Raw genomic sequence first — 71568 nt, 5'->3', positions numbered from 1 at the left:
CGTTTGCATGATTCCTTAGACCATGAGAGTATCGAGTTTCTTCATGCTTGCTTCATGAACTTTGGGGTTTGTTAAACGTCATCCGTAAATGGGTGGCTATTACGGCGGCTTACGGGTTCATGGAAAAGTGTGTCAAGTAACTTGATAGCTCAAGATTGGGATTTGCTCCTCCGACGATGGAGAGATATCTCTGGGCCCTCTCGGTGTTACGGTATCCATCATCGTCTGGCCAGACACTTTGTGATTTGATCACGGGGATGCCGGAACACGATAACGAGAAAAGAGAACAATACCGGTAACGAGGTAACTAGCATAGTGGACAAGTTGTTGATCCACGGGAATGCCAACATGTCTCACCTCGGGTATTTGTAACATATCGCGAAGCAACAGGAATAGCACACGGCAACTGGAGGTTCACTCGAATATTTATTCGTGTGGGTATAGGGGTCAATATGGGTGTCCACGGCTCCGATGTTGATCATTGATCGGAAGGGGTTCCGGGTCATGTCTATACTTCACCGAACCTATAGGGTCACACGCTTAAGGGTCATCTATCTGCTGAATACTAGACAGGGAGTCTGAGAGAAAATCACCGAAAAAGTTTCGGACACCGAAAAGTTTCGGACAGCGGAATCGTACCGCAGAGAGAGGTCATCGGATAAGTTTCGATGATACCGAAAAGTTGTTTCGGGATACACCATTAAGTCAAATTGGTTTCGGCACATGCCTGATAATTCTTGGAGGATGCCAGAATCATTCTGGAAGCTTTTTGGAATTTTCTGAGATAAAAACCGGAAATGTTCCGGAGCTGCCGGAGCCACTTCAGATGCGTTTCGCAGATGAAAATCACTAAAACCGGAATTGTTTCGGAACGCGTTGAAAATCATTTTAGTGGGTACTGGAAATGTTCTTAGCCCACATAAATATTTTCAGTTCGATCAGACGCTGAAAAATGTCGTCGTGAATAGTGAAAATCAGCTTTATGGTTACTTTATGGAAAGCCACCTTTTGGGGCTTTGCTCCAAAAGATCTTGGGGATGACATGGATGGATAGGAGCCATTTTTTGGGCCCCTCATGGGGGTGTGGCCGGCCACATGGGGTATCCCCCCTTGGGGACCCTCTTGTTCCTTGGTTTCACTCCTAGGTCCTTGTGGAAGGACTTCATTCATGTGCATTTTGGGTTTTTTGTGAAACTACCCTACCCCCTTGGGATTTCCTATAAATAGAGGTGGAGGGGCAGCCCTCCACACTCATCCCTTGCTCTCATACACATGCCATGCATTATCTGGCTTCTTCTCTCCCTCCCACGAAAAGAGTTTCGTAGAGCCGTAAGGCTGTCTGGGTTCCGGCAGGAACTAGTTCTGGACGGCGAAGCCCTGCCGGATAGATGACACCGTATGTGTGCAACTCTGTAGAGAGATCGTAGTTTCGGTCTTAGTTCATGAGTGCCTCCCGAAGGGCTGTCCGTGTGACCGTCCGAGTTTCGAAGGTCCTCCCGAAGGGCTGTCCGAGTGACCGTTCGAGTTTCGAAGGTCCTCCCGAAGGGCTGTCCGCGACACCGTCCGGGGGGCTGTTCGACCGCCTCCCGGAGGGCTGTCTGAGGAGCAGATGAGGGTATACATCCTCGCGGTTGGGAGGTTGTAAATCCTAGCTGCGGGATCTGCACCGTCGATCGTCATCGACTCTACTTCCCGCTGCGCTACGAGTCGGTAACGAAAAAGATCAAACCATGTATGCAGTCTCCATAGTGGTCCTGGGCTGGTGCGTAGGTCGGAAAATTTTTGTTTTCTGTCGCGTTCCCCTTCAATGACCCTGGTGATGTTGACGGCGAGCCCCCCAGGAAGAGGGTTCCTGCGAAGGTGATGTGGTATGGTCCTATAATACCACGGTTGAAACGTCTGTTCAGAAACGAAGAGCGTGCCAAGTTGATGCGATGGCACAGTGAGGACCGTAAGAAAGACGGGAAGTTGAGATCACCCGCTGACAGGTCGCAGTGGAGAAAAATCGAGAGAAAGTACTGGGATGAGTTTGCAGGTGACCCAAGGAACGTATGGTTTGGTTTAAGTGCGGATGGCATTAATCCTTTAGGGGAGCAGAGCAGCAATCACATCACCTGGCTCGTGACTCTATGTATGTATAACCTTCCTCCTTGGATATGCATGAAGCGGAAGTTCATTATGATGCCAGTTCTCATCCAAGGCCCAAAGCAACCCGGCAACGACATTGATGTGTACCTAAGGCCATTAGTTGAAGAACTTTTATAGCTGTGGAATGGAAATGGTGTACGTACGTGGATGAGCACAAACAGGAGGAATTTAACCTGCACGCGTTGCTGTTTGTAAGCATCAACGATTGGCCCGCTCTCAGTAACCTTTCAGGACAGACAAACAAGGGATACCACGCATGCACGCACTGTTTAGATGACACTGAAAGTATATACCTGGACAAATGCAGGAAGAATGTGTACCTGGGCCATCGTCGATTTCTTCCGACCAACCATCAATGTCGAAAGAAAGGCAAGCATTTCAAAGGCGAGGCAGTTCACCGGAAGAAGCCTGCCATGCGTACCGGTGATCACATGCTTGCTATGGTCAATGATGTACATGTAATCTTTGGAAAGGGTCCCGGCGGACTAGCTGTTCCGAATGACGCTGAGGGACACGCACCCATGTGGAAGAAGAAATCTATATTTTGGGACCTACCCTACTGGAAAGACCTAGAGGTCCACTCTTCAATCGACATGATGCACGTGACGAAGAACCTTTGCATGAACCTGCTAGGCTTCTTGGGCGTGTATGGGAAGACAAAAGATACACCTGAGGCATGGGAGGACCTGCAACGTTTGCACGAAAAAGACGACATGCCTCCGAAGCAGTATGAAGATCCTGCCAGCTACGCTCTTACGAAAGCAGAGAAAGAAATCTTCTTTGAACGTCAGCTCAGTATGAAGGTCCCGACTGGCTTCTCGTCGAATATAAAGGGAATAATAAATATGCCAGAGAAAAAGTTCCAGAACCTAAAGTCTCATGACTGCCGCGTGATTATGACGCAACTGCTTCCGGTTGCATTGAGGGGGCTTCTACCGGAAAACGTCCGATTAGCCATTGTGAACCTATTTGCATTCCTCAATGCAATCTCTCAGAAGGTGATCGATCCAGAAATCATACCAAGGCTAAGGAGTGATGTGGCGCAATGTCTTGTCAGTTTCGAGCTGGTGTTCCCACCATCCTTCTTCAATATCATGACGCACTGTAACGCCCACGATGCGGCTATATCACCCACGTGTCGAGGCACGACTTAGAGGCATAACCGCATTGTGGTATTGTCGCAAGAAGGGTCATCTTCACACAATCCCATGTAATGAACAAGAATGGGATAACGAGAGTTGGCTTACAATCGCCACTTCACGCAGTACATAAATATAATTCATACATCATCCAAAATCCACACATAGACCGACTACGGTCAAATTCAAATGAAAATAAGATAACCCCAAATGCTAGATCCCCGATCGTCCCAACTGGGCTCCACTACTGATCATCAGGAAAACAAACATAGTAACGACCACGTTCCTCATCGAACTCCCACTTGAGCTCGGTTGCGTCATCTGGACTGCCATCGTCGGCACCTGCAACTGTTTTGGTAGAATCTGTGAGTCACGAGGACTCAGCAATCTCACACCCGCGAGATCAAGACTATTTAAGCTTTTAGGAAAGTATGGTGTAATGAGGTGGAGCTGCAGCAAGCACTAAGCATATGGTGGCTAACTTACGCAAATGAGAGCGAGAAGAGAAGCAACGCAACGGTCGCGAAGCTAGAAATGATCAAGAAGTGATCCTGAAACTACTTACGTTCATGCATAACTCAAACCGTGTTCACTTCCCGGACTCCACCGAGAACAGACCATCATGGCTACACACACGGTTGATGTATTTTAATTGGGTCAAGTGACAAGTTCTCTACAACCGGACATTAACAAATTCCCATCTGCCTCATAACCGCGGGCACGGCTTTCGAAAGATAATACCCTGCAGGGGTGTCCCAACTTAGCCCATTATAAGCTCTCACGGTCAACGAAGGATAAACCTTCTCCCGAGAAGACCCGATCAGTCTCGGAATCCCGGTTTACAAGACATTTCGACAATGGTAAAACAAGACCAGCAAAGCCGCCCGATGTGCCGACAAATCCCGATAGGAGCTGCACATATCTCGTTCTCAGGGCAACACCGGATGAGACTAGCTACGAGTAAAACCAGTCCTCAAGTTTCCCCAAGGTGGCCCCGCAGGCAGCTCGATTCGAACCAACACTCGAAGGAGCACTGGCCCGTGGGGGTCTAAAATAAAGATGACCCTCGGGCTCGCGAAAACCCAAGGGTGTAGGTGGTAGGTGGTCAAATGGTAAAACCAAGGTTGGGCCTTGCTGGAGGAGTTTTATTCAAAGAGAACTGTCAAGGGGGTCCCATAAATCACCCAACCGCGTAAGGAACGCAAACTCAAGGAACATAATACTGGTATGACGGAAACTAGGGCGGAAAGAGTGGAACAAAACACCAGGCATAAGGCCGAGCCTTCCACCCTTTACCAAATATATAGATGCATTAATTATATAAGAGATATTGTGATATTCCAAAATATCCATATTCCAACATGGAACCAACTTCAACTTCACCAGCAACTAGCAACGCTATAAGAAGGGCTGAGCAAAAGCGGTAACTTAGCCAAACAACGGTTTGCTAGGAAAGGATGGTTAGAGACTTGACATGGCAATATGAGAGGCATGATATAGCAAGTGGTAGGTAGCGCAGCATGGCAATAGAACGAACAACTAGCAAAGCAAAGATAGAAGTGATTTCGAGGGTATGGTCATCTTGCCTGCACGGTTCTCAGAGTTGTCGAAAGCTTGATCCTCGTAAGCGTACTCAACAGGTTCCTCGTTCACGAACTCGTCTCCTGGCTCTACCCACAACAAGAACACAAGCAATGGAACCACAATCAATCACGGGAAATGCACAAGCAACATGATGCAATGCATGAATGATATGCGAGATATGATATGCGATGTGTGTGCGTGCTCCGGAAGAAAAAGGATGAACAAGGAAGTAACTTGGCAAACCAAGTATGTCACTGGAAAGATGAGATGATTTCGGTCGAAATCGATATAAATATCACCGGAAACGGATGCACGGTTTGCAAATGGCAAGCAAAACAAGAATGACACGAATCTGCGATTAACAGCATGATAGCACTTAGAATACATCAAGTAACTATGCTACAGCACCCCAACATAGCAACAAAGCATATGGCAGTAATCTACAGGAGATGCTTGACAAAAGATGAACACTGAGCTACGGCTACATCACACAATAACAGGTTCAAACAAGCATGGCAAAAGTGCAAAAGATATCAGCTTCACCGACAGTGAAAATACTGAACATGGCTGAAACAGCATCAGGTAGCAATGTTCAGAGCAAGCAATCAACATGCTACAGGAACTTAACATAGCAAAACAAGGCATGGCATGAATCTACTAAATGCATAGAACAAAAGTCCCGTACTGAACATGAGCCAAAAAGGATCAGAAGATATGATGGCACCCATGTAAACATAGCAAGTTTCGTTAACAGATTTCAGACTTAGCAGAAAACAGAGCATGGCAGTAAACAGAATTATGAAGGCATCTTGGTGAGCTTGATTCACTCATCACAAGGCAATGCATGACAAAATAAGCATATCTACAGCAATATGGCATGTTTATGAAGCTAACTATGGCAAGAGCAAAAACATAGCATGAATGGATCAACTACAACAACCTTGGCAAAATTGAATATCATGTTAACAATCTGCCAGGAATATTTTATAGCAAAAGTAGAGTAAGATTAAGACATGCTAGGGCACTCTTTAATTGCAAACAGGTGCATGAATGGATAGAGCACAACTATATCTACAAAACATCCTTACTGAACATGCTCAAAAGGAGCATGGATCTCTCTGTAGCCACATGGATACATGACAACAAAATAACAACAATCACGAAGCCTAGTTTGCATGCTTGTGCTAGTCACCACATAGATCACAAAAATGCATGGCATACACCTCTGTAAAGATAGCATGGCATAGATCAAAACACCTGTAGAGCTCATGCTCATAAGATGCACACAACAATTGCAACAAAAATAACAAATCACCAAGTTCTGATAAGTAACAGCAGTAAACATCATATAGCACTCTTGCACCAGAGATTTGGGCATCAAGATGGACTCAAACGAGCATGGCACAATGGAACAAAATGAATAGCATCTCGAGGCGAACATTTCGATATATCATGCACGCAAAACGGAGCAGTATGCAATGAGATATGATGCAATGAACAGGAGCATATAATGTGAAAACACTTCGGGACTTGGAGAATATCGAGGGGAGGGGAGAAAGTCAACCGCACTGGATCCAGATCCGGCGCGCACGTGAACCGAGGTCGGCCGGGCTGCTCGCTGGAGTTGGGGAAGCGGAGGCGCCCGCGGGGACGAGGGCCAGCCGCGGGGTCGGGGGAGGAGGCGCCGGCGGCGGGGAACGGCGGAGATGGGCGGCGGCGCGGCGGCCGCGGGGATGAGCGGCGGCGCCGGCGGGAACGGCGGCGAGGACGGTGAGGCGGCGGGGACGGCGCGCGGGGGCGGATGGCGGCGGGCGGCGCGCGGGCTCCGGGGGCCGGGCACGAGCCTGGCGGGCCGGCGGCGCGCGCGGCGTACAGGCGCCACGTGGCAGCGGGCGATAGGCTCGGGCGGCGGCGGCGATGTGTCCGGTGGCGGCGGATGTGTCCAGTGGCGGCGGAGGGCGAAGGGTTAGGGTTTGATCTGCGAAAATTTCGGGGGGGGGGGGTCACCTATTTATAGCTAGAGGGAGCTAGGAGACTCCAAATGGAGTGCGGTTTTCGCCCACACGATCGTGATCGAACGGCCGAGAGCATGGCGGAGACTTAGATGGGTTATTGGGCTGTTTGGAGGGGGGGTTTGCTGCAACACACAAAAGGATTTTGCGGTTACCCGGTTAACCGTTGGAGCATCAAACGACCTCCAAATGGAACGAAACTTGACAGGTGGTCTACCGGTGGTATACCAAGGCCACTTGACAAACCTCGGTCCATTCCAAGAACGTTTAACACCCGCTCACAAAAAGAAACAAGAGGGGTGCGCCGGTGCACGTGGGAGTGTCGGATTGCAAAACGGACAATGGGGAAATGCTCGGATGCATGAGACGAACACGTATGCAAATGAGATGCACATGATGACATGATATGAGATGCATGACAATGAACAAAATGCAAAACGAAAAAGAAAACCCGACCACGAAGGGCATATCATAACACATAGCCGAAAATGGCAAGAGTTGGAGTTACAAATATGGAAAGTTACATCCGGGGTGTTACACGAACGTCCTAGTTCATCTAGTCGACGAGATTGTCATTCTGGGGCCCGTATTTCTACACAATATGTTCCCCTTTGAGAAGTTCATGGGAGTCCTAAAGAAATATGTCCGTAACCGCGCTAGGCCAGAAGGAAGCATCTCCATGGGCCATCAAACAGAGGATGTCATTGGGTTTTGTGTTGACTTCATTCCTGGCCTTAAGAAGATAGGTCTCCCTAAATCGCGGTATGAGGGGATACTGACTGGAAAAGGCACGCTAGGAGCGGACTCAATAATATGCAGGGACAGGCATTCTTGGTCTCAAGCACACTACACAGTTCTATAGAACTCTACCTTGGTGACCCCGTATGTCGATGAACACAAGAATAGTCTGCGCTCCAAACACCCGGAGCAGTGTGACGACTGGATTACATGTGAACACATCAGGACTTTCAGCAGTTGGTTGGAAACACGTCTCAGAGGTGACACAACTGTTTGTGTTGAGTTGTACTCATTGTCCAGGGGACCATCTTCGACTGTATTGACTTACAAAGGATACGAGATAAATGGGAATACATTTTACACGATCGCCCAAGATCAAAAGAGCACCAACCAAAACAGCGGTGTCCGCTTTGATGCAGCAACCGAGAGGGGAAAGGACACATATTATGGTTACATAATGGACATATGGGAACTTGACTACGGACATGATTTTAAGGTCCCTTTGTTTAAGTGCAAATGGGTCAATCTGTCAGGAGGCGGGGTACAGGTAGACCCACAGTACGGAATGACAACAGTGGATCTGAACAATCTTGGGTACACTGACGAATCGTTCGTCCTAGCCAATGATGTGGCACAGGTTATCTATGTGAAGGACATGTCTACCAGACCGAGAAAAAGAAAAGATAAGGAAGCGAATACATCATACGATGAGCCAAAGCGCCACATAGTTCTTTCAGGAAAAAGGGACATTGTGGGAGTGGAGGGCAAGACAGACATGTCTGAAGATTATGAAAAGTTTCATGAAATTTCTCCCTTCAAAGTCAAGGCTGACCCAAGCATCCTGATAAACGATGAAGATTATCCATGGTTACGGCGCAATAAGCAAATGACACAAGCGAAGAAAAAGTGAAGACTTTCTCCCACAACTATTATGATGATACCATGCCAACTTTGTAAAAGACGAGTATGATACCATTGTCCGTTTTGTACACGAAGTGCATCCAGTTTTTGCCGTAACCCTCTCAACTTTCTTGCACATGCTATGTGGATGAAATGATGATACCATGCCAACTTTCAACCTTTTCAGAGTTCATTTGAAATGCTTTTCAATTTCAGGGTCTTATAGCTCAAAATAATCAATAAATGCATGAAAAATAACAAATGAAGTCAGAAATGGTTGAAAATTGATGATGTGGCTTTGAATGGTGCATTTTGAACACACAAAAAGTCAGGAGTTCAAATAAGTTTTAAAAAATGAAATTCCTTTGTAACAGACGAGTTTCCATATGAAATCCTGATACTTCGAAAGAGATTGTCTGTTTTGTACACGAAGTGCATCCAGTTTTTCCCGTAACCCTCTCAACTTTCTTGCACATGCTATGTGGATGAAATGATGATACCATGCCAACTTTCAACCTTTTTAGAGTTCATTTGAAATGTTTTTCAATTTTAGGGTCTTATAGCTCAAAATAATCAGTAAATGCATGAAAAATAACAAATAAAATAAATAAGTAATTAGAAACAAAATAATATAAACTTTAATAAAATATATAAGTAGAAACAAAATAAAATAAACTTTAATAACATAAATAAAATTTATGAAACTAAAATTATCAAAGTATTTTCTGTTCAAAACATTATAAGCAACCTCTAGTATTATTGAAACTAAAATTATATAAAATTGATGCAACTAAAATTATAGAAGTATTTTCTGTTCAAAATCATTGAAAGCAAAAAGAATTTTCATAAAGAACTTTTTTGTTAGAAAATTTAATAGCAAAAAGAATTATCATAAAGTAAAATAAATAAGTAATTAGAAACAAAATAAAATAAAATAAATAAGTTTTTTGTTGTAAGTAGAAACAAAACAAAATAAATAAAGCAAAAAAGAAAACAAAAAACAGGCAAAAATTAAAAATTATGCCACCTACTGGGCCACCACGGCCGGAATACGACTAGAAACCCATCCATGGGCCAGGATTCAGGCTCGCAGAAGGCCCAGTAGGCCCATCACGCATAGCAGTGACAATTAGGCCCGTAAGCCTGCAATGGAGAGGAGCTCGAGAGGGTTGGCGCAGCAGCGCTTATAAACCACTCTCGAGCTCTCTCAATTAGCGAGGTGGGACTAAACTTTGGCCGCGACGCGGGCAGCACATGACCTTTGGTCCCGGTTGGTGGCACCAACCGGGACTAAAGGGGGGGGGCATTGGTACCGGTTGGTATGCACCCCTTTAGTCCCGGTTGGTGCCACCAACCGGGACCGAAGGCGCCGCTTCCTGCCCTTTGGGCTGCTGAAAAGAGGCCTTTGGTCTCGGTTGGTGGCACCAACCGGGACTAAAGGGGGCATTAGTCCCAGTTGGTGGCACCAACCGAGACTAATGCTTGGACTATATAACAAACACTTGTGAAAAGTTTCAGTATTCATCGCCAGTTGCCTCCTCTCCCCCCCCCCTCGCCGCCGTCAAGCTGCTCCACCTCGCCATCTATGACGCCGTCGCCAACGTCGTCGCCTCCCCGAGCCCGCGCCGTCCTCCTCGCCGGCATCCCTGAGCCCGCCGTCCTCGTCGTCCCCGTCGCCGCGTGCCTCCCCGAGCCCACCCCTCCTCGTCCCTGTCGCCGCCTGCCGTCCCGAGACCACCGTCCCCGTCACCGCGTGCCGCCCCGAGCCCGCCGTCCTCGTCGCCGGACTCCTGCCATCGTCGCTCCCCTAGAAGTGAGACCCCCTTTCCCATGGTCCCGATCGAGCGCCGCTGTTGCGCCCGAGTGCCCCTTGCTCTCTGCCCCTGCTCCATGGTCGCCGCCGGCCCCGACGCATTGAAGAGCGGAAGGAGAGGAGAAGGAGAGGAGAGGAGAAGGAGGGGAGCAGCATCAAGACGCCGTCCAATTTTCTGAAATTTCTGATTTTTTTTTACAGATATGAACAGTGCATATAGAGGGTGTTTGATCAAATGCTAGATGGCTTTGGGCATTTTTAGAATTTATGATATTTTTTGTGGTGAGGTACTGATGCAAGACAAAGGTGATGGCAAAATTTCAGAATTTTTGGATTGGTTTAGAATAGGTTTTCAGCCAGGAATTTGAATCTGGTTCAAATTTCATTTGAATGAAATTTGAAAATTTTGAACTATGGATCAGAAGGTTTTTGGTGAAATGGAGTGTGGGTACTGTCATGAAATTGGAGTAATTTTTGTGGTTGTAAAAGAGTTAGGAAAATTTAGAATGTGCTAAATATGTCAAAAAATGTTTTTTTGTTCATATATAGAAAGTTTTTATATATGACTATGGATATATGAGCAATGATGATCCATGGATTTATGCATTGATATATATATATATATATATATATATATATATGAGAAACGATGTTCATATAATATTTACCAAGTAGAGGAAGAAAGGAGAAGAAGAGGGAGGAAGAAGAGGAGAAATAAATAAGAAGAAAAAAGAAAAAAAGAAGAGGAGCAGAAGAAAGGAATAGAGGAGAAGAAGAGAAAATAGAATATTCTATTTTCTCTTCTTCTCCTCTTTTTTTTCTTCTTTTTTTTCTTCAATCTTCTCCTCTATTAATATCTTCTTCTCCTCTTTTTATTTCTTCTTCGTCTTCTTATTTTTTATCGAATATGTCGTTGTCGATATACCCCGTGTCCCGATAACTTCAACACGAGGGGGGGTTCGACCTACCCCCTCCCCGATAACATTATTTTCCCATGTATGTATGTCGTCATTGTCGATATAACCCCCTCTCGGATAACTTCGACCGTGATAACTTATACCACGGGAGCACCCCCCGGCCCTCTCGCTCGACCAAAACTCTCGAGGACACCCAAACCCTAGAAAAAAACGATGTCGGTCTCCTACCCCCTCCCGCCGCGCCCCTACCCTTGAAGCGTTGCCGAGGCCACCCCAAACCCGGAATAAGCTATGTCTACGTTTGCACTAATATATCCACCTGCTGTCATGTTTGTGTAATAATTGCCATGTTGTAATATTTGCAGAAACAATGGAGCACGGACGAGACGAGGAAGCAGAAGAGGTGTTGGGGGACATAATCTTAGCCGGAGGTGATATCTTGTCGTATTTTAACGATAATGATGGTCTGGAAGAACAGGGTGAAGAAGCAGGCTACGGTGATCGAAGAGTGGAGGAGGAAAGACATGATTATGATGGCTCCAGTGACCCAATGCTGGTGCAAGAAGGAGCCCGTGGTGACGGCTCCGGTGACCGAACAGAGTCCGGCCAGGTAAATATATTAGTTAAGCCTGTGCTGACTAGCTAATTGATGCATTCATTGTTGTGGTATGTACGCATATTAATTAACTCTTGTCTTTCTTCTTTTTTCTAGCCATCCGGATCGAGCACAACTTCGGTAAAGAGACGACGCCCGAAGAGAAAGTTGCGCTCGGATGGAAGGTTTGAGATCACAGCAATCGCGCGCGACGGCCAACCGATTGAACCCATCCGGACAAAGGATGCATTTGCTGCTTAGTGCGGGGTTCTTGCTAGGGACAAGATCCCGATCAGCATCCACCAATGGTATAAGCCTAAGAAGGAAGACCCTGAGGTGTCTTATGTCAATGATATGCAGAAAGATGATCTTTGGACTGAGCTGAAGGCAAATTTCACCCTACCGCCAGAGGAGGATCCGGAGAAGCCAGTTAAAGAGCAATTAATCAAGTCTCATGCTCTTAAGAAGATGGCAGACCTATTCAGGAGGTGGAAGAATGAGCTGAAAATGTTGGTCGACAAAGAAGAGACACCAGAATTCATCGGCCGGTATGAGAAGATCAGATATCACTGGCTCGCATTTGTGGCCCACAAGACATCGAAAAGAGTAAGAAGATGTCAGCGACAAACAAGAAGAATGCTGCGAAGAAGAAGCTTCACCATCGCACGGGGTCAGGTGGCTACCTCAAAGGCCGGCCTAAGTGGGCCAAGGCTAAGAATGATCTGCTTGATAAAGGGATCGAACCACAGACAATGAACTGGCCAGACCGTTGCCGGACATGGTTCTTCGGGGCTGGCGGAAAATTGGACCCTGTATTAGGGAGGTGCGTTTGGACGGACGAGCTTTTGAGAATACTAGTCAAGAGGCTTCAGCACTATATCGATGCAGCGCACGAAGGGACGTTCGTTCCAGACACAGAGAACGACGAGCTCACAATGGCCCTCGGGAATCCTGAGCACCCTGGACGGACACGAGGCACGCTAGGCTCCGTTCCGTGGAAGGCTGATTTTCCGGACGCAGGCGGTTACAAAAGCCAGGAGAGGAGGAAAAAAGTGGAGCAGACCCAAATTCAGAAGCTGCACGAAAGGGTTCAAGCGCTAGAGGAACGAGACGGCAATCGACATGCAGAAACTACCCCCGAAGCTACCCCGCCATCTGAGCGGAGAAGCAGCGTGGCTTCCACCGAGCTGCTTCAGCCGGAGCATGTCTTGACGGCTCCTGCTAGCTACCCCGTGGATGCTATCACAGAGTCTCAACATTGCCACCTTATGACGCAATGGCAGAACTTCAAAGTTAAGGCGGCTGTTGGCTCTGTTTTACCTCCTGAACCGGGCACAACCTACCATTGCCGGCCAATTTGAGGATATGCTAGGGTGATGGTGGATGAAATAACGGAGGGATTTGAGGACCTCCGGCTTGACCACCCTACCGGTGAAGGGGAGACTCGGCTGGGTTTTGCTCTGAAGACTCCATGCCTATGGCGGAAGGACCTCATCAACCTTTCGAACTGGACGCCTCCGGCGAGTAAGGGCACTCCGCCTCCTCCTCCGGCAAGTGATCAGGGCACTCAGCCTCCTTCTCCGGCGCGTGGCGGCACTCCGCCTCCTCCTCCGGCGAGTGATCAGGGCACTCAGCCTCCTTCTCCGCCTGCGCCGGCACGCCAGAGCAGCCAGCCTCCTCCTTCTCCGCCTCGTCGGCAAGGGCGAAAGAGACCCGCCGCCGCTCCGGCTGCTCCGGCGCGTCATAGTCCTTCTCCTCCGCCTCGTATGCAAGGAAAGAAGACAGCCGCAGTCGCTCCGTCTGCTCTGCCGGCGTCTAGCAGTACAGCCAGAGGCAGGAGGCAATACAGATTCGGTCCTTCTCTGAAGACTCCAGAGAAGTTACCATACGAGAGGACCGAGGAGGAAACCATGAAGATCGTGCGAGCCGAAGTGACGAACTTCTTTGAAGGGGTGAAAGCAAATAAACATCCACCTCCGGAGAATAAGGTAGATCCGGTGAAAGCGAAGCGCACTCTGGCTGCCCTGACAAAACCACCAAAGTCTCCGCCGAAAGGCAACTATGAGCGCATTATTGCAAAGACATTTGCCGAAGCGGAGCGGTCGGGAAGTACTGTCAGTGATCAAAGGTTAAAAGAATGACGAGCTGGGAAAAAAATTGCCCAGCTCGGCGAACAAGCGAACCAATCGTGCCCCCCGCTCAAGGTGTCTAGCGACATCGTCGCTAATGATCCGAGGATGGTGCCCGGTTATAGCAATCTTGGAGATTACCTGCCCGACGATGTACATTATGATATCTTGGAGGTGGACGAACACAAATACCATTACGGGAAGCCTCTCGTCAAAGATGAAAGATCTCTAACAACGATGATGCGAATATTACATGATTGGTACATGAAAACCTGCAGAGAGTCTGGGGGGAGGAATACTTTGACGCTGAGAGTTAAACCGGAGCATGACCTCGTTGGAATTGAACTGTTGAATGTTCCATTTGAGGAGTTCTTCCAGTTTTTCAATCAAAAGGCCCTCGATAAATCAACGATCACTTGCTACTGTCTGTAAGTAGTACTACTTATGTCATTAAGTGTCTCTATATAGGTCAGCTCTTTCATTGCATGTATTTATAATTATCCTCACTATATTATGTAGATTGAAGATCGCCGAATTGAAGAAAAGACAAATCGGTGATATTGGGTTCATTAACACAAATCTCATAGATGCAACTGAGGTTAAATATCATGCCGAAAATACCGAGGCCAACTTGCTACGATCGTTGGTAATAAACGAAAACAAAGATATAATACTCTTTCCTTACAACTTCAAGTGAGTGTTACTGTCTTGTGCATATTCGGATTCCCTTATTAGTCCAGGTTATAGTAATGTAATTGATGACTTATGCATGCGTGCGCAGCTTCCACTATATTCTTCTAGAGATTAAGCTTGAGCAGGGAGTAGTAACCGTCTTAGACTCGAGACGAAAAGATCCCCAGGACTATGCGGACATGACTCAAATGCTCGAGAAGTAAGTTAAATCGATCATTATCCACCATATCAGCAACTTTGTTCATTTCCTGATATCAAGTAATTGTTTTCTTTGTCTGGCAGGGTTTGGAGAAAATTCACCAAAAAGCTCTGGGACTGCCGAAGAAGCTGCAATTTAGACAACCGAAAGTAAGTACTATAGTAGCATGTTCCGCGCATCTCGTAGTGATTCAAGCGCTAGTTTCATCAATACCATTTAGCATGCTTGCTTATCAGTTTGATTGACCTCTATTTCTTGTAAAGTGTTGTGGCAGGAACCCGGGAATAATTACTATGGATACTACGTTTGCGAGTCCATCCGCTACACGACCTGTGAGCGGGGCTACTCTGACGAACAATATGAAGTGCGTAAGCAATAATATTCACAATTTTATTTTATTACCATCATTTGTGTTGAGTTTCATTTATTCATATATATATATATATATATATATATATATATATATATATATATATATATATATATATATATATGTATTGACCCCCTTCTTCAAATTAGATCTTTCGGATGCGGGTTGAACTCCTAGCACCAGATCGTATGCGAGCAATTCAAGAGAAATTGGCGGCATTCTTCCTTGACCACGTGATCGCTGAAAACGGAGAATACTATGTGGACCCTGTGTTCTTACAATTTTATTAGGAGATTATATTGTAAGAGATAATTATTGTATATATGTAGCCGGCAGTGCCGGATAGATATACGAGAACTTGTTGTTCGACCAATCTCTCGGAGAAGGAGAGGTGGTCGATATCACTTCTCTCTGTATGCATATGTTCATGACGATCTTCTGTTTCCTTCATTTAATTACTAGCTAGCGTGTCTAGTCCTCACCATACGTATATAGTATATAGCGTCGACTAAGCACGGAGATAAGAGAGGACACTTCTCTCTATTAATTAGCTAGCTAACAAAATATATGAAACACCTACAAAATAAACAAAAACCCCAACCCCTGAAATGCTGACGCGTGGATGCCTATTGGTCCCGGTTAGTGGCACCAACCGGGACCAAAGGCCCTCCTGCCTGGGCTCGCCGCACTGGCCACGTGGAGGCCCATCTGTCCCGGTTCGTGTAAGAACCGGGACTAAAGGGTTAGGGCATTAGTAACGACCCTTTAGTCCCGGTTCAAAACCGGGACAAAAGGCCCTTACCAACCGGGACAATAGGCCCTTTTTCTACTAGTGTACATTTACCCCACACCCATTCCACTTCTCTCAGCAGAGCAACCATTTTGAAACTTACACTTCCCATATCAATTTTATGAGAGAGAACCACCTATTCTTGTGTTGATCAAAGACTTTCCCCTCCGACCATAGATCTTTGATCTTTAGCCACCTCAATTGATTTCCACCCAAATTCGCTCTCCTACCACATAGCCAAATCTATGAAAGAGTGTTGAAGTGTTGAGGAGACTATCCTTTGAGGCACACGAGTAAAGAGTTCATCACCAACAACAACATCTATTACCTTACGAGTGGTGTCTTCTAGATTGGTTAGGTGTCACTTGGAAGCCTCCAATTCTTGTGGAGTGAACCAAGGAGTTTGGACGGGCAAGGAGATCACCTATTTCATGAAGATCTATCCGGGTGAGGCTAGCCCTTCATGGGCGTAAAACATGGTGGAATAGACAAACTTGGTTCTCCGCAGACCGTTCCTGTGTGGATCCCTCTATGGACTCATACAACCGTTATCCTTCATGGGTTGAAATCTTCATCAACATGAATGTACGATACCATCACCTATCAGAACCATGGGAAAAATGTTCTTGTCCCCCAAGTGTTTGCTTATCTCCAAATCCTCCCTCTAGTTTCTTTCATGTGCAACGTCTTTAGTTTCTGCTGCCACACTGTTAGACTTGCATGTGTCGGCTATTTGTAGACTTGCTAGAATTGCTAAAATCTGCCGAGAACTAAAATTGGTAAAAGGCTAGGTTTTTTTAACGTATGGTCATAGATTTTTCAAAAGTTATTGTACCGGATGGATTGAGATTTAGCAAATTAAGTCAATGATTGACCCGTTGAATCATGCAGCCAAGGGGAATGTGATGGCTGGAGTCGACGGCTGGTAGCTTGGAAAAGGAAAGAAAATGTTTCTTAAGCATTCTAGCAGACACCTTCGGCGCGCAGAAACACGATGGTGAAGCCTCATCAGGACCCAATACAGCGTGGGCTTGTAATTAAAGCTAGAAAATTTAACACGAGGAAGGTAGGCTCGCCTCACGCGAGCGTCGGAGAAAGAAGGGCCGGAGCCGGATTGCCGGAGAAGGCGAGTTTGAGGCGTGGGTCAACCTGTCGCCGACGACGACGAGGAAGAGATCGCCGTCGCCGGCCTTGTCGTCGTGTCCAATCGACAGCGGGATAGCGGCGAGGCAGATGGGCCTGGAAAGGATTATTGTGATAGTATCGGCCCAGCCCTGCACTGCTGGATTACTGGGTGTGTGTGGCCCAGCCCGGCCAGGACTAGTGTGTTTCAAATAATTACTCCCTTCCTTTTTCTTTACTCTGTGTATAAGATTTGTCCAAACTATAACTATTGTGGTATTTCCCCCAATTAGGCGAATCTAAATTTGGAGAACACATCTCAGCAGTATAATCACCCTCAACAGTGTTTTTCAACAATAAACTATGGACATAGGAATCTATGTCTCGTTATGATTGATCTTTAACATGTCTAATCCCACGTTTCTGTCTATTAGGAATAAAATCTATCTCTGCATCGGCGCCTGTAGATCAGAAGCCCCGCCGCCGGCAAGTCGGCGATGTACCACGCCGGCCACCGCGTGCGCGGCGCATCGCCAGTCACGCGACACGTGTCGTGTTCAATCATCTTTATCACCATATATGTGATCGATCTACCTGCCTACCGATCCCTCCGAGTTATCACCCAACGCTAGGTACCATCATCAGATACATGTATGTTTACGGTTCTCGCCTTCTCGATCAAGAACAACAAGAAACATTTGCAACGCACATTCTGATACGAAAACAAAACAACAGAATGCTGGAAATTTAACCAAGAATGGACAATTTATTCAAACTGTGCTGCTTAACACTAATTACTACTCCGTATCTGAAGAGCAAGCGATGGTCCAGGTTCGTCGAGTCAACAAGCTAGCTAGCTAGGATGTCCACTCTGAAGCAGCCGTTCGTTACGACACTTGAACCTTTTATTTCCCAGGTTCTTTGCTTGATAGCTGGAACTGAACCGCAACCATTAAATCCCAGACTTTATTTCAAATAATTAAGTTTACAGTAGGGAAGAATTCTTGTACTGATCGACACTACAGAAAAGCACGCATGATTTTCCGAGGCCGCATCACCGTCGTCGTCATCATCTCTGGTGTGTCAAGTTCTGTACATGCTGCTTGCTCCCATTGACCGATCCGGCAAGATTTGTGTTGGCGATCGAAGGTGTGTTTTGTATGCATGCACGACATGATGCACGCTTGAGAGCCTAACTAATTCCTAGATGCATCTCAAAACTGTGATTATTTACATGGACTAAGAGGGGAGGTGGAGGAAGATGGAGGTGGTAGTGGGGAGCTCAGGTCACCGGTGGTGGTCATCAGGACGTGGCGGCTTGGTGAGAGCAGAGTAAGGGACAGGAGATGGTGGCGAGGCAATGGAGGCAGTGGCAGAGGCTGGAAAGAGACGGCGGTGGCCGGTGGGGAGAGTGGATCAGGCCGTCGCTTGGGGAAGAAAACAGAGGAGCCAGGTGGCGTTGCTTGGTGCCTGGCTTGATCAAGAGGAGGGAAACCTGCACGAAGATGATGCAACATGCATGAATCAAATCCGCCCGAAGAAGTGCTCCATGTCTAAAAGACTTATATTTAGGAACGGAGGGAGTAGTACTGTACTATATAATCAACCTGCTCCATTGTTGCACCAAACATGTAGCATTGAGATATATTCAGAAGAAGTAAAAAAGGCTAAGCAAACATTCTTGTTTTAAAACCAGTATGAACGTAGCAAGGAAGGTGCGGTGCCTACACCATATACAACACTCTTGTCGTCTAAAACAGACCAGACAAATGAGCTTACCAGAGGATAAATTGCTCTTCCACCCAAATTGTTCACATCTGAAACAGCTGCTGAATCACTAGAAAGCCAGCCAATGGGTGTTCCAGAGAATTGGGCTAATTAATGCACATGGCTTCTTTGATCTCAGACCTGAAACATTCATCATAATCCAAATTAAACCGAAGCATTTCAATTTCATTAACATAATTATAGAAAAATTCTTGCATGGTGTCTCACCGTCAAAACCTTGAAAGGAATAGGCACGGTTGATGCTTCTTACTAGCTACTACCTACTTGAAATGTATGCAACAACCGAGGAGGACGGCAGCCTGGCAGAGAGTCGAGTTGGGTGCGGATAGCTATTTTCAGTTTTTTACTTTGGTGTGGGATTGGGAACTCCTTTCCTGTGTTCCATACCTTATTAGTCCGAAATCTATTCTCTTTACCGTACTATGAAAAATCCAACAATGGACTATTAATTGAAGTGCGCAGCAGTTTAATAGTAACAACATATCTGAAAAAAAAAGCAATGCTCCAGGCTCGTCAGAGTTAGCAAGCTAGGTAGAAAGACCTGTCCAGTCTGAAGTCTGAACTCTCCAGTAGCAGCATTACAGCGGCTGGGATTGCTTGCGGGAACTGAAGTGCAATCATAAAACTCCAGCCTGTCATGTAAGTTCACAGTATGAAGGATTGGTGCACTGATCAACAGTGCAGAAACATCCATGATGCGTCTTGATGGACGAGTGCAGGGCAGTGGAGTTGCTTGGCGCTGTGATGGCATCATCGGCTGACCGGCCTGACAAGGATGATGCGGATCTCTTTCCAGAAGATGGGCCAGCGGTATGATGGTGGTGGTGGTGGCTTCTTTAGCTTGCGCATGCGATGTACGCTTTGCTGCACCTGATGTTTGCTTCTGGTACATCATGCGGACGGATTGACGGTGACCCCACTTATAGATGGTGGGGCGTGAATGCATTACCCATTGTCGGGTTTGTGGATGTGAGTGATGGTTTTGGGTGTTTGATTTATATTTTTAATAATATGGTTGTATGCATCGCTTGATGCATAGGCCAGGCCTTGTTTTCATTTTCGAAAAGGAAAAAAGTTAAACTTAGACGGTCATGTGCCATTTGATTCTAACGAATTAACGTAACCACAAATGAACTTTTCTATGTCCTCTACTCCTCTTTGTACATCAACATAATGACAAAACTTGATTTTTAAAGTGTCGATATTAAGCAAAACATTATGAAAAAAATGATGTTAAACAAAATACCAAAGGTACCCGCAGTGCATTACCTAGAGAAATACATGGTTTTAAATAAAATAATATTTTAATGAAGTACAATATTTGAAAGGCCGACCTGCAAAGAAGATGCTTACGTTCTAAAGAGTAGGTGTAGCTTACAATTGACACAAGTCCAGTCTCCTTGGTGGTCGTATGTCTTCTGCTCTTGTTGCTGAATCCTGTAATGCTTACATTATAGAGAAGCTGGGCCTTGTAATGACACGTATTATTTTGTTTTGTCTTTCTCAGCCATGCAAACTCTGAAATTATATACAACTAAACGAATGGGCATTTTTTTAAAGTTTGCTTCAGCTTAATTGAAATTTCATGCACGTCTTTTCTTTTTTGCAAATAACTGAAATTACACATATCTGAAGGGCAAGCAATTTCAGCCTGAAGCAGCATTACAATTTACAGCACACTTGAACGTTGTCTGCAATTCAACTGCTGTTCCATCCATCGATTTGTCGTGATGATCGGTGGGCGGATGACGAAGAAGTAGAGGTCAACCAGGAGATGACACTAACCAGCTCAGAGATGCTGACCGAAGTTCAGCATGTGAGTGTGGAATTGGGGTTCGACTTGCTGCAGCTAGCAAACTCTGCACACTGACTGACTCAACATATGCAGGTAACAAACAAGGAAGTGCAAGGATCCTGGATCCAACGCACGGGCCTGGCCCGACGATGTGTAATGAGCGGTCGGGGACGTGTGGCATCAACTCCAAATGTTGGCAGAATAGATGCAGGGGGGGAAGGACCCAAGGAGTGGGGGGATGCGGTCGCAGAGGCTGCAGAAAGACCGGCAGTGTAGAGAGGCCGGGGAGACGACTTGAGGTTCGTCAGGAGGGAGACCCCTACATGATCACGCATGCCACCACATACACGAAACCAAAGTAAGTATCGAAAGACCAAATAATCCATCATGCAACACAAGAACCGCATGTAATGTATGTTAGATGTGTATAATTCCTTTCTGTACATCTTTATTGTATAAGAGGCCTTTCTGCACTTTACACACACATGTAATGTTCTGGTCTTTGATCCTCAGTAAAGCTAGTTGCTGATTATCCAACATGGTATCAGATACTAGGCTAGCCCCTTCCTCCCGCACGACGCAACTCCGTGCCCCTCGTTCCTAGCCTGCTCGTCTCCGCCCCTGTGTCATCTGCTCGCCTCACCGCTCCACCGCTCCTGCCTACTCCTTCAGGGGGGTGAGTCGCCCTCATTATGCTGAGAAGGTTACGTCGCACCGTGACACCTTCTGTGGATACTGCTCCCGGTCATGTCACCCAGAGTCTGATTGTCGCGAGAAGAAGCGAGACCAGAGGCGCTCCTCTTCCAGCGGGACTCCGGCGTCTTCCTCGACTCCGTCACTCACTGACCAGGATATTGCACGCCTCAAGCGTATACTTGCTTCCTCCGGATCCTTGTCGACTGGTTCCGCTGCTGCTGTGACTGCATCCGCTTCTCCATCACCGCAGGCATCTACATAGTCAGGTACATCTTTGTGGGTTCTGGATTCTGGAGCCTCTTTTCATATGTCTTCTGATTCTTCCATGTTGTCTTCTCTCCGACCTCTTGATTCGCCTGTTAATGTTCTTACCGCCGATGGCACACCTCTTCCTGTTGCTAGTCGTGGTATTCTTTCCACTCCATCCTTTTCTGTTCCTAGTGTTTCACATGTTCCTCGCCTTACCATGAATATTTTTTCCGCTGCCCAACTTACTGATTCTGGTTGTCGTGTCATTCTTGATACCGACTCTTGCTCCATTCAGGACCGTCGCACCAAGGCTTTGGTTGGTGCTGGCCCCCGGCGCCGTGAGTCAGATGGCCTTTGGGAGGTTGACTGCCTTTGTGTTCCTTCCGCTGCCACCACTTCTGCCAGCTCTCATGCTCTTGCTGCCTCTTCGTCTGCGTCCTTCCAGCAGTGGCATCATCGTCTTGGTCACATCTGTGGCTCTCGCCTGTCATCATTAGTGCGTTAGGGCCTCTTAGGGTCTGTATCCGGAGATGTTTCTTTACATTGTAATGGCTGTAGACTTGGCAAACAGACCCAGTTACCTTATCCTACCAGTGAGTCGGTATCTCAGCGCCCGTTTGACTTAGTTCATTCTGATGTCTAGGGTCCCGCTCCCTTTGATTCGAAAGGTGGTCATCGTTACTATGTTTTGTTTATTGATGATTTCTCTCGCTACACTTGGCTCTACTTCATGAAATCTCGTAGCGAGGTTCTCTCTATATACAAACATTTTGCTGCCATGGTTCACACCCAGTTTTCCACGCCTATTCATACTTTTTGTGCTGACTCCGCTGGAGAGTATATCTCCCGGCTGTTGCGTGGTTTTCTCGCGGAACAGGGCACTCTTGCCCAGTTCTCATGTCCTGGTGCTCATGCTCAGAATGGCATTGCCGAACGCAAGCATCGTCATCTGCTTGAGACGGCTCATGCGCTGATGATTGCCGCTTCCCTTCCACCCCACTTTTGGGCTTAGGCTATTTCTGCATCCACCTATCTCATCAACATTCAGCCCTCGACTGCTCTGCAGGGTGGTATTCCTATGGAGTGTCTCACTAGTCATTCTCCTGACTACTCATCTCTTCGTTTGTATGGATGTGTGTGCTATGTCCTTCTTGCCCCGCGAGCACATACCAAACTAACTGCTCAGCCGGTTGAGTGTGTTTTCCTTGGCTACAGTGATGAGCACAAGGGCTATCGCTGTTGGGATCTTGTTGGTCGTCGCTTGCGCATCTCGCGTGATGTGACTTTTGACGAGTCTCATTCTTACTACCCACGGCCTTCTTCCTCGAGCTTCTCTGTGGACGATATTTCTTTTCTTCTCCTTCTCGATACACCCTATTATGTGCCTCCAGTTTCACATCCTCCTCCTGCACCTCTCATTCCTTCTCCTTCACCACCGACACCATCTTCCCCATCCTCCTCCACCTCTCCACCATCATCTCCAGTCCGTCGCCCTCTCTCACCGTTTCCTCTCCACTATACTCACCGCCCTCGTTCTGAGGATGCTTCTCCTGACGCGCCTTCCACCTCTGGTGCACCTCCCTTCGCGCCACCCCCGGTTCATAACCTTCGTACTCGGCCTTGCGCCCCGCCTGATCGCTACTCTCCTGATCGGTACGGTCTCTCTGTTATTGCTGAGCCCACTTCCTATCGGACTGCTATGACTCAGCCTGAATGGCAGCTTGCGATGGCCGAAGAGCTTGCTGCCCTTGAGCGCTCTGGCACATGGGATCCGGTTTCCCTCCCTTCCGGTGTTCGTCCCATCACCTGCAAGATTAAAACTTGCTCTGATGGTTCTCTTGAGCGCTACAAAGCGCGTCTTGTGGCCCGTGGTTTTCAGCAGGAGCAGGGACGCGATTATGATGAGACATTCGCTCCTGTGGCCCACATGACCACTGTTCGCACTCTTCTTGTTGTGGCTTATGTTCGTCATTGGTCTATCTCTCAACTTGATGTTTGGAACGGCTTTCTCAATGGCGAGTTGCGTGAGGAGGTTTATATGCAGCCACCACCGGGGTACTATGCTCCTGATGGTATGGTCTATAGGCTTCGCCGCTCCCTCTATGGCCTTAAACAGGCCCCTCGCGCCTGGTTTGAGCGCTTTGCCTCTGTGGTGACTGCAGCTGGTTTCTTGCCCAGTGATCATGATCCCGCGTTGTTTGTTCACACGTCTCCTCGTGGTCGGACTCTTCTCCTTCTCTATGTTGATGACATGATCATCACTGGTGACGACCCTTACTACATTGCCTTTGTTAAGGCTCGCCTTCGCGATCAGTTCCTCATGACTGATCTTGGTCACTTCGCTACTTTCTCGGGATTGAGATCTCCTCGACCTCTGATGGATTCGACATCTCCCAAGAAAAATATATCCAGGATCTTCTTGTTCGCGCTGCTCTCAGTGATGAGCGCACAGTTGTGACTCCTATGGACCTCAACATTCAGCTTCATGCCTCTGATGGTGACCCTCTTCCTAATCCCACTCGCTATCGTCACCTTGTTGGCAGTCTTGTCTATCTTGCTGTTACGCGTCCTGACATCTCATATCCTGTCCACATCCTGAGTCAGTTTGTTTCAGCTCCCACCCCTGTCCACTATAGTCACCTCCTCCGTGTTCTACGATATCTTCGTGGCACGATCTCTCAGCGACTTTTCTTTCCCCGCTCCAGCTCTCTTGAGCTCCAGGCCTATTCTGATGCTACCTGGGCTAGTGATCCCTCTGATTGACGCTCGCTGTCTGCTTACTGTGTCTTTCTTGGTGGCTCTCTTATTGTCTGGAAGACAAAGAAACAAACTGCAGTTTCTCGCTCGAGTACAGAGGCTGAGTTGCGAGCCATGGCTATGTTGACGGCTGAAGTGATCTGGTTACGGTGGTTACTTGAGGATTTTGGTGTGTCTGCTACTACCTCGACTCCCTTACTGTCAGACAGTACCGGTGCTATCAGTATTGCACGTGACCCGGTGAAGCATGAGCTCACCAAGCACATCGGTGTGGATGCCCACTTTGTGCGGGCTGCTGTGCAGGATCAGACTCTCGCTCTTCACTATGTGCCCTCTGAGTTACAGTTGGCAGACTTCTTCACGAAGGCACAAACACGAGCGCAGCATAGTTTTCTTCTCTCCAAACTCAGTGTTGTTGATCCACCATGAGTTTGAGGGGGGTGTTAGATGTGTATAGTTCCTTTCTGTACATCCCCATTGTATAAGGGGCTTTTCTGCAGTTTACACACACATGTATATGTTTTGGCCTTTGGCCCTCAGTAAAGCTAGTTGCTGATTATCCAACAATGTAATGTAATTACCTTTGATAGGATCAATCTTGCAGAACTGTGCAGCACTCGGTCGAGATATCTCCCGTCATTTCTGTAACTTCTGTTGTCTGGATGGAACTGCCAACTTCTGAATTCACTGCTGGTTGTGAATTGTTCTGCAGAATCAGAGTAAATGATCCAAGGTCAAAAGAGTGAACAAGGTACCATGGAACTCAAAGAATATATAAATGCTCGATTCCTTACTATGAGTTGGTCAACATGTGAACCTGCTAAATTGGAACTGAAACTCTGACGGATGACAGTGAAACATCACAATATACATGTAGTCTCCACAATCTGCACAACATGTTTTTCTTTTCAAGTAATTCAGGAGTTGATTTCAGAATTGTGCACTGACAGAATGACAAATTATTACGTCAAGGACATACGTACACTTGTTTTTTTGTTTTGTTGTTGTTGTTGCTAACTGGCATTGCTTACCAGCAGCCAGTACATGGAATATGATGCCGTATCGCCATTTGAAGCTTCAGATTGTCCTTCAGATTGTCCTCCAAAACTGCATAGAGAAAAGGAAGCTGTATAATAATTATTATACAGAAGACTGGGTAGCTAACTGCATGCGTAAAACGCAGACGCACATGAGAATGACAATCAAGGAGCACAAATACGTACTTACAATAAAAACCGGCAAATGGGTTAGGTGTGTATGCGACATGACTTGCATCCCTGTGCTGATATACAGACATATTTCCTCCAGAAGAATAGGTTGAAATTATTCACAGCCTCTGTACACATTGCGATTTAAAAGTTAAAACCGCCGGTCAGGTTGTGTAGTACACACCATAAAAAATGGGTATGTTCCTTCTAATTCCTTGACTTGCTCTGTTAGCTCTGCACAGCAACCGATTACTTCTAGCTTTCGCAGTGAAGTGGGGAAGCCCCCCTTGGGCAGCGCTCGGATTCCAAGACACTCATAGACTCAGAGTTTTCTGAGAGAAGGATGTCTGTGTAGCCCTTCAGGGAGGGACGACATATCTTCACAATACCCAAATTTCAGTTCTTGCAGGGAGGTCAGGAGCTGGAGCGCACTCTCTTCCTCTTTGAAACTTTCCTTCCGCCGATCACGGCTGATCCATAATGTGTGGAGTGTAGCGGTGAAGAGGGTGCATATGGGAGCAACAAGCACCGCTGAGATGCTATCCATGTCAAGTGTTGTCAATCGGTGGAACCGTCTTATAGCTCAAATTTTGAAGTTTTATGTTTGAATCGGCGTGCGACCAACGGCAGGCCTCTCCCGTACATTCTTAACTATATCTGCAAAGCCATCCCGATGTAACCATCCCAATTCAAATTTGAATGGGCGTTGACAGTCGGATAGCTAGTAGAGTTAGAATTAAGAATGATGGTCGCATGGTCCGAAAGTGACTCAATACGCTCTAGGGCGCGCACCGTTACCATAGGGAATTTTAATTCCCATTCGATGTCCATGAGTACCCGATCGAATTTCTTGTATGTCGGCACCGGACGGTTTTGGCCCAAGTGAACTGTAGCCCCGACATACTAGCTTCTCGAAGATTCAAACTGTCAATTACAGCATTAAATAAGAAAGGCTAGTGCGTGTCGAAACGATCATTATTTTGCTCTTCCCGGTACCTAAGGTTATTGAAACCGCCTCCAATAAGTTAGGCAGGTTCACCAATTCCCAAAGAAAAGTTGATTTATTCTCATCTTGGGCTGCCCCATAGACTGCAACCAGGCTCGCATGTCCCTAAGGCCACCGAAGACAAGGCGGACTGGCGACGACTCCCGTGGGAAGCAGAGGAATCCTAATTAGGCCATGTTCGGTTGACAGGGTTGCGGAGGGGTTTTGACAGGGATTAAGGTGGATTAAATCCTCTACAAGTCAAGTCCTCCCCAAATCCCCTCCAATCCTCTTAGGGCAGGGTGTAACCGAACAAAGCCTTAGGGAGGAGACGACTGCCTGGAGGGTAACATGGTGCTAAGGATGATATTTCTCGGACGTATTTTGCACATGTAGATCAAAAACGTCGTTAAGGTGGACTGAACGACAGTTGGCAGAAGAAGACCGCTGCAGGATTGTCACGATCATGCACAATATATGGTCCTCACGCAACTGTTGGACTCATGATCGCGATGGCTATGACCCAGTTCAAGCCCTGAAGTGGATTCATGAAACCTTGGCTATTCTGGACCTTCCACGTACCATCGCGCAAGAAGAGCTCGGAAGCTCAGTGTTGGCGCCCGCCCGAGGCAGGTTGGGTTACTATAAACACGGATGCTGCTGTCAGTATTGAGAACATGAAGGCAGGAGCGGGAGGGGTGGCGCGGTCGCACCTTTCGTTTCTTGGAGCATGGAGTAAACCCCTATCGGGTGTCACTGACCCGTTCATTGCAGAACTTTTAGCTTTCCGGGAGGGGATGATCTTCGCTCAACTTCGCGGCTTCTCACACGTGGTAATGGAGATTGACTACTTAGAGCTACTCAACATCTGGAAATCGCGCGGCAATTCTCGTTCAATTGCAGCGCCTATCTTGGAGGAATTAGAGGAGATTAGTGCTAGTTTTGCTTCTTTGGCGGTTACTCATATTGGTAGATCTTACAATGTACGAGCCCATCAGTGTGCTCGCCTCGCGTGCTCACTGGATGGCACTGAAAGTTGGATTGATTCCAGCCCTGAGTTCCTACGTTCTTGCCTAAGAACGGATTGTAACCTCATGCTACTTGATCAATAAAGCTCCTAAATTCGATGAAAAAAAAGAACATGGCGTGTGCAGTAGTCTCGCCGTAGAAAGCAAACGAATGGCTCGCATGCAAACTTATTCATCGCCGCGTACGATTGCCTGTTGGTCGTTACACGCATGCTAGCACATTGGCTGACGTCATGGGTCCAAAACGCCACAGCGAACCCTTCTTATTTTTCTTTTCAATAATCGTCGAGGACCGGCGGGCCGAAGACAACGGCCCAGGCAATCGCCGGCTGTTTGGTATTGTGTTTAGTACCACATCGCTCGGCTCAAAAAGCCCAGTGCCGACTCCTGCATCGCCCAGGACGCATTGGTGATTTATCAGCCCTGTCCTGCCGGCCTGTGACCCTAGGTCTCTCCCTTGAGCTGCGGGGGGTTAGAAGTACGGTACGATGTCAGTCTTTTTCTTCTCTAATATTTTTGCATCTTTTTGTTCTAATATAAATATTTTCTTCTCTATTTTTTAAATTTGCACGTAATATCTTGCCTTTTATTTTATTGTTTTATTCTTTTCCCACTTTTTCCTAAATATTTTATGCTCTATTTTTTTATTTCGTAGTTTTCTTTTATTAGCCTTTATTATCTTTTCTAAAAAATTTATGCTCTGTTTTTTTATTTCGTAGTTTTCTTTTATTAGCCTTTATTATCATTTCTAAATATTTTGTGCTCTATTTTTTATTTCGTAGTTTTTTTCTTTTATTAGCCTTTATTATCTTTTGTTCTAATATGTTGCTTTCTTAGTTCTCTATTTTTTCGCTTTTGACGGGGGTTAAAAATACGGTGCGATGTTAGTCTTTTTTCTCCTCTCCTCTAATATTTTGCCTTTTTATTATATTAGTATTTTCCCTCTTTTGTTCTACTATAAATATTTTGTGCTACATTTTTTCCGATTTCGCGGGCTCGGTGAAAAGGCGGTCCTCTCCTCTAATATCTTTCATTCTAATATTTTACATTTTTAGTGCTCTATGTTTTCGCTTCCGACGGCTCATAGGAAGACGATGTGCAACCCGTCACTTGTCGTTGGATTTCAGTTTTCTTGCTGCCGACAACGTTGGCTCATAAGCAAACATTGTTGCTTTAAACCAACAAAAATAGACCAAAGAAGGTGTGTCACCTATACCATATACAGTAATGAACAAGCACCCTTATCATCTAAAACTAGTCAGAGACGAACATACTAGAAGATAAAATGCTCTTCCACCCAAATTGGTAGTCTTGCGAAAAGTCAACGCATGCACGAGTGAATAGCTAGAGAGGGAAACACCTGAACTATGGTGCCACGCATGCCTGGAAAAAACAGTGCTTTAGTACTGATCTTTTTTTGTCATTGCTGAAAGAACCAAAAGAACGGACAACTTACCTTTGAGATAGATGGTCGATGCAAAACTTGGCAGCTCCTTCAGGACATCACGCCATATGCTTCCATTTCTATTATTAGTTTGGATGCAGCAACCAAGTTCTGAATTCCAACTGCAAAATTGATAGTTGGCAGTAATGATTCTCCAGAATGCAGGTACTAATGAATGTAAGGCCAGAAAATGACCATGGTAAGGGAACCCATTGATGTTTGTATGGGCTTGATGCTTCATTTTGAGTCAATAAAATCTACCCTCAAAGAAGGAAACTCATTGATATAATCCATTACTTTGAGTTGGTCAGCTGGTCAACCTGCTAAGAGCAAGTACAATAGTGGGTTATAAGTCCGCTTACATGGCACTTCTGCATGTGTGGAGGACACAGACAAGGAAAAAGTGAATGAGTGGGCTCTCGCGCAAGAGCCAGGATCTACGCGTGCTCCTAGGTAAAATCATTTAATGAGAGGAAAGAGATAGAGAGAAAATAAAATAAACTTCAAATCTTATAACCAACCTTATTGTATGAGTAATTAATAATGCTACTCTTGAAGACATGTCATGTTTATATAGCCATCAACTGGCTATACTATTAACCGTGCTCTAAGTAGGAAATTAAACTCTCAAGAATGACGGCCATTGAAACATCACCATAAGTGCAATCTCCACAATCAGCACAAGATGCAGTTGGCAGTGGATGGTTCCATGCACTAACGACCAAGAGCATGAAAAATAACGTACATGTTCCAATATCGCACAAAATGTACATGTTTCACACAGAGGTATTCAGATAAGTGTGAGGAAAAATAGTTGCATTATGCCACCAAAGATGGTGTGCTGCTTACACCAATTCCCAGTCTTGCTTCATCATGGTTTGGAGCTCATCAGCAAGGAGAGGAGCAGGCCTGATATAGATGAAACAAATTAGTACTACCAAAATCTGAAATCATGCCACACCGACACTTTGTTATGTAACTTCTTTAACCACCACATAATGTCATTACCTCTGAAATGGTCAGTCATGAACAAGTGTGCAGCTCTTTGTCTAGACACCAAGACAGAGGCTCGCTATTGGTTACATCTGAATACTAGCTTATAAAGATTCACTGTTGGATGTGAATTGTTCTATAGAAATAGAGTAAGGAATCTAAGACCCGGAAAATTACGAACTCTTTAACGAAAAATAATAATGGATTTCGTTATCATGGATATATTTGCTCGGTTATTACTTTGTAGTCGTTGATCAATTGGCTAACCTGCTAAACTGGAACTGAATCTACGAAGGTTGATAGTGAAACCATCATCATATATCAAATATGCATAAGATGCAGTCAGCAGTCAACACTTGGGAGTAGAATGGACTGATATGTCAACATCAACATATATCAAATATACAGAGTATGAGCAAATAATCAACCTATTCCAATATTGCATGAAACATATTTTAATTAGCACTAAGATGTATTAAAAAAATGGTTAAGCAAACATTCTTGCTTTTAAGAACCAACAAAAATGGAGCAAAGTTGTGTTGCCTACATCTAGTATAGAGTTAGGAACTAGCACACATATCATCTAAAACTACTACTAGATGAACTTACTAGAGGATAAGTTGCTCTTCCGCAGAGATTGTTAGTCTTGTGTTTGGTGAAACACAAGATGTGACATCATTGGGAAAGCAGTGCATGCCCAAGTGAATAGCTATGACAGAGACACCCGGACGATGACACCACATATCCAGGAAACAAGTCAGTGCTTTAGTAGGGATCTTTTTTTCCTTTCTAGAAGAAGTAAAAGAACGACCAACTGACCTATTGATATGGTCGATGCGAAACTGCACAACTCCTTCAGGACATCAAGACATATGGGCTCCTTCGAGACAATCATGTTTTGAATTCCAACAAAAAGACTGAAAGGTGGTTGTAATTGTTGTGCAGAATCCAAGGAATGAATGTAAGATTAAAAAATGAACAATGGTAAGGAAATTCATTGACGTAGTTCATTACTTTAAGTTGGTCGAAAATGAACTTGCCAAGTAGATACTGAAACTCTGAAGGATGCCACTGAAACATCAGCCTATATGCAGTCTTTACACAATCTGCACAAAATGCAGTTCGCAGTTGGTACCGTGGATTCACCAAGAGCATGGAAAAAATTGACGTATTGGTTGCAATACTACAGAAAATTTACATGTCTTAGCATTGAAGATATTCAGAAAAGGGTGAGGTAACATGGTTGCATTGTCACCAAAATGGAGCAAAGAACGTGTAGTGCTTCTTACACCAGATGTATCTAAAGCACCGTTATCAGCTAAAAACTTCTTAGATAGGCAAGGATACAAATTCGAGGAATAAAATGTCCTTCCACCAAATCATTGATGGTTCAAGTCAAATACACATAAAAATAATCAGGATTTTTAGGTTTACATTTTAGTTTCTACAAATATAAACCCAAATTGATTAAAGTTAGGGTTGAAACTGGAAGTGTGTTATGGGTGATTCCGAAATAAATGGAATAATGTTGGTGGCTTCCTATTAATGTTGGAAGGTTAGATATATGTTTTCAAAACAATTCACCATGCGAAAATGCCTCAATTTAATAGATATTAGATCTAAGCATTCTATTAAATTTACATTTTAATTAGGGATTGATGATTTAAACCATTTCAACACATACTATATGTGGGATGGGCCCATATACATATATATGAAGTCCATGCCAAAATCTTGTGGTTGAGAAGGGAATTTTGGGTTCATTAAAAAATATTAGGATTTTAGCCCTTTAAATGATGAGGGTTGGAATTATCATAATGTTGGTATTAAAAATTGAATAAATATGATGGTTATGAGATGATTGATCATGATGCACAATCAGTTCCTAATAAAAAGTGCTAATCTTAGGTTGTTACATTTAGGTGCTCAAAAAGTTAATCGAACAAATAAGAATGAGCCACATCGATAGAGAAACGTGAAGTTCTAAACTTTGATGTTAGCAGCCAGTATTAGGAAGCAAGGGGAATATGGCATTTCATTTTTAGTAAGAAGGGCCATCGGTGTTTGACCTCAAATGGGAACCGACTCCAATAAGATGGATGCTATCTTACTGAACACGATAATACAATTAAATAGAACTAAGTAAGCCAACGACCAAATCCACATCTGACAGTTGTTTAATTAACAAGGAATAATGAATTTAACACGATTTGATTTTTGAAATTATATAACAAATCCAGTAGTTACTTATCCAGCCAGTGGGAATGCATGCACATGTCGTGTGTTGGACAGATACAGTTTAGTTTTCGTTTACTTCTTGAACAGATAAGAGTTGAGGCAACGACTTGACTTTTACATGAACAGTCGTGACTTGATCGATAGCGAACCAACAACAACTCTGAACTTGATGTTGCATCCAGTGTAAGAAAACAGGGGAAACATGTAGATTTTTAGTTGAAAAAAAAAGCTAAACTGTAGTATACGTACAAAGTATAATCAGACATGCAATTCTTATTCATCTCAAGATGGATACAAATTTCACAAAGGATGCCATTACTATTCCCAAATCATCAGAGGCTCGCCGCTGCCGCATCGTCGACGACGAAGTCCAGCACCATGACCTCGTCGAGCATGGGCCTGAGCGCGGCCTTGGCTTCCTCCACCTTGCCGTCCGCCTCCACGGCCTCCAGCTCCTCCACGCTGTCGAACACGGCCACCATCACGAACTGGAACCCCTTGGCCCGCGCCGGCGAGAAGTTCTCCCCGAAGCTGACCCTGGCCACCCCAGCCCCAGCGTCCTTGCTAGCCTTGGCCACCTTCTCAACGACCTGCCCGACGTCCGCCCCCTCCTTGACCTTCGCGAGGGTGAGCCGCACGGCGGCGCAGGGCCCGACGGGTGACGGGGACTCGGCGGCGTTGACCCAGTCGACGGCGGTGGTGTCGAGCGCGTTGGGGACGATGTGCGCCTGCACGGCGGCCACGTGAGCCGGGTGGGCGGCGTAGGCGGCGAGGTCGGCCTTGGTGGCGTAGCGGGAGTGGAGGAGGTGGGTGGGGCCCAGCGCGTCGGCGGCCGGCGAGCGGAGGCGGAGCACGGGGCCCGCGTGGAGGTAGGACACCCCCGGGACGAGCGTGGGCAGGGCCTGCAGCGCGGAGACCATCGCGGCGGCGGCCCCCGAGGTGACGGCCTCCGGGCGGAGCTTGATGAGCACCATGTGCTCCACCGGCGCGGCGACGGCGACGGAGGAGGACGACATGGCGATGGCGGAGCGGCGACTAGAAGGTTAAAGTCGGGATGGTGCTAGTACTGCAGGGAGGAGCGACTTCAGACATGTGGATTTTACTTTATAGTGGCGCCGTGGAGTGGACGATTCTTCTTCTCCTCCGATGGCGGCAACGCGGCTTTGACTCTGTTTTGGTGGACGATGTGTGTTTACATTGTGTGTGTGTCTGTGTCTCCTGGCCTTGTCTGAAGCAGGAGTAGTTTTTTTTTTTTTTTTTTTTTTTTGCGGGGATTCTGAAGCAGGAGTTACAGCACTTGAAATTTTTCCTTGGGCAATTGCTTGCTGGAAGCATCAAGACAAGACATCATCATATCTTGTATATTGATACGAGGAGTGAGAGCACTTCACATTATGAGTTTGTAGATGTGCGTGGTGACTTCAGGTGGCTTGATGTTTGCTCTTGTCATATCTTTGTTGAATAATTAATAAAAATAATTGTATGCATCGATTGAAATAGAGACCGGAGGTTTTTTCTCAAAATAATATCTTGTATGTTGGCCAAGTTCTGCCCATGCTGCTTGCTCCCGTCGATCGATCAGGTCTGGTGGTGAGGGGTAAGAGCTAGGCAAAGGCAAGAGAGAGAGAAGCCCAACAGAGACGCTGGTGCGTTTATAACTTTATATACACATACATATGGAGAACCGACGTTTGGCTCTCGGCCTACATGGAGGCTGATCTTCTGAAAAAGCCATAATTCAAAATTTTCGGTTTCAAAAAAATCTGAAAAATTTGTACGAAGTAAACAAGAATGCGAGGCGTATGTGTGTAAAATTTCAGGATGAAATACATTAAAATGCGACCTGTACAAAAATGACAAATTCATGGTCTAGGAGGATAAAGTATCATGTGTTAAAAAGCCTCAGATTTATCTTTTTTGCAGAACCCTCATTTCAAGGTATTTTGTCTTAAAAATTTAAAAACTTGTGCTATGCCTTCATCTATCGCTGCATCCTTTTTCAGAATTTTTTGGAAATGTAAAAATATGATATATCTTTCACGAATTTTGAATTTTGCATTCGAAGGCCTCCATGGAGCATAGCCGGGATACACTAGTTTCGTTGAAACTATGCACATGACACAAGATGTGCAGTCCCTGGTAAAGCCAATGTATCAGGGAATCACCTGAACGATGATGCCACACATGCACAATGCCACAAAAAAACAACACCTTCATGCACATATTGCCTTCTCAAATGACACAAAGTCCATGCAACACCCGTCCAACGAGGTCAGATTGACCCGACCAGGCAATGCAATTTTTTTAGAGGCTTATGTATAGTTTGCAATTTTGCCAAAAATCTAAGTTTGAACTGACATAAACTTCAGATTCAAGTTCCTTTCCAACTGTATGTTAGAATGAGATAAAATTTGAAAAGTATAATCACAATAATATGATTTATGCTATGGATATTTTCATATTTTTGTGGGACGTTCAAGTTTTATCCAAAATCCTAACTTGAAGATCTTGGTTACTAATATGCTAGGATTTGTAGGATTTTGACAACATTTTCTAAACCAACTCTATAACACGTGACAGTAATATTTGGCAGCAATGAAACATGATATTCACATGCAAACAAAGTTCACATGAACAGTTAGCAAAAGAACAGAAAAACAAATGTGGGGGTAAAACGGTCATTGCATGTTGTTGAGTATATTGATTAGATTGAAAACATAGGTTAGACTAGGAAATATTCTGGCTTACCTTGTACTCCAAGTAGATCATGTACTCCTATATATATGCCCACGAGGCTCAAGCAATAAAAAAAACTATTCCACCAAACCTCTCTCTCCCTTCTAACATGGTATCAGCCTAATCAATCCTAAACCCTAGTCGCCGCCGCTTCCACACCCGCGCGCCGCGGTCAGCCTCCATGACCGCCGCCGGGGGCCGCGCCGCCCGTACCTAGGGTTCGTCTGCCGGTCGTGTTGACCGGCTGCCCTAGAGAGTTTTTCCCGAGCCCTTGCTCCGGGCTTTTTCGCTTTCTCGCCGGTCGTTTTGATCGGCGTTTTCCTTTTTGTTTTCCGATCTAATCTTGATCGGTTTGCGTCGCCCGCCGCCGCCGTCGACTGTCGTGCGCCTCTACTCCAACGCGGACGCGACCGGCCTCCTTCTCCTTCGACCCGGTGGACACACGCGCCGAGGCTGCCTGTCAGGGCCAGCCGCCGTCGGCGCATCGGTCCGCTCGTCGCCCAGCGCTGGTCGTCACCGCCCTGCTCCGACCGGGACACCTGCATCGCCCCGAACCGGCGGCCTCGCGACATGCGACGGCCAATCATAGTCGCCATTTTCGCGCCGACCCGCCCATCGATCCATGTCACCCGCCTCCGCCGCGTCTGCACGGCGGCCCTGCGGTCTACCTTGTCGGCCTCGTCCCCGGCTGCATCGGGCCGACTGCGCCAGGCTCGTCGGCTGCCTCAACTCGGGCGCCGCTGTTACGTTGGTCGCTTGGACCTCGTTGCCCGGGCGTCGGCGCTGCTTTGGCAGCCTAGGTGCCAGTGCTAACACCCTCGTCCGCACGGCGTCTCATGTCGTCCATCATCGCCAGCTTCATCTCGGACTCCGCCGCCACCACGCCTCCACCGAGCGGCGTCCCCGACCTCGCGCGTGATCGACTTGATCACCGCTCACCGTCGCGATCCGCCTCATCTACGTCCCGCGACTGACCTGGCCCGTTGGTTACGCGCGCCTCCGCAGGTCCCGTGAAGATCGTCCTCGAGTTCAACATGCCCCTCCACTGATCGAGCAACGGGCTGCCGCTGCGTCGCCCCGTCGGGCCTCAACGTCGCCGCCCCATGGTTCTCCTCGCGGCTGCATCGACTCGTGCGTCGCCGCTGCGTCGCCCCTACGGGCCGTAGTGCCGCGATAAGCGGTCCGAGCCGCTGCCCCGAGGCCGTCCCCGTGGTTGCACCGACACGCGCTCCGCCGCTGCACCGACCCTTCGGGCCGTAGTGCCGCGGCTCGCGGTCCCCGCCGCCGCCCCGAGGTCTTCCTGCCGTAGCCCCGACCTGCCCGCCGCCGCTGCGTCGCCCCTTCGGGCCGTAGCGCCGCGGCCTGCGGCCCTCTCCGCCGTCATCATGCGTCGACCTCCCATGGTATGCGTTGCGCCGTCTCACTTGGCGCGGGAACGCAATCGTCCGCGTAGGTCTTCGTCATGCTGTCAGGGTTCTTCGCCTACTTCGAGCACCACCACCGCACTCCTAACCTAGCTGTTGCTGCCGCCGCTATCCCCGTAGCCGCTGCCGCCGCCCGTCCACCTCCTTTGTCTTCGCCCATCACCAGCTCGTCGCCGGCGTCGTCGTCATCTTCCCCAACCACTTCGTCTACTCCGACCACCATTGGTGACATTGGCCCCATGTCGATTGGCGCCACAACCGTCGTCTAGTCTTCTTCTTTGCTGGCCCTCCGACTCCTCGACATGGCGTCAGCTCGTGAAGGTCCCAGTCTCCGCATGCCGGTGCTGGTAGCACCGATGCGTGCCTTAATCCACGACGTGTCCCCGGGCCTGGCAAGCCTGATTGGCGCTTCGTCAACGTCTTCTTCATCCGTCTATGCATGTCCGGTGCTGGCAACACCAGTGCGTGCCTTCGTCCACGATGTGTCCTCGGGCTTGGCAAACCCGCCGCAACATGTCGTCAACCACATCTTCTTCCCGACGCACCACTACTTCGACACCACTGCGCCCATGCTCGACACCGGCGCCCCCTTGCGCCCGCGGCTCCACGGCGACTTCCTCGACACCGGCCACCCCGACTCGACATCGACCTCGGAATTCTTCGCACGGCTACCTCGACCACGGCTCCACCATCCAAGCTCTCGGCTACCTCGACAAATGGCACAAAGGGCCACCGCCTTGCTTGAGCAACCTCGTCGGTTTCCACTCCACCAACGACTTCGCGATGCATCGACCGTTATGACTGTGAGGGGGGGGGGAGGGGGGTGTCCGTCGGCGTGCCTTCGGATTCTTCTCCAGTCTCACCGTCTGCGTCACTACCGTTGTGACTGCGGGGGGATGTTGAGTATATTGATTATATTGAAAACATAGGCTAGACTAGGAAATATTTTGGCTTGCCTTGTACTCCAAGTAGATCATGTACTTCTATATATATGCCCACGAGGCTCAAGCAATACAAAAAAACTATTCCACCAAACCTCTCGCTCCCTTCTAACACATGTGAGATTAGAGAGGAGAGAGGTTAGATATGTCAAGGATAAAACAATGATTGTAGGTGTGGGATTAGAGAGAGAAACTTGTGAAAATTAAAACAGGACATTTCTCAAATGGACAAAGTAAAATTGGTCATATCATATATGTCAAAACGAATAAGCAAAGTAAAGTGAGGCATTTTATCAAATAGCCGTAGAAGACGTGCGTTTTTCGAAGGAAATATCCCTATTCTCTTGAAAGGAGCATCTCTCTCCTTCAAGCTATCCAAGAAAGAAACAACTCAACCCTTCATCACTCTGCTAAAATACAAGTCAAAACCTCCCACTGTCGGCTTTAACTTCCTTTCCATGTTGAATTGTCTTTGATGCCATGTTTTTTGGATCTTTGCCACTTGCTGGAAAAATTCCTGCGTGCGGGATTTGACCACACTTTCCTTGCCATTATATTCTTTCATGAATAAAATAGTCTAGTAATATACGACGGATGGCAGCCAACAAACATTTTATTATTTCCGTGAAGGAGTGACACATGGTGGTGACATGGACAAGAAGCACCGTTTTTTGCAACGAATTCAATTCGTCGTTTCCTTATTTCCCTGCGCATCTCTTTGGCATAGAAAAATATGCATCTTGTGTGTGTCCTTATGTCGCCAGGTCCAGAGGTAGGGAAGTAATAGAAACCCTGTCCCTGGCCTTCAAAGCCTACAAATTAAGCAACGACACGGATTAAAGATAATGGGACATGCATGCAGTAAGGCGAATGAGAAGCGAACGAAACAGATAATATTTGGTGGTCTTACTTCTTTGTCCCAGTTGGTGCGCAGAGTAATGGACATGAACAACACCGTCTGCACGACGAGTGCGCATGTTATTCCCATCCACAGCCCCTAACACATTTTAGATCAAGGTTTCATTATGTCAAGTGAGAAATACTACAAGTAAACACAAAGATGATAGTAAAATAGTACTAGTGGTAAGGCCATATACAAGGGTAGTAAAATAGTACTACTGATTACCACTCCACCAAGATGGTACACAAATGCAAAACATAGAGCCGCCGGGATGCCCACGAGGTAGTACGCACTGAGATTGACATAAGAACCCATCTTCTGAAAGCCACAGCCCCTAACAATGCCTGTAAAATATGCTAATTAATAAGCATATATTTTCAGCACGCATGAAAACTATAGGATCCTCCTTATAATACCTGAAAGAACACACTGCATGTCATCAAACAAGAATGCCACGGCAATAATTGGCATAATTCTTGAAATGTACTCCACCACTTCCTTGTCGTTGCTGTATGCGTGCCCCCATAGATTGCGCACCAGAACGATAGCAAGAGAAACCGATATGCTTGACACAACACCCAGGACCATGATCACCTGGGTCGCTAAACGGGCTGCATCCGGTCGCCCAGCACCGAGCTCATTTGACACACGGGTGCTACGTACGTAGATAAAGTATTTTATACATATCAGCTTCTAGTTTGTATAATACTTAAAGGCGTATGAGTTTGAGCTGACCTTATAGCTGCACTAAGCCCATATGGAACCCTGAATACCAACGAGATAGTATTCAAACTGCACGAAATTCAACTGGATGTTACTATCAAAAAAGGGGAAATAGCAAACCAAGTAGTATGAAATGAAATAAGCCATGCTTGAATATGTCGCCTCACGGCCTCACCTGATTGACAGTACCGATGCCTCAAGTTTAGGATTTGGAAGAAATCCGGAAACAAGTACAAGGAGCTCAAACGACCACCACTCCCAGCTTCTCGTGAAAATATATATGTATGTCAGATGGAATTACTTAAATCAATCAAAAGATGGCGAATTTGCACTTGCGACATATAGCACACAGACATCAAACTCACCAAACCATGAGCGCAGATGGGACGGCAAGCCTCAAGAAACCGAAGATGTCGTGAAATGCCTCCGTCGACAACCCCGTCCACGTGCTCTTACAAGACGGAGATAGCCTGATGTAGAGAGCCAGGATGGACACATTGGTGAGGTAGGAGATTGTATTGGCCAAGGCAGCACCCTTGTTTCCCAGACCAAGCTTGTAGACCAGCAGCCAGCACACCAAGATGTGGTTCAATGCTGTGATGCCCGAGCTCAGCATCACCGGAAGGACCATGTTCTGCGTCTGCAGGAATCGGACATGGCACTGCAGCGGACCATAGACAAACAACGACGGAATCAACCATCGGATGTAGCTCCCTGCTTCCATGGCAATCTCAGGGTCCTGTCCAAACAACAGAAGGATCTGACCGGTGTATCCCCAGATTACAGCAACCACGGCGCTCACCGGAGTGAGCACAAGGATTGCCCTCTGCTTGTAGATACCAAGAAGATGGTGTTGTTTTGCTCCAAAGGCTTGCCCACACAGCGTGTCCAAGCTGCTCGACATGCCAGACTGAAATTCAATGCAAGCATTCAAGTTGATGATGATGTCCAGGAGATCCAACTAAATTGGTGCATCGATCAATGGAAAAGGGAAAAAAATGTCATACCAACAAGCTGAAGCCAGTTACACCGGCGAAGGAGGTTGCGATGGAGGCACTCGAGAGAGCGAGTTCGCCAAGATGGCCCACAAACATGACGGATATCATTTGGACCACATCCTGTAGGAGGCTTCCGACGATGAGAGGGCCGGCAAGGTACAACTGCTTCTTCACCTCAATCACTACCAGGCTCTCCTCCCCTGTCTTGTCAACAAGGGGCTCCTCCATCCTTGATAGTTGAAACAAAGGTACCTAGGTGCTGATTTACCGGTGAAATGAAGGGATATTTAACATGTACTATGTTTGAGCATGACTGGAACCATTCAGAGAACATCAGTCAAGTGGACTAAAAGAATCTCTATTTGAGACAAAAGGTGGCAGCCAAGTAAGTGGACTAAAAGAATCTCTATGAGAGACAAAGGAGGCAGCCAAGTTCAAACGACTGATGGAATAACTTTACTATCCGACAAACTATAGTGAGGTGGACAATTAACAATACAATGCTCGAGCAGAACAAGATTACCATTTAACAATAGATCATATAGTCCACTTGATGGCACGTAGATGCGCAATACTAATCAGCATGATGAAAGTTAGAAGCACATATGCCAAGTTAATGAAATCTTTTTGCCCACTTGTTATCACTGTCACAACTTTTGAACACATCAATAATGATAGCTACCTACAAAATTCGTTCTATTTTTATTCTGGCGTATCTGACCAACTCACGTGCTCTGACCTACTTCATACATATGGAAAGGGCATTTTCAAAGATCCAAGGCCATTAGCGAATCAATTCATTAGGATCCGCATAAGTAAAAAAAATCATAGTGGCATCTTGATTTCATTGGAGTTAGGTGGATATACAGAACAAAAGCTCCTATGGTGTTCTTCAAAACTAGACACCGCTGAGCTACAAAGAAAAAACATGTAACTATTTTCTTATAGAGAGGAGTGCACATTTCAATCCTCAACTTATACCCTAGTTTAATTTACAGCCCTCAGTTTAAAACCGGCGAGGTACTGACAATGAGACAATGAGAAGGTGCACACCCCAACTACGGATACTGCTGAAATTACCCTCCTGAGACAATGAGAAGGTGCCTAAAAATAAAACGAGTCAGATGCGTGAATCATCCTGCCACAGTGAACCAAGACTGAACTTCCATATGAAGTAACAATCACTCTTTTTTTAGAAAAGGAGGATGTATCCACGGCCTCTGCATATGGACGATGCATGCAGCCATATTATTAATTATTCACAAAGACCATACAAAGTGATACATCAATAAGCCTAAAGCCACCATCTTAAAAATGTTCAATGTGTATTGAAAAATTGTTCAGCGTATATTAATTTTTTCAATATAAAAATAATTATCTGACTATTTTAAATATTGTTCAGTGTATATCACAAAAATGATCAATGTATTTAAAAATTGTTCAGTGGTATATCACAAAAATGCTCGACGTATATTTATAAATTGTTCATATATTGAAAAATTCAACAAATATTTGGAATTTCAAAATTTTCTTCATGCTTACAATAATTATTCAGGCTTTAGAAGTTTGATAGAATTTAAAAAATGTATGATTTCTGAATATTATTCAAACCTTTGAAAGGAAATTGTTCACAATTTTTTCCAAGTATTGTTGAACATTTTTAAAAAATTGATCTGTCATTGTACATAGTAGTTTAACTTTAGCGCTGCACCTTAGCCGTACTCCGTCGGTAGCTCCGTTGGTTGGCAACACATTTGTTACATTCGCTTTCGCCTGGGTATGGGGCGGCCTGTTTCCCCAATCCTTCAGCAAAATCTCCTCTATTGGACGCTTGAGGCGGTCCAATAGGAACTCTATGAAAATCTAAAGCGTTGCTAACCAGTTGAGCTGGCGCCTGTCAGCGGCTAAAAAGCATCGCTAAGTTGCAGTAGTAAGTACAAGAGCAGATCCATTTTACCCATTATTTTCAATATTTCTTATGAAAATATGTGAGCAAATGTTTAAAAAGTGTGAACAATATTTGAAAACCATGAACAATTTTCGAATTTTGAACAATTTACAAAAAATACAAACAAAATTTCAATATATATGAAAATTGTGACATTAGTGATTTTTTAAATGTGAACAAAATTCGAAAGTCAAACAAATTTTTAGGCGTGAACTTATATTTAAAATAGGAACAAATATTCAAATATTCACAAAAGTGAACTATTTTTAAACTTGATTTTCTTTAAGTCTCATAATTTTTTTAATGTGAACTACTATTAAATATGAACATTTTTTTAAAAACCTGATATTTTTTAGAAAATATGAACGTTGTTTAAACTCTGAACAATATTTTCAAATGTAGAATTTTTTTGAATCTGTGAAGCATTTAACCAAGAATATTTTCTTGATCTCCAAACAAAAACTGAAAATGTGAAGCAGTTCGAATATATGAGCAATTTTTGACAAACGATCATATTTTTTTGAAACCCTGAACCAAGTTTAACAATGCGAACGGTTTCCTAAATTTGGCGAACATTTTCTGGCAAACACGAAAATTTTCTGGATTGCCAATATGCTGCATGAAAGTTTCAATATTTTTTGAAAATTGTGACACAAAACGATAAAGAAGAAAAGAAAAAAAAGAGGAGAAAATAAAAAAGAAAAACATCAACACTTTTTGAGAAAGTGAATATTTTTAAGAACATGATTTTTTTAAACTCCGATTTTTTTAGAAAAAATAAAAACATTCACAAGATTTTAAATAATGAACAAAATTAGGAATTTCGAACATTTTTTGGAATTTTAAACCAAATTCGAAATTCTGAAGATTTTATGACAATTTGAATTTATGAAAGAATGAAGAAAAGAAACATAAAAATATACAGAAGAAAGGGAAGAATTAAGCAGAAAAGGAAAAAAAGGAAAAACAAAAATCATGAAGAAGACCGGAAAAACCGTTACAAGAAAACAAAAAAGAAAAAAAAACTATTTCATGAAACCTTCTAGTAGGTTCGAAAAACTGTTGCTCGCAGAAACTGGGCCGGCCTGTGTCGCGTCGCTTGCTGGCTGCGCTTCGGCAAAGCTGCGTCTGTTTGCCGCACCCGGGCGGCAAATAGGATTAATGATCTTGCTTGGGTTTGTGGTTGTTGTGTTGGCCAGCTGAAATCTTTTTTTTTGGCATGAAGAAATTCCCTTTGTACTTATGCATCCAACCAAATTAAGAAGAATACATGCATGCCTCCATTTCGTACACAATATCATTTTCATACTCATCCGGACACTCACCAACGCACAAGAATTGTGCTCTTAGAGCATCTCCAGTAGAATCCCAAAGATAGGGGACACTACACATACACAAAAAAGAATTTAATTACAGGTCTGAAGAACATTCATGTGCTCTCATTCCTTCTTCTACCACCTCGACAAGACCATCGTGTCTAGGACAAGAGAGAGCGGGAGACCCTCCTTTACTTGATGTCAGCGCCCAAGGCGCGACAAGTAATGATCGAGTGCCCCGATGATCTTATACAAGTGCTTGATCGAGACATTAAGTGCCAGAGGCTGAAAAAGTCAGCATTAGGAGTGTTGAGTGTGGAAAATTGCATTCATAGTTCACCATCATGTCGCATAACCCAGTTCTCACCTTATATGTGCCTCGTAGTGATCCAATCTTCAACATAATGTGCAAGAAGAAACAAGGAAAGGTTAGGAAAAATCTTTGGGGAAGGGGGAGAGAGGAGCTGGTTTGGTGGGGAGGGGGAAGAGGAAGAAGAAGAAAAGGGGACCCCGCAACAGAGGAGTTGGTGGGAAGGGGTGGAGGAGGAGTGGCGGTGGACAGGAAGCTCCATGCCAACCAAATTAAGAAGAATACATGCATGCCTCCATTTCGTACGCAATATCATTTTCATACTCATCCGGACAATCACCAACGCACAAGAAAATTGTGCTCTTAGTGCATCTCTAGTAGAATCCCAAAAATAGGGGACACTACACATACACAAATTTAATTACAGCTCTGAAGAACATTCATGTGTTCTCATTCCTTCTTCCACCACCTCGACAAGAACATCGTGTCTACGACAAGAGAGAGCGGGAGACCCTCCTTTACTTGATGTCAGCGCCCAAGGCACGACAAGTAATGATCGAGTGCCCCGGTGATCTTATACAAGCGCTTGATCGAGACATTAAGTGCCAGAGGCTGGAAAAAGTCAGCATTGGGAGTATTGAGTGTGGAAAATTGCATTCATGGTTCACCATCATGTCGCATAACCCAGTTCTCACCTTATATGTGCCTCGCAGTGATCCAATCTTCAACATAATGTGCAAGAAGAAACAAGGAAAGGTTAGGAAAAATCTTTGGGGAAGGGGAAGAGAGGAGCTGGTTCGGTGGGGAGGGGGAAGAGGAAGAAGAAGAAAAGGGAATCTCGCAGCAGAGGAGTTGGTGGGAAGGGGTGGAGGAGGAGTGGCGGTGGACAGGAAGCTCCATGCCATGGCAGACATGGCAATGGCAGGATCTCACCGCAGAGGTGGGGAAGGAGATGCGGCGGCGAGGATGCCGATGCCAGTGTGGGAAGACGAGGAGGAGGACCAACGACATGAGCTCACCTGGGTGCCACTGTCTATGGCTCCTATAGGTCGCTGCCTTCTATTCCTAGTCCGGGCTTTGATTTGGCCAAATCAAATAGGTCGAGTGGGAGTTCTCTGAAATTTTGGGATGGGGAATGGTGCGTGGTAGCATTGACGGGCGGCAAAGATCTATGTTTTGGAAGTGCTATGTTTTTCAATTTTGAAGTGACCATATTGTCTTGGTTGTCTTTACGGTACATTTCAACTTCAAACTTTTTTAATGTTTAGTACACACCTTTGGAAATCCCATGCTGAAATTTGGTCACCTTTTGTCCAGCAATTAACTGATTATCCAGCAATTAAAAAGGGAAAAACGCTCTTTAGTTCCAAATAACGTGCAAACTAGCTTCGAAATTAATGGAACTTGGCATGATGTCTTCATAGGACCCCCGTAGGGTTTCGTAAAAATGTGAGAGCGTTATGGCAAAAACATGATGCACTTCACACACAACTCAATTTTTCGAATGGAACATTCTGCGGCGAAGTATCATGGTTTCCAATGAAAAAACGCCGCTTTTCACACACAACTCAAGTTTTCTACCTTATTTCAACTTCAAACTTTTTCACGGTCTTCAAGTCCTGATATGGTTTCTAGCGGTGAGTGGCTATTACGGTCTTCAAGTCCTGATATCGTGAGGGCGCTTGCATGTGGCCCTTCCGCTTACCACCGTTTTATTGAAATTTTTAAGCTTCGGCGGTCAGCAAACAATTGAAGGCAAAAGATGATCGTTTTCAATGTAATTTTATTTTTGGTTGGTTGTTTTGTGTCTTGTTGTCTTTGCTTTATGCATGCTACTGTTTTCTTTAAAAGAATCAATTATATTTGCGGCTTTTCTAAATAAATAAATAAAAAGTCCGCAGTATGCGTTACTCGTATCATATAATCGGACGCCGGTAAGTAGCCATCGAAACCTGTACCTACAATTATACTCATGCACTCTGTCAAACCACCCGGACAATACCATGTGCCTCAGATTGAACGAGATCGGCAACCTGGATGGACAGCAGCAGGCCATGCTCCGTCTCCTTTGCCAAGGGTGGCAGCGAGAAGTGCCCGTACGTGGAGCTCCCGCTGCGGAGCTCCCGCATGGCCACCAGCGCCGCGACGGTGTTCCTTAAAATGCCCTGCTCTGGTGCCATAGGAGCCATGCCAGTGTCGGTGCAGCACTTCCTCGTCCACTGGTCACCACTGTTGTCGGAGGCGAACACGGCCGCCATGGTCTCCTCGCACTCGCGGACGAGCCTCGACATGAGCTCCGTCGTGTAGAAGGGCTGCTTGAGCACCTCCTCGATGAAGGGCAGCCGGAGCAGCCGCCCCGTACGCTTGTCGTACTTCTTCAGGATCTTGGCCAGCCCTGCAGCGTACGTGTAGCACTAGATGTTCAATGATCTTGCGTATATACTGTGTTTTCAACAAACAAAAAAAGTTCAATGATCTTGGCCAAGTCATAAGACCAGTTGGTCGTGTGGAGAAAAGCTACGACTTACCAACCCATTGGGCTGAATGGAGACTAGTATCTGCAGGTCGAAGCGTACAAGCTTTTTCTATGAGAAAGTTAAAGCAGAGCTTGTCGTGTACTCTGTTTTGTGTTTGTGTGAAGCTCTGAATTTCTTCAGATACTACCACGAACTTACAATTTCAAGAACCTTCCAAATTTCTTTTTTGGCGAAGCGTGCCCAAAAATGTTACTAGAAAAGAGCCTCCATATTGTCATTGTCCAGCCAGAAGGGAGGTTTGGAAACAGACCTGTGTAGTTGACGGCGCTGTAGTTGAGGAGCAGCACCATCTCCCCGTGCAAATCCACGATCTCTCTCCTCACCTTCCTCATCTCCACCGCACGCTCCGCCTCCGACGGCTCCTCGCCGGCCACCGCCTTCACCGTCTCCCTTACTTCCTGCACATTCTTTTTATTACATCCGTTACAGGCTACTGCACTGTTTCAGTATATTTTCCCAATCAACAGTAGGCACCTTATGGCGGATGATGAACTCCTCCTCCTGCTCCAGGAAGAAGGCGTTGAACCTGTCCACCTCGTCGTTGAGGAGCCGCACGAAGGTGGCCTCCGCCACGGCACGGTGCGGCGAGGAGCCGGAGACGAGTCGGACGAGCACCTTGAGGCGCTTGTACGCCAGGAACTTGTCCCTCCACCCCGGGAGGCTCTCCTCCACCTGCTTCTTGAGCCTCTTCCCGAACTTCATCTCGCAACCTCGACTCGTAAAAATGCAAGCTCTCTCAGCTACTTTAATGGAGATACGGTCTCGTTGTGGGGAGGCAACGCATTGTTATGGCGTGCAGGAAGGGGTTGGTCAGTTTGGAATATTTGAAGCATATGCTGCCTGCCGTGGTTGGCATGGAGGGAAGCTAGGAACTGACTATATTATCCATGTGAGAGGTACGGTGGACTTTGGGTCAAAGCAACCAAGGAGAGAATTCTTCGGGGGAGGAGTAAAGCTCCGTCAAAAAGAGGATGTAGGTAAGAAGATATACCAAAGCATATTCCATTCCAGGAAGACTCAGGACAGACATGGAGATTTAAGCCTCTCGATCGAGTTTTCTCCTTCCTCTTTGAGTTGTGTCCATGGAAGGTATTATTCCATGGTTCCTCGCAAAAGAAAGGTATTATTCCCTGGGAATATGGGATCTTCGCAGTTAATCTGGCTTTGTAATAGTCTACTCTTGACATGGCAGCACATACCAGCTTGGGGATGTCATGTTTATGACTCTTCCATCAAATTTTCGGACCGTCGTCTTTCTCATGCACAAATTTGGTTGTCTTTTTTTATATAAAATAAAACATTCATCCGCTGGGGGAGAGGATCGCCTGAATGCATTACTCTTACTCAAAGGCCATCAAGGCGAGTTGTTACAAGAGTGCTAGTGTGCAAGGAAATGTATTGCTGTCAAGACATAGCGGAAGCATCATACAATAAAGTCTGGTACTGAGCCATAGGGTTGTTGAGATCATAGCTAGAGAAAATGTGTTGTCATGTGTCATGACATGAAATTCTGGTATTATGTTACACAAGTCCCCTCCATGCTTGGTGCCCTAAGGGCTATGGCTACAAATACATATCTCTACTCACCAGGCATGGATAAACAAAATAGTAGCTAATGCTACGTGACATATCGAAGACCAGGAATGTGCACTTTATGCAGGAGCTAGTATTATTTATTTTCTTGTGAGAGTGATTTTTACAAACCACAGCCATCATATCGAACTATTTTTTCCGATAAAGGATACTTTTTATTAACTCATCATGAAGCATTAAGTGGATACAAAACACAACAAGTATACGTCCGGCCTCTACACAGTAAGATTCACACAGCCAACAATAACATACACTCACACGCACACAAAACACCGGCAAAAAGCAAAGCCAAACAAGACTAGAGAAATGCCTAGGCGGAATAAAACAAAGAGAAAAGAAAAAGGACCTGCCAAAGCGATCAGCGAAGCAGTAGAAACAACGACAACCATCATATGGAATTATTATATATTAAAGCAAAGGGAATTTTGGGAAGTCCTAGTCTGCGCCTTTTTTTAGGGGGTAAAGCCACTTTATTCAAACTCTACAGAGAGTGGGATACAAGTTTGGTCATGCGGCTGGCCAAGCCACACATGACGCCCCTAAGCTAAAGACAAAGCAAATTTAGCTAACTTATGAGCTTTGAAATTAAACCGACGACTTTCAAAAGTAAAGTTACAAGAGAGTGGTGATGATCTAGAGATGATCTCGGTGATGATGGCTCCATAGGATCCTTGGTTTCCTTTGGCAATGTCCCTAATCACCTGCTTGCAATCAGATGCCACAACGAAGCGATGAATATTAAGATCTTCTACCAAGGCAGTGGCCTCTCGGCATGCCATAGCCTCAAGTGTGGCTGGATCCCAGATTCCTGGAATGACTAGGGCAGAGCTGCCCATAAACGCACCCTGACAATCCCTGCATACTGCTATGGCTGTTCCTCCTCTACAGGTGCGCACTCCGGCGTCAACATGAATTTTGGCAAAGTTTGCTGGAGGTGCCCTCGGCCTCTGGGTAGATGTAACTATACTCGCCGTAGCAGCCTGTGTAGGTTTGGGAACCCGGATAGCTTCCAAATCTGCAATAAATCAAGCGATGAACAATTGTATTGCATGTGGTGTTTGGAATATAGCCTCGTGAATGGCTTTTCGTCGAGATGTCCATATCGCCCATAGGGTTACAGCCATTAAGACAAATTTCTCATGCGATAAGGAATCCAGCAGGCTGAAGAGCCAGCCCTTAAGAGCCCCCGAAGCTAACCGGCGCTCATGGGAGAACCTTAATGGGCCAGCCCATGAACACGTAGCGTTCTGAAATACTGTAGCGCGAAATCCCAGCAAAAAAGTATGCGTCATGGGGAATCAAACTCAGGCCACATCTATCGAGCAAGAGACTGGCTACCACTATACCACTCGGCTACTAGTGATTGAATGCAGCACGCAATCTTTAAGAACTATTGTAGCCGCGCTATTTGAATAAAAACAAGTTCACTAATTTGAGAAAAAAAGTTCACCAATTGACTAGTCAGACCAATTGACCGTTGACTATTCAAAAGATATGTGTATGTTTTCTGAAATATCAGGAATTAAAAAAAATCATTCACAAAAAAAAAGTTCACGGGTTAAGAAAGGTTGATGAATTTAAAAGAAAAAAACTCACAAAAATGGAATAAGTTCGCCGATCTTCAAAAAATGTTCATCAATTTTGGAAAAAGTTCATTCAGTTCGAAAAAAATTCATCGATTTTGGAAAAAAGTTCAATGATTTTGGAAAAAGTTCATTCAATTGGAAAAAAGTTCATCAATTTTGGAAAAAAGTTCATTGATTTTGGGAAAGTCCATTGATTTTAAGAATTTTTTTATCAAATTTGAAAACAAATCATCAAATTTGAAAAAACTTCATCAAATTTGAAAAGAAAAGTTTGTCAATTAAGAAAAAAAGGTTCACCAAATTTATAAAAAAATGTGCATTAGAATGAAACAAAAAAGGATGAGAAAAGGAAAAAATGAACCAAACTGAATAACAAAATAGAAGAGAAAAAACGAAGTATTTGTCCACCAACGGGGTGATGGCCTGGTGGTTAGAGCTGAGCGCCCGCGATGAAGAAGTCGCAAGTTCGAACCCCTGTCTCTTAGTTACCTTGTATAGTTGAGGTCATGGTCCACCATTATACATCATATATTCGTGCGTTTGCATCTGAGTAATACATCGTGCAATACCATGCATCCTTTAACATACAGTGCTGAGTGCATATTGTGTATTGGGCCTATCTCTTAGTTACCTTGTATAGTTGAGGTCGTGGTCCACCATTATACATCATATATACGTGCGTTTGCACCTGAGTAATACATCGTGCAATACCATGTATCCTTTTACATACAGTGCTGAGTGCATATTGTGTAGGGCCCATCTCTTAGTTACCTTGTATAGTTGAGGTCGTGGTCCACCATTGTACATCATATATACGTGCATTTGCACCTGAGTAATACATCGTGCAATTCCCACAACATACATGGTATCCGCAGCCGCCGCTCACGCAACCCTAGCCCTAGCCGCACCACCTCTCGCCGTCATGTCGTCCGTCACCTCGTTCGCCTCCACCAACTCCAACCTGTTCGACTCCAGCGTGCAGGACGGTGATGACGCCCATGCCGTGTGGACCAAGATGAACGGGCTCTTCACCGACAATCGTCTTTAACGTCGCTTTTTTTGCAGCAAGAGTTCTTTGGGTGCCACCAGGACAACTCCTCCATCGACGACTATTGTCGCCGCCTCAAGACTCTCGCTGATGAGATCCGCGATATTGGCGTGAAGATCGATGATGACCTCCTCCTCAGCAGGCTCACTGCCGGGCTCAACGAGGACTTCGGCACCGCCGCGTCGAACCTCACCCTCGGCCCCGAGCCATCCTTCGCCAAGTTCATTGCATACCTCCGGCTGGAGGAGCGGCGGACGAAGCAGGTGAAGGCGCGGGCCATCCACACCACTCTCGCCGCCGGCACCACCCGCGGCGGGCCCCCTCAGCTGCGCCATCCGGCGCCGTACCTGCCGCCGCTGCTGCCTCTCCTGCTGCCCCCGTACGGGCCTCCCGCACCACCAGCTAAACGGTGCCGCGGAGGCCAGTGCAGCGGCCATCAGCAGCCGCAGGCCGTGGGCGCGCCTCGTCAGCAGCAGCAGCTCCAGGTGCCCCCTCCGTGGGCCGCCGGGTACAACCCATGGACCGGTGCCGTTCATGCGTACACCATACCGGTCCCACGGGCCCCTGCCCCGACCCTTCCCGTGCTGCGTTCGCCGGCGCATCAGGCGTACTATGCGGCTCCGCAGCTCTATGGAGGGTACCAACCGCCGTAGCTCAGCGGCGGCTACGGCTTCTCGATGGCGTCTCCGCCACCTTCGTCGGCGCTGCCACCGGCGCCTTGGAATCCGGCGCTCCTCGCCGCGCTGCACACTGCCCCTACGCCGAACAACTACACTAGAGGCGGTGGTTGATACATGGACACCGGGGCCACGGCTCACATGTTTGCTCATCCTGGTAATCTTGCCTCCTTCACTCCCGTCACCACCGACCGCCATCCTTCCCATTACACATGTCGGGCACACTTCTTTTTCTTCTAATTCCATGCCTTTATCTTTGTCTAACATACTTGTGTCTCCTTATCTTATTAAGAATCTTATTTTCGTTCGTTGTTTCACTCGTGAAAATCCTGTCACTGTTGAATTTGACGAGCTTGGTTGTTGTGTTAAGAACGCTCGAACCAGGATGGTACTGCATCGATGTGACAGCCCCGACGAGCTCTATCCGGTGGATTCGCCTTCATCCGACACCACCGCATCGGTTGCTCTCTCCGCTGGCGTCGATCACTGGCGTGCTCGTCTGGGTCATCCCAACCCCGTCACCCTTCGTCATATTCTTAGGAGTTTCACTTTCAGTTGTAATAAGATAGAGGATCACACTTGTCATGCATGTCGTGTCGGCAAACATGTTCGTCTTCCGTTTAATAGCTCCACCATCATTGCTTCTTTTCCTTTTCAGTTGATTCATAGCGATGTGTGGACCTCTCCTGTTCCTAGTAATTCGGGCTACTTATATTATTTAGTTATCCTTGATGATTATTCTCATTATGTGTGTACCTTTCCTTTGCGAGGAAAGTCGGATGCACTCTCCACTTTGACGGCTTTTTAATCCTATGTCAGCACGAAGTTTGGGCGTCCCATTCTTACTCTTCAGACTGACAATGGAAAAGAGTTCGACAACCTTGCTTTTCACACTTTTTTGTCGCACCATGGCACAATTTTTCATCTCACATGCCCGTATACTTCACAGCAGAACGGTCGAGCCGAACGCGTCCTTTGCACTCTGAATGACTGCATTCGCACGCTCCTGTTTCATGCTAACGTGCCGCCTCACTTCTAGCCGGACGCACTTGCTACCGCTTCAGTTCTCCTTAACCTTCGACCCCGTCGCCCGCAGTGGAATTACGCACCTCATCACCTCCTATTTGGTACGCCACCGTCTTATGATGGTTTGCGTATTTTTGTGTGCCTTTGTTATCCTATCACTGCCGACACTGCTCCTCACAAACTTGCACCACGTTCTGTTGCGTGCATCTTCATCGGCTACCCTTCTAGCTCCAAGGGCTATCGGTGCGACGATCCCATTTCCCACCGTGTGTTCACCTCCCGGCACGTTTACTTTGATGAGCATGTGTTTCCGTTTCAGCAGGTACCCCCGACTGTTCCTCCCGCCACCGATGACGTGGGAGCCTCGACACCTCTCCCAGGGCGCTCGCGCACCGCTCTAGGCATGCCCCTGGCTTTGAGGCGCTTCACCCGCGGTGCCTCCTCCGACAGCGGCTCTGGTGCCCACGGCCCTGGCGCCTTCTGCGTCCCGTTCGCCGGCGGCCATGGCGCCCCTGGCCCCGGCGCTACCTCCGACCACGGCATCGGTGCCCGCGGCTCCGACGCCCTCTTCACCGGAGACTGCGACCGAGCCACCCGTGGTCGGTCCGGTCACTCCCGCCCGTACGGGCGTTTTTCGCCCGAGCTCGCGCTATGCCTCGGACGAGTACGTCCACCCGGCATCCACCTCTACGCCATCGCCATTACCGTCCTCCGTTCGAGCCGCTCTTTATGACCTGCTCTGGATGGCTGCGATGCAAGAGGAGTTTGATGCCTTGCTGCGCAACCGGACGTGGCAGCTTGTTCCCCGTCCCCGGACGCCAACGTGATTAACGAGAAGTGGGTCTTCAAACACAAGCTCCATCCTGGTGGTACCCTCGACCGCTATAAAGCGCGTTGGGTTGTTCGTGGTTTCCAGCAACGTGTTGGCATCGACTTCACCGACACCTTCACTCCAGTTGTTAAGCCTGGAACGATTCGCACGGTTCTCCACCTTGCGGTCTCCCGTGCCTGGCCGGTGCACCAGATGGACGTCTCCAACGCCTTCCTTGACGATCACCTCGAGGAGCAGGTCTTCTGCCAGTAGCCCACGGGGTTTGTTGATCCAGCACTTCCCGACCACATGTGCCTGCTTTCGCGGTCCTTGTACGGACTCAAGCAGGCTCCTCGCGCTTGGTACCAGCGTATTCCGGCGTTTCTACACCAGCTCGTGTTTCGCTCTACCCGCTCGGATGCATCGCTCTTCATCTATCACCAGGGCTCCGACACGACATACTTGCTGCTTTATGTCGACAACATCATCCTGACGGCATGTACGGCTGGTATTCTTAGTCAGCTCACTGCTCGTCTTCGCGCTGAGTTTGCCATCAAGGACTTGGGTCCTTTGCACTACTTCCTCGGTGTTGAGCTGGCGCGACGTCCAGATGGCTTCTTCCTTCATCAGCGGAAGTACGCTCATGAGCTCCTGGATCGTGCTGGCATGCTTAACTGCAAGCCTGCCACTACGCCTGTTGATACGAAGGCCAGGCTCTCTGCCACGGATGGTTCTCCTGCTTCGGATGCTGCCTTTTACCGGTCTATCGTTGGAGCTCTTCAGTACCTCACTCTGACTCGATCGGAAGATCCAGTATGCCGTCCAGCAGGTGTGTCTTCATATGCATGCTCCTCGGGACGTTCACTGGGCCGCTGTCAAGCGGATTCTCCGCTATGTTTGTGGCACTATGGACCTCGGCATCATGCTTCATGCCTCCACCGACACCGCCCTCACCGCGTACTCCGATGCCGACTGGGCGGGCTGCCCCGACACTCGTCGCTCCACCTCGGGCTACTGTGTCTTCCTTGGACCCTCGCTCATCTCGTGGTCGTCCAAGCGACAGCCTACGGTCTCCCGCTCCAGTGCTGAGGCTGAGTATCATGCTGTGGCCAACGTCGTCGCCGAGCGTTCGTGGCTTCGCCAGCTACTTCAGGAGCTCTCTTGTCCTGTCGACCGTGCCACGGTGGTCTACTGCGACAACGTCTCGGCGGTCTACCTCTCCGCCAACCCGGTTCATCACCGTCGGACCAAGCATATTGAGTTAGATATTCATTTTGTTCGGGAACATGTGGCCCTTGGCCATATTCGTATTCTACACGTTCCTACTTCCCAACATTTTGCAGGTATCATGACCAAGGGCTTGCCTATGGCGTCATTTGGGGAGTTCCGGTCTAGTCTTTGCGTCAGCAATGGTGCCGCTTCGATTGTGGGGCGGTGTTGAGTATATGTGTTGTGCATATTGTGTATTGGGCCCACCTCCTAGTTGCCTTGTATAGTTGAGGTCGTGGTACACCGTTCTACATCATATATATACGTGCATTTTCACTTGAGTAATGCATCGTGGAATTCCCACAACATACACTGAGGAGCAATTTTGCTGCAAACTCCATTAATCCACCTCTCTCCTTTTTCTCCCCCCCGACGCCCGTTGTGCTATGAATAGAGGGAGGGTGGCACTCTAATTGGCGGCAGCAGGACTCCGAGCTGAGGTGGCGGGAGCTGCGGCCATAGACAACAGGTGTGACGAGTCATGGTGTTGTGACCGGGCGATGGCTGCCGCTGCAACCCATGGCCATGGGTACTGGGATGACATGGTTCGGTGTGCCCTGCTCTCTTTGGTCACAAGAATGACGAATTGCGATGGTGGACACGACGGATGCTGCAAACCGAGGAGGTTCGACATTGGCAATTGGATGGACACCTCGTCATGTCGATGCAAGCACTGATGAAGGAGTTGCGACCATTGGCGGGGGCTTGCTGCAACCGTCCACAACAGAGCTGGGACCATCAGTGGCGGCTTGCTGCAAGAGGCCACCATGGGAGCTGCGACCGGTATTTAGTCGTGCGGGCATGCCCCGAGGATGTTGCGGCCGGTGAGCCATTTTGTTGGGACCGACGCGTGCTGCAACCGGCAAACGTGGAATATTTGAAGCATATGCTGTCGTGATTGGCATGGAGGGAAGCCGGGAACTGACTATATCCTCTCAAGAGCATATACTAGTACTTTGGTCCTTGTGAGAGGTATACGAGGCGTCTAGCACGCAGGAATGACAAATTTTCCTTGAACCGTAGCACGTCAAAATGGTACACGATTCGATTAAGTCCAGCTGGACGTGCGTAGGATTGAAAGGGCATCGGCCGCTGGATTTGATGGTCGTGCAAAGACCCGGCACTAAAGTTGATAGTGTGTGGAGCAGTTTTGTTCTTCCTTTCTACTACAACGCAGCTGTAGTGTGCATTCTAGATCAGCAGCGGAGGTGAAACTTCTCTGGGGACTATGGAACTTGAAGGTTACCAGTGAAGTTGAAGTGAAATTCTGTATCAAATAGGACTTTAAGTAATTTTTTTTGCGGGTAATAAATTGTATTACTCAAACCATAGTAGTGTTACACTCAGCAGTAGCTAGTTCCATAGCGCAAGAGGGGCAAGAACCTATCCAAGTCATTGTTCTACCCTCCGTGCGAGCGAAATTCGCTAAGGTATCGCTAACCTTATTTTGGGAACGACTAATATGACAAATAGGACTTTAAGTAAATTGTAGTCATTAATTTCTGAAAAAACATTAACATAAAGCTCTTCCATTCTAGTACTTCAAATTCTAGGTCATCGATTTGACTAACTAAATATGTGTTGTATGTCGTTTCTAAGCATGTATTTTTCACTACATATAATACATATTTAGCTAGCTAAATTGTGACCTAGAACTACATGCATGCTCTATACAGCCGAGCAGAGGTGGTAGTTGTAGTATTTTAAGAGGCACAATTTTTGGGTCTCTTCACTGCTGTATTGAACAGGTAAAACATACACTCATTTTGGTCAAAGCAACCAAGGAGAGAATTCCGGTGTTTTGTTTGCAGCTTTAATCATTTCGATATATGCTTCTCTTTATCTGCAGCGGTTATTGCTCTAGTGCACCGGTCCTGTGGGGACTTAGCACGACGACTTTCTGACTATCTATTACAACAAGTTTGGCCCGGCTCCGGTGGAAGGGTGATCGACGCGCCTTCAGCTTGCACCAGTGCTTGTAATCGTCGCTAGATGGCCTACGGACATGAATGTAATTTTTGCAATTTCATTATTTTTTATAATGCCATGACATGATGGATAGATCAGAAGTTTACTCGCAAGAAAGGAAAAGGAGTAAAGCCTTGAAAAAAAGGAGAAACAAAGATGTAGATAAGAAGAACACATAGGCCAGGAATGTGCGCTTTATGTGGGACTATACTAAAGCAAAAGCATGTGCGCTAAACAATGTTTGCCCCAAAGAACGAGGAAGCTGGTGGTGGCTTCGGCAGGAGGCAAAGGAACGTTATCCCGGGTCTCCTGCAGCTTTTATGGGAAGTGTTTATGCGCGGTGCGCTGGCGGAATGCTCGGGCCAGCCGCTTTCACCTCGCTGGTGCTAGCCACCAGGAAGGCAACACGTGTACCTTATCCTCTCCCCAACGCCCCATCCAGTCCTTCTTTCTCGCAATCGCCCAGGCAGGAAACTCCATGGATCCAGTCCGGCCATCGGCTCCTGTCTCCTGTGATGTTCGTGCGCCCCTCGGGGACAACGCTGCCGTGCCGTTTCCATGGCTGCGCTCATCGCCATGGCCGCGCCGTCGACTGATGGCCGCGGAGGAATCACGGGGAGGATACGAGGAGGCGCAGGCCATGGCGGCGCGCACAAGCGAGGATGGGCATCACGCAGGGATCTCAGCCACTGCGTCGTCGGGCACCTCTCGGAACGGCGCCACGGCGGTGATGGCCATGGGCGAGCGTGGGAGCTCAGCGGAGTAGTAGCACCAGCTATGAAATGGATGTAGCAAATTCCATCACCGGTTGTAGCAAACATCGACTATGGTTGCAGCAAAACTGTGTTATCCTCGTCGCGGAGGTCGCAGCTAGACAAGAAGTTTGAAGCTTTTTTCAATGCCGGTTGTAGCTTTCGTAACCGCCGGTTGCAGCTTTTCATTTGTCATCCATGGCTTCTGTCTCTATGGTTGAAACTTTTTTCATCGCAGGATGAAGCTTTTTCGTGGCCGGATGAAGCTTTTTGCTTCACCAGTTCTAACTTTTCTGTGTTGTCCATAGCTTGGGTCGTATATGGTTTGAAACTTTATTCATAGCCAGTTGAAGCTTTTTTAGCTTGCTGGAACTCACATCAATTTTTGCAGTTTTTGCTACCACCATTTTTGTGGTTTGCTGCAAACCAGCGTCATTTTTTGCTACCACGGGCTTCGTGATTTTCCTGAAGCTAGCGCTCGGTTTTTCATTTTTGCTACCACTAGCATTTCGATTTGCTGGAACAAGCTTCAAATTTTGCTACCACCAGGTTAGGTTTTTGCTACGATGGGGTCACCGTGATGACCACGCTCGCCAGATGCTACAACCACTCTCGCTTGATGCTGGAACCGTGTCGGGCGTTTGTTGCAACCACGGTGACCACGTGCCCGCCAGAGGCTGGACTTGGATGATGGTGACAATAGCGAGCCTCGATGGCGAGGCGTCGGGGCCGAACCCAGCAGGGGGGGCGCGTGCTGGGGAGTGGGGACGGGGCAACACGCAGTGACGTGCTGGAAGACGGCGACGTGTGGTGCTGCAAGCCGCGGGGGTCTCGCCGGAGATGCGCCGCGGGAGGCCTCGCCGGAGATGCGTGGGAGGCCTCGCTGGAGAAGCGTTGCGGGGGCCTCGCCGGAGCTATGCGGTGCTGCGTGCTGTGAGGGTATCGCTGGAGATGGGCGGCGCTCCTCTGCGTTCGACCGGCGGAAGGGGCGAGGTTATTTTCGAAGACGAAGAAGACACGAGCGAGTCCTAACTGGCGAATCGAACGGCCAATTATACACGGATCGGGCGGCTGCGGGCAGACCGGCCCAAATTTGGGCCGGTGCGCCGGCGCCTATGAGTCCCTTTTTTTAACCTTGCTTATTCAGCCTTCAAACATGGAACGTGAAAAAAGATCTGATGCAGGTTTATGCGTTACCAGAGGCGAATATCCAACGTCTGCTATTCGGTTGGCGTGATGTTTGGTTTCAGCCTGCCCAACCACCGCAAAATGTACGTGTGTGTGCCTCCAAACCGCACTAAGAATTCGGCAGGAAGGATGCCGACAACCATTGCTTCGCATAGTGTATCACTACAAGAAAAATAAACAAAGTTGGGTATGAAAAATACTGGGCGAAGCCCCATTTTACCTCGGCGAAATGTAAGCCGAGTATTGCACTGGGTTTACAGTACTAAACTTTACATTAATCGGTTTAGGCCTTGTAAGCCGAGTGTCACTTCATGGGTACTTAGTTTACGTGTAAGCCCAGTATAAACACGCGGCTCTCGGTGAAAATAATAATAAGATGACGGCCGGTTCAACCTAACAGAGGTGCCATGTGCCAAGTGCCAACCTAAGCCGTGTACCCACACTGCCCATGGTGTATGCGTAAACCGGGAGTGTTGGATAAGCTGTGTGTCCAGCAGTGTGCACGCCTTGAACGTAAGCCAAGAGACAACCGTAAGAGCAACTCCAGCGGGCGATTTCGTCCGCTTTTTGTCCGTTTGGGTCGGCCAGACGGACACGGATGCCCGCTTCCGCATTTGGGTCGGCGCGTGCGCCCAACGCTGGCCTGAGACCCATTTTGACGGCGCCAAAAAAAATGAACAAATGCATATTAAAAAAGAAAAACAGCATTAATTAAACATTAAAGCCGGCCACGAAGGCCGGCGAGAGTTGACGCGTCCACATTTACATTTAAAAAAAACCAGCCTAAACTACGAGGCGGCGCGCTGCCCTAGGCGGCGTCGTCGTCGTCCTCGGGGTCCGTGAGGTCGATGAGCGTCGGCGCCGGCCCGGCCCAGGCGAACGCCGTGTTCCAGAGCGCCGCCATGTCGGGCTGTGCCGGCGCAGGCAGTGCCGGGGCGGGGGGGGGAGGGGTGTGCGGCCGCCTGTGCAGCCGCGGCCTGGCGTGCCTCCTCCTCGGCCTCGCGCTCGAGCATCTCCTCGTACTCGCCGCGACGGCGCTCCTCTGCCAGCCGGCGCTGGCGCCACATCTCGAGGTACGCCTGCTCCTGCGCCGGCGTCGCCCCCAGCCAAACCGGTGGCGCGGACACCCACTCGCGCACCACTCCATTCCGGGAGAAGCACGCGATGGGCTCGGGCTCGGGCTCCGATTGCGGCTCCGGCTTGATGGGGGACGGCGGGGCCACCGGCGGCACCACGCTGTCGCCCGCCGCGGAGAGGGCAAGGGCCTGTGCCATTGCCGCCTCGTACCGGGCCTCCTCTTCCGCCTCCGCCGCCTCCGCTCTGCGCCGCTCGTCCTCCTCGCTCTCCTGGTAGACGGCCGCAAGGGCCGCCTGGTCCTCCTTGCGGATGACGAGCGGCGTAGGCGGCGACCTCCGGTCGACCTCGCGCACGCCCCGTCGCCTCGCCTCCTCGTGCTCGAACGCGAACCACCTCGCCCAGTTGGACGAGTCGGTTGCGTAGGCCTTGTCGAGGCGCTACTCCGGCGTCAGCAGCGCTCGCCGGCGCCGCACCTCCTCCGTGTGAGCACGAGCCGTCCGTGGCGCCGCCGGCACTGGGATCTTATCTGGATCCAGATGCCAGTCGTGCGGCAGCGTCACGTCCGGATACGGCAGAGGCTGGCGGTTCTGCCAGTGCCACTCCGCCTGGTGCACTGGCACGTTCACGCGCTGCCTCTGCCGGCGAGGCGCCGGCGGAGGTGGGAGGAACTCCGAGGGGAAAGGGGTGGCGGGGGACTTGCCCTTGGCCTTGCTGCCGCTGGCGCCGGAGAAGAGGCCCATCGCGCTGTGGTTGTGGTGGCTAGGGTTTGCCGGCGACGAGGGAGCAAAGGTGGGCAGATGTGGACGGCGAGTTTGGATGAGGACGGCCCCGCCGCACGGTCGGCTTAAAAAAGGACGAGCGCCGTCGCTGACGCGTGGGCCCGTCGTTATAAATTAAGCTGACCGCGTGGGCAGCGGGTAGTTGGACGGCCGCCATGTGGGGACGTGGCGGATAGCGAGAAGGCGCGCGAAGCGTCCGTTCGGCGTCCGCGCCGACTTATTTGGGGCGCAAATTTGAGCCGCAAATGCGTCGGCGCGGACGCGGACGTGATTTGGATTTGGGTCGGCGCGTTGGGCCGCCACCTTTGTCCGCGCCGACTCAAACGCGGACGAAATGGGTCGGTCCTTTGGAGTTGCTCTAAGCCGTGTACCCACGCAGCCCATGGTGTATGCATGAACTGGAACTGTTGGATAAGCCATGTGTCTAGCGCGTGAACAGCTTAAGTCTAAGCCGAGGCAGCCATAGCCGAAAACCCCATTCGTGCCTCTCCATACGTGTACGCCAAGTTCCTTATGTAAGCCGACTGCCCCCTCTTGGCGTGCTTTTACCCTAGTGAAGCTCCCACGGCTGCAACGTGTCCTACATAAGTCGAGTAAGATCGTGGATACACTCGGCCTATAGCTAAACCGGCATATGCCATTAGATTCTTTAGGTACGGCTTACAACATATAAGACGAGTGCTTTGGATGGCCCATTCGGCTTACAGGTTGTAAGACGAGTGTTTTTGACTCGACGATTCGGCTTACAAAATGTAAGCTGAGTATTGCACTCAGCTTATATGCCAAACTGTTTTTTTTTTTTTGCTTGTTGGAACATCCCTGCATTTCAAACAACAATATGTATTGATAGCTCCACCAAGTTCAATATGCATAGATATCCGACATATATAGATAGCCTCACCAACTTCATACATGTATACATATCCACAAATTAACAACCAAAACCAAGTTCGCAAATACATACATATCCAACAAAGTTGCATGTTCACACCAAACATAACCATATTGCTCATAACCATAAAGTTCACAACCATGATCTCCACCGCTAAAACATAGCATGTACGGCCACGGTCGACGGCATCCGTGATGCAGTCCTACAAGTTCATTAGCACAAGCATGGGTTTTCGAGTTTAAAATGCTAACAATTGATAAAGTTAAAAGTGAGGCTAAAAAGTATGAAATAGAAGCACCAATACTTGTGAGCTCTACCATCTCTAATGAAAAAATTCACTATACATAGATAAGGCACGAACATGAGTTTCCAAATTGAAAGTAGGGCTAGATCAAGGTTTATGACCTTTTTGTATGTTTAAGAAGCACAAGCAACAACAAGACACTAGCGTCGAGAAATACCTGTGTTGGTCATTATTGCGAGGGGGTCGAAGAGCCACACACCATACTAGGTATCGTTTGGCTTGATTACCCAAGTGTAGATGCAGCCGAAGGAGGCATGTTGTTGGATCCAGCAGATGAAGGCATATGTCAGCATCTGACGGTAAGCATATGTGATGGTAAGATGCATGATTGCAAAGTTGAAGGACTTATGAAGCTGAAATTATGAAGAGACGGAAGAGGAGGAAGATTCTGCCAAGTTGTGATGCTTGAACTCATGCTCTGCAGATTATTTTTTAGCAAGTGAGGTTACATCATATTGCATAGTTCAATAGAACTAAATATTTTGATTTGGTATTAAATGATGTAGCAAGTGATGAGGCGAAAGACTTACCCCCCATCCTCTTCTCGAGGATAGTCTGCTGCCTAATCACGAACTCCTGTTGTTGAAGCAACTATTGCTCTAATCCTTTCACTTTTTCCTCGACCGCATGCCAACACCTGGCCTCCTCCTCCTATAGTCTTGCCTCTTCCTCCAACTTTTTGGTTTCTTCCTCCAGGCAGGCCTACAATATGCCATCACAAGAAGTGCATCATCGTTACAATGCAAACAAGTAATCAGATTGAAGACCAACGAACATGGGCATACTGGAATTGCTGGATCATGTGCATCACAGGTTGTGGGCGACACTCTATACCAGGTTGTGAGCTCGTCCTGCTAGCATGGATCGTGGTTGGTTTTGGAATGTCCTTCTTAGGGATGGAATCATCGCCAATCAATAGTCGGCCATCCTCCAGACCTTCTCCCGCTAGCATGGCAAGCACAGGGTCAATGTCCCATGGACGTGAGTTAGACTTGGGCCCGTTCACCTCGTTGAACTTGTCGGTATATCCAACCAATCTTCAACTCAGAGCCTAGGTTGATCCACTGCTCCCCCTGTTTATTACGATTAAAGTTCTTTGGTTGGTGGGTGAGAAATAATGCCGTGAAGGTACTGAGCGGCCCTTTGCCTCACCTCTCTCTCTCTATTCTGCAATACAAAGCAATAAGATCCATAAAGGCACAAGTTATTGAGCAGTTCATAAGCACAAGTTCATTAGTTTAGAAGCTGAAATGATATTGTTACCTTCTTGGCCACGTATGCGGGGGTGAGGTTGCATTGATGGTGTGTCCCACCAGACATCAAGGCACACCACGCCGAAGCTGACATGTGTGTTTCCCAACCGGATCCACCGTCATATGACACGATGTGTCCCCCAAACATCAAGGCACTGCATATTGATACGTCTCCAACGTATCTATAATTTATAAAGTATTCATGCTATTATATTATCCATCTTGGATGTTTTATGGGCTTTACTATGCACTTTTATATTATTTTTGGGACTAACCTATTGACCCAGAGCCCAGTGTCAGTTCCTGTTTTTTCCCTTGTTTCAGTGTTTCGAAGAAAAAGAATATCAAACGGAGTCGAAACGGAATGAAACCTTCTGGAAAAGTTATTTTTGGAAGGAAAGCAACCCAGGAGACTTGGAGTCCACGTTAAGAAAGCAACGAGGAAGGCACGTGGTAGGGGGGCCGCGCCCACCCCCCTGGGCGCGCCCTCCACCCTCGCGGGCCCCTCGTGGCTCCCCTGGCGTATTTCTTCTGCCTATATATATCCATATACCCTAAAACCTTCGGGGAACAGAATAGATCGGGAGTTCCGCCGCCGCAAGCCTCTGTAGCCACCAAATACCAATCGGGACCCTGTTCCGGCACCCTGCCGGAGGGGGGGGGGAACCCTCACCGGTGGCTATCTTCATCATCCCGGCGCTCTCCATGATGAGGAGGGAGTAGTTCACCCTCGGGGCTGAGGGTATGTACCAGTAGCAATGTGTTTGATCTCTCTCTCTCTCTCTCTCTCTCTCTCTCGTGTTCTTGATTTGGCACGATCTTGATGTATCGCGAGCTTTGCAATTATAGTTGGAACTTATGATGTTTCTCCCCCTCCACTCTCTTGTAATGGATTGAGTTTTCCCTTTGAAGTTATCTTATCGGATTGAGTCTTTAATGATTTGAGAACACTTGATGTATGTCTTGCGTGGGATAACCGTGGTGACAATGGGTTATTCTAATGATTCACTTGATGTATGTTTTGGTGATCAACTTGCGGGTTCCGCCCATGAACCTATGCATAGGGGTTGGCACACGTTTTCGTCTTGACTCTCCGGTAGAAACTTTGGGGCACTCTTTGAGGTTCTATGGGTTGGTTGAATAGATGAATCTGAGATTGTGTGATGCATATCGTATAATCATACCCACGGATACTTGAGGTGACATTGGAGTATCTAGGTGACATTAGGGTTTTGGTTGATTTGTGTCTTAAGGTGTTATTTTACTACGAACTCTAGGGTTGTTTGTGACACTTATAGGAATAGCCCAATGGATTGATCGGAAAGAATAACTTTGAGGTGGTTTCGTATCCTACCATAATCTCTTCGTTTGTTCTCCGCTATTAGTGACTTTTGAGTGACTCTTTGTTGCATGTTGAGGGATAGTTATATGATCCAATTATGTTATTATTGTTGAGAGAACTTGCACTAGTGAAAGTATGAACCCTAGGCCTTGTTTCCTAGCATTGCAATACCGTTTACGCTCACTTTTATCATTAGTTACCTTGCTGTTTTTATATTTTCAGATTACAGAAACCTATATCTACTATCCATATTGCACTTGTATCACCATCTCTTCGCCGAACTAGTGCACCTATACAATTTACCATTGTATTGGGTGTGTTGGGGACACAAGAGACTCTTTGTTATTTGGTTGCAGGGTTGCTTGAGAGAGACCATCTTCATCCTACACCTCCCACGGATTGATAAACCTTAGGTCATCCACTTGAGGGAAATTTGCTACTGTCCTACAAACCTCTGCACTTGGAGGCCCAACAACGTCTACAAGAAGAAGGTTGCATAGTAGACATCACATATCCTTTCAATAGTGACCACATCTCCTTCCAAGAAACAAAGCGCCTCCTCGTCTTTCTCTTCTAACCTAGATCCTCCCCCTCCCCCATCCGGTGGCTCTAGCTCCGCCGCTACAAATCATTCGGTCCCCTTGCGGCGCACGACATGAACGAAGGCATTTTCATGGACTCCATCCGCTTTGAAGTAAAAAGTACTCCAATACCTCACATTAAATGACGAGAGCACACCCTCCCCCACATCAAATTTGCACATGCATCTAGATCTACGCATCTAGTTCCTTGTTGAGTCAGAGATGCAATCTAAGATTGTGTTACTTGTACTAGTACTAACTTTTAAGGTCCTTATCCGGGTTAAGACTGCGGGTCATTCTATCTAGGGTTCTAGTATGGTTAGGATTTTCTGTTATGGGTATGATGTTCTAATTAAATGGAAGGCGATAAGGTCTAATCTACCGGCAAATTACTACTTTTACTTTATCGATGAGCTTCTTGTTTGTCCAAACTTTTTTTATATGAAAATTATTTGTCCTAACATTGATTGTATCTTGTTCTGCTTCAGTGATTATGTCCTTCATATTGCTTTTCCTCTCGTGTAAATTGTGTTGAAAATATACAAATTATTAGTTTAATTAGTTTATGCAATAGAAACTACGTACATGTTTAATTGTCATCATCGTTTTACAACAGCTGCTAAAAGCTCACAAACGGGATTTGATAGTATTCAAGCAATCAGTGGCGGATCTAGGATTTTGATGCAGGGTGGTCCAGCCTAATACTTTTTTACAACAAATATAACATGCCAATGCACTAATTAATTTACCAATATCAAAATGTAAATTGATCAACTTTTTTTCTCAAATAAGTCCTAATTTTGCATAAAAGAAGACTATCTACATGTGTTCATTCTTCCATATTTCATACATGTATGTAATACTGTGATCGCGGTTCACATTTTGTTCATCAATGTGACAATGACATTTACCGATTGAAGAAAATGAGAACAATTTATTAATTGTTTGACCCAAACTGAAACAATTCGGTAGTAATTTGTAACATTCCTGGAAATTACAGCTCAAGATGTCACATAGATTAAAAAATCTGACCCAAACTTAAATTGTTCAGTAGTAAGTAGTAACATTCCCGGACAGAATTCAGCAGTATACTACATTACAATTTACAATGGAGCACAACAAGCCTAAACTCATAATGAGCAGTTCTGGCAGGTGGCAACACGACGAGCAATGAGTAAGAGAGCAGACAAACATTAGGAAACGAGAAGATATCTCATCAAAGGTACCTCACATAGTGTTGTGCGGCTGGCTGCAGGTTTGCTGCCGCTGCAGAATACCGGCTGCTGAGCGGCGACTGCTGAGTGCAGACTGGGCGGCTGTGGGCTTCCGGCTGGGCGCGGTTGCGTCAGGCAGGTGCGGAGCCGGCAGAGTTGCAGGCGAGGCACAAAACCAAGCGGCAAGTCAGGGCGGCGAGATGGGCGGGAGCGTAGAGCAGTCGCGGGGGGAATTGGGGACGGGAAGCTGTGCGATGAGTTGAGGATGTGTTGGCTGGGTTTTTCTATTCTTTTCTTCCAGCCCATCAACTAATATTTTGTGGGCTATGGTACATATATGGGTCGAACCAAATCCTTTAGATCCGCTACTGCAAGCAATCCCCAACAAGGATAACAGGTCCCAAACCGAAGAAGTGATGCACTGTGACGAATAATATGAACCAACTTTTGAGGAGCTGGCGGCAAATTTTGTTAGAGATCTAGAGGAAAACAATTTTCTATTTCTGTATTTTTGTATCAAGCAAACAAAAGATCAAGCGGAAGAGGGGCGAAATAAAAAGGAAAATATTTTTGTATTTTTCCTAAAATGTTTTAGAAGTGGGGGAGAGGAAAACGAGAGGCAAATGGCAAATAATGTAATGCAAGAGATGAGAGTTTATGATGGGTACTTGGTAGGCTTGATGTAGAACCTCCCCGGCAACGGCGCCAGAAATTCTTCCTGCTACTTCTTGAGCTTGCGTTGATTTTTCTCTTGAAGAGGAAAGGGCGATGTAGCAAAGTAGAGATAAGTACTTTCCTCAGTTAAGAACCAAGGTATCAATCAAGTAGGAGGCACAAGCAAGTTTTCAATCTATGCACCTGCACAAACAAACAAACAAACACTTGCACTCAACACAAAAAAGGGGTTGTCAAACCCTTCACGGTCTCGAACAAGAGTGAGATCTAATAGAGATAGGTATAAAAGATAAATAAAAGAGCAAACTAAAGTAAATCTTAATAAATTGCAGCAAGGTATTTTTTGGTTTCTTGGTTTATAGATCTGAAAATATATGTAGGAAAGTAGACCCGGGGGGCATAGGTTTCACTAGAGGCTTCTCTCTTGAAAGAAAACATACGATGGGTAAACAAATTACTGTCGAACAATTGATAGAAAAGCGCAAAGTTATGATGATATCCAAGGCAATGATCATGAATATAGGCATCACGTCCGTGTCAAGTAGACCGACTCCTGCCTGCATCTACTACTATTACTCCACACATCGACCGCTATCCAGCATGCATCTAGAGTATTGCAAGAAGAACCAATCTAGTTGGCCAAACCGAACCGGTAATTCGAAGAGAAATACAAAGATATTTGATCATGCATAAAAGAGTTCAGAAAAGATACAAATAATATTCATAGATAATCTGATCATAAATCCACAATTCATCGGATCTCGACAAACACACCACAAAAGAATATTACATCGGATAGAACTCCAAGAACATCGAGAAGAACATGGTATTGAAGATCATTGAGAGAGAAGAAGTCATCTAGATACTAGCTATGGACCCTTAGGTCCATGGTAAACTACTCACGCTTCATCAGAAGGGCAGCAAGGTTGATGTTGATGCCCTCCGTGATCGAATCCCCCTCCGGCAGAGTGCCGGAAAAGGCCCCAAGATGGGATCTCACGAGAACAGATGCTTGCGGCGGTGGAAAAGTATTTTGGTGGATGCCTCTGATAGTTTGGAAATATTTGGGAATTTATAGTGCAAGAATTAGGGTTGGAGGACACCCGAGGGGCCCATAAGCCCTCAGGGCGCCCCCCTGGGGTGCGCCTGGCAGGCTTGTGGCCTCCTTGGCCATCGTCTGGCCCCCTCTCCAAGCTCCGTGGATGTCTTCTGGTCCAATAAAAATCATCATAAAGTTTTATTCCGTTTGGACTTCATTTGATATACCTTTTCTGTAAAACTCAAAAAAAAGAAAAAAAAGAAACTGGCACTGGGCTCTAGGTTAATAAGTTATTCCCAAAAATAATATAAAATAGCATATTAATGCATATAAAACATCCAAAACGTATAATATAATAGCATCGAACAATCAAAAATTATAGATAGGTTGGAGACGTATCACCGTAGTAGCAGCCACGTCACCATGATGTATGTCCACGTCCACTCCAAGTTTCTGCAACAACATCGGCAGCGAAAGACGACTATGTTAGTGTGTGATGCGGCCGGAGATGTTATTGCAATTTTTCCACAAGGGTCTTGTTATAAAAAATTAGAAAGAGGAGGTTTTGTAACAGTTGACTTTTTTTGGCGAAGATTGTAACAGGTGACTTGTTGCAGGAAATTAGAGAAGAGGAGATTTCGTAGCAAAGTTCTTGTTACAGAAAATTAGAGAAGAGGATGTTTTCAACAAAAGTATTGTTGCAGAAAATTAGAGAAAAGAAATTGATGGCTCGTATCACAGAATGGGATAGCTCGCCAGACGACGGATCTTTTTAAAAGAATCAGTTGCCGACCGGTAGCGCGCCCTTATAGTATATAAATTTGCTTATTTGGTAATCACCAACACAATAAAAACTTTCGCCCGTCAACCGATCTCCGGAGGAGCACCTTCTTCCACGTGGCCAGAGTTAGTAAACGAGAAGCCCGTGCTGCCTCGCAGCACGTCCTCGACGATGGCATCCAGCCTCGCTGCCATGGCGGGCGTCATGTCGTTGCTCCAGTCGCGGACCATGCCCTTCCTGAAGAAGGCGACGTTGGAGTCAGTGTTCATCCCCGGTGCGCCGTTCTTGTTCACCTCCAGGTTCCGTAGCTTCTCCAGGCTGCACAGCTCCAAGATGGCACCCACCACGCGGGCATCCTCCTCCTCCGTCGTGAACGGGCACTCCAGGAACCGCACCAGCCTCCGGACGTTGCCCGATGGGTCGCGCAGCATCTCCTCGTAACTGAGGAAGAGCACCTTGTCCGGGCTCTCCCTGCTCGCCTCCCAGTACTCGGCCGCCTGCCGCCACATGGGCCCGCATCTGTTGCGGCCCTCGCAGAACACCTCGAAGAGCTCGGCGAAGTCGAGATCGGGGTGCGGCTGGTGGTCAGCGTGGGCGACTACCTTCTTGAGGAACCAGTACCATGACACTAGCACGTCCTCGGACTCCCAGCAGATGCCTTGTTTTTTCATGTTTTATGTGTTTTTTACTTTTACGTTTTTCTTTTTCATTATTTGTAAGTTGGGATAGTATTTTGATCTATGGGTATATTTGGGATGTTGGGTGAGTGTAAATCACACAAATACTATAATGTACATGCGGAAATTGGATTATTATATAGTTATTCTTCGCATACTATTAAAAAGTGCAAAGTTGTTAAAGAGTTTTTATTCCTTTCTTCTTAAAGGGTATGCCACTAATTCATTGTTCATAATAAAACTTTGTTATTTTGATTTTTTTATTATTATTTCATTTAATTTATTCTTTAAAGGTAATTCAAATGCCAAAATTTATTCCTTCTTATGGAACTTCTTTTTTGCGAAAGTTCTAATATTATATGCTTATTCTTTCCAATTTAGAAAAACAAACAATTGTTTTTAATATTGTGTGAAACTTTTGTTATTATTTGTTTTAGATCTGTTTTCATGTCCTTTCTTCTTAAAGATTAACACCAATGCCAGGAATTCATTCTTCCTTAAAAAAAATCTTTATTTTGATTTGTTTTAGTTATAGTTGGTTTTAGTTTTTTTAAGGGTAATACCAAAGGTACTAATTCATTTTTTCTTATAAAACCTCATTATTTTCATTTTTTAGCTTTTATTTATTTTTTTCATACTTCTTTAATGGTATTACCAATGCCACTAATACATTCCTTTTTAGGAGACTTCCTTTTCTATGAGAATTTCCCTACTCCCTCCATTCCTAAATAAAACTCTTTTTAGAGATTTCAATAAGAGACTACATAAGAAGCAAAATGAGTGAATCTACACTCTAAGATATGTCTATATACATCCGTATGTAGTCCCTTATTGGAATCTATAAAAAGACATATTTAGGTACAAAGGGAGTATTATATGCTTATTCTTGCATTTTAAAAATGTAATTTATTTCTAAATTTTGTGCAATTTTTGTCATTGTTTGTTATATTACTTTAGTTTTGTTTCTTCTTAAAGGGTAATACCAATTGCACTAGTAAATTATTTCTTAGAAAAAATATTATTTTGATTTGTTTTCGTTGTTGTTTCTTCATAAAGGGAATAAGAAAGACACTAACTCATGAATTGTTAGAAAATTTCATTAATTCAATTATTTTGTTTTTTATTTCATTTCTTTCTTCTTTGATGAAAATAACAATGCAACTAACTCACTCCTTCTTATGAACCTTCCTCTTTTTGCGAAAAATCCACTATTAAATGCCACTAATTTTTTCCTTTTTAGGAAAATATGTGTTGACAAAGATTGACTATTATCTGTTTATTCTTTCATATTATAAGAAACACATTTTTTGTGTAAATTATGTGCAAATGTGTTTCATTGTTGTTTTAATTGATTTCATTTATTTTCCTAAAGGGTAATACCAATGTCACTAATTCATTAGTTCTTAAAGAACTTTATTTGTAGATTTTTTTTATATTTTATTTATTTATTCTCTAAGGGTAATACCAATTCCATGAATTTATTCTTTATTCAAAAAGTTAATTATTTAGAATTTTTTGTTCTTATTTATTTTTGTTTGTAATACTAATGACACTAATTGATTCCCTGTTAGAAAACTTTTTTGTTGCAAAAAGTTCAATATTAGTATATCATATATCCAGATTCTCACATATTAGAAGAAAATAATGTAATTTATGTGTAAATTATTTGCAAATATTTTCATTTTTCTTTCTTACTTTTGGAGAATACAAATGTCAAGAATTCATTCTTGATTAGAGAACTTTTTTTTATTTTTGTTTTTTAGTATTGGGGGTAATGAGAAAGTGAGAGAAAGTAGAAGCTCTGATGTTATGTTATATTACATGTAGTTGCATAATACTCCCTCTGGTCCTTTCTAGTTTTGTCCGAAGTCAAAGTATGTCTACTTTGACCAAACTTATAGAAAAAGTATCAACATTCACAATGCCAAATCAATATTTTTATATTCATTGTAAAATGTAGTTTCATAGTATATATATACTTTGTATTGTAGATGTTGTTAGTTTTTATTATAAATTTTGTCAATCTAATAAACAGAGTAAAAAGGACCGGACGGAGTATTATTTTTCTTTCTAAATTTACGTTTGTTTATTTTAGGGTTAATCCATTCCGGTGATCCTTTTTCCCTTACAAATATTTTTTTTTACCTTTGTTTGTCCATTATTTAAGTTGCCGTATGCTAGCTCCATTGATGTGAAGAAAGGTTGGCCCAGAGACACATACACATGCACCACGTTCAAACTGGTTACGGGAAACAATTGATTGTCATGTGGGCATCCGATGAGCCACACCTGCACGTACAAGCTGGCTTCTCACTATACAGCTGACCTAACTCTAATGAACACGGTAGGAAAAAAAAAGACTCAACCAAATAAGAAATTCACGTGACTGTCTATTAGCCGGTCCCTTTTACTTCTGTGGTGACTCTTTGGCTTGGTTTATGCTTTAAGTTTCGTACTAAGAGCAACTCTAACATAGTCGCCACGATCAATATGGAGGTGATCCCTGGAAAATATAAGGGAAATCAATGGGATCACCAGAGTGAGAATGATGCGTGCATCCGCTGCCTTCATGGCCGCTGCCGCCCGCCTCCACCATGAACGCCGGCCGTTGTGTTGCGCCCGAACTTAAGTTGCATCTGATGTCCCAAGGGAGCACCGGCGTAACCGTCCGCCGTCGCTTCGCCGTCTCAAGGGAGCATCGGCCTTTCTTTCGGGCGACGTGGTCGCTGCTTGCTGCTCGCGCTACAACGAGTTTCTGCAACAAGTTCTTCGTTGCAAAAATAACCGTAACAAGACCTCTAATAAAATAAATTCAACGGCACCTCTGTTGCAAAATTTTAAATTGCACCAAGACATTTGTTGCAAAAATAAT

The 71568-nt window shown here is 46.3% G+C and overlaps 4 protein-coding genes across 5 annotated transcripts; all 4 read right to left on the bottom strand.

The window, feature by feature from the left end:
• Positions 1 to 32491: 32491 nt before the first annotated feature.
• On the bottom strand, positions 32492 to 33417 carry LOC123166671 (stress-response A/B barrel domain-containing protein UP3). Its single transcript, XM_044584472.1, has one exon. It carries the CDS (start codon positions 33344 to 33346, stop codon positions 32663 to 32665), a length of 684 nt encoding a protein of 227 aa, XP_044440407.1. The 5' UTR covers positions 33347 to 33417; the 3' UTR covers positions 32492 to 32662.
• Positions 33418 to 37748: 4331 nt separating this feature from the next.
• Positions 37749 to 40328, bottom strand: LOC123167536 (protein DETOXIFICATION 16). The gene is made up of 8 exons (XM_044585373.1): positions 40063 to 40328; positions 39421 to 39965; positions 39231 to 39317; positions 39068 to 39124; positions 38749 to 38987; positions 38558 to 38676; positions 38342 to 38428; positions 37749 to 38243 (listed from the first exon to the last, which is right to left on the bottom strand). The coding sequence occupies exons 1-8, from the start codon at positions 40279 to 40281 to the stop codon at positions 38184 to 38186; spliced, it is 1413 nt and encodes a 470-aa protein (XP_044441308.1). The 5' UTR covers positions 40282 to 40328; the 3' UTR covers positions 37749 to 38183.
• A 5156-nt stretch (positions 40329 to 45484) lies between these two features.
• LOC123167118 (SPX domain-containing protein 3) lies at positions 45485 to 46995 on the bottom strand. Of its 2 annotated transcripts, none has more exons than XM_044584951.1 (3): positions 46639 to 46995; positions 46415 to 46571; positions 45485 to 46022 (listed from the first exon to the last, which is right to left on the bottom strand). In XM_044584951.1, exons 1-3 carry the CDS (start codon positions 46864 to 46866, stop codon positions 45610 to 45612), a joined length of 798 nt encoding a protein of 265 aa, XP_044440886.1. In that variant the 5' UTR covers positions 46867 to 46995; the 3' UTR covers positions 45485 to 45609. The 2 variants fall into 2 exon arrangements, with proteins under 2 accessions (XP_044440886.1, XP_044440887.1); XM_044584952.1 differs by having other exon boundaries at positions 46415 to 46562; positions 46639 to 46986.
• Positions 46996 to 68102: 21107 nt separating this feature from the next.
• On the bottom strand, positions 68103 to 68690 carry LOC123170436 (cytosolic sulfotransferase 8-like). The gene has a single exon (XM_044588302.1). It carries the CDS (start codon positions 68688 to 68690, stop codon positions 68103 to 68105), a length of 588 nt encoding a protein of 195 aa, XP_044444237.1.
• Between the last annotated feature and the right edge of the window lie 2878 nt (positions 68691 to 71568).

Source organism: Triticum aestivum, chromosome 7D (genome assembly GCF_018294505.1).
Source record: "Triticum aestivum cultivar Chinese Spring chromosome 7D, IWGSC CS RefSeq v2.1, whole genome shotgun sequence".
In the NCBI taxonomy this organism is placed as follows: Eukaryota; Viridiplantae; Streptophyta; class Magnoliopsida; order Poales; family Poaceae; genus Triticum; species Triticum aestivum.
This window is presented reverse-complemented; position numbering and strand designations above follow the sequence as displayed.

What these genes read in the sequence shown, in the direction of transcription:
- LOC123166671 (XM_044584472.1), bottom strand. Translation starts at nt 33,346, where the DNA reads ATGTCGTCCTCCTCCGTCGCCGTCGCCGCGCCGGTGGAGCACATGGTG.
- LOC123167536 (XM_044585373.1), bottom strand. Translation starts at nt 40,281, where the DNA reads ATGGAGGAGCCCCTTGTTGACAAGACAGGGGAGGAGAGCCTGGTAGTG. An exon ending in TAACTGGCTTCAGCTTGTTG is followed by an intron (nt 39,966 to 40,062) that starts GTATGACATTTT and finishes ATTGAATTTCAG; the next exon opens with TCTGGCATGTCGAGCAGCTT. An exon ending in GCATCGGTACTGTCAATCAG is followed by an intron (nt 39,125 to 39,230) that starts GTGAGGCCGTGA and finishes AATTTCGTGCAG; the next exon opens with TTTGAATACTATCTCGTTGG.
- LOC123167118 (XM_044584951.1), bottom strand. Translation starts at nt 46,866, where the DNA reads ATGAAGTTCGGGAAGAGGCTCAAGAAGCAGGTGGAGGAGAGCCTCCCG. An exon ending in AGTTCATCATCCGCCATAAG is followed by an intron (nt 46,572 to 46,638) that starts GTGCCTACTGTT and finishes TGTAATAAAAAG; the next exon opens with AATGTGCAGGAAGTAAGGGA. An exon ending in CAGCGCCGTCAACTACACAG is followed by an intron (nt 46,023 to 46,414) that starts GTCTGTTTCCAA and finishes CGTACGCTGCAG; the next exon opens with GGCTGGCCAAGATCCTGAAG.
- LOC123170436 (XM_044588302.1), bottom strand. Translation starts at nt 68,690, where the DNA reads ATGAAAAAACAAGGCATCTGCTGGGAGTCCGAGGACGTGCTAGTGTCA.